At 45.2% G+C, this 72,089-nt stretch overlaps 1 protein-coding gene across 1 annotated transcript; it reads left to right on the forward strand.

The window, feature by feature from the left end:
- The first annotated feature begins 3,602 nt into the window (after positions 1 to 3,602).
- Positions 3,603 to 57,827, forward strand: efcc1 (EF-hand and coiled-coil domain containing 1). Its single transcript, XM_042314616.1, has 9 exons — positions 3,603 to 4,403; positions 4,645 to 5,174; positions 16,944 to 17,092; positions 17,165 to 17,233; positions 17,350 to 17,416; positions 17,635 to 17,848; positions 29,761 to 29,871; positions 36,235 to 36,373; positions 57,358 to 57,827. The coding sequence occupies exons 1-9, from the start codon at positions 3,684 to 3,686 to the stop codon at positions 57,561 to 57,563; spliced, it is 2,205 nt and encodes a 734-aa protein (XP_042170550.1). The 5' UTR covers positions 3,603 to 3,683; the 3' UTR covers positions 57,564 to 57,827.
- The last annotated feature ends 14,262 nt before the right edge of the window (positions 57,828 to 72,089 follow it).

Consider the following 72,089-nt stretch of genomic DNA (forward strand, 5'->3'; position numbering starts at 1 on the left):
TGGTATAGAGGACAGAGAGGGTGATGTAGGTCAATGATATAGGGGACAGATAGGGGTGATATACATATAGGGGTAATGTAGCTCTATGGTATAGAGGACAGATAGGGTGATGCAGCTCTATGATATAGGGGACAGATAGGGGACAGATAGGGGTGATATACATATGGGGTATTGTAGCTCTATGGCATAGAGGACAGAGAGGGTAATGTAGCTCTATGGTATAGAGGACAGATAGGGGTTATGCAGCTCTATGGTATTGGGGACAGATGGGGGTAATGTAGCTCCATGGTATAGGGACAGATAGTGGTAGTTTAGCTCTATGGTATAGAGGACAGATAGGGTGATGCAGCTCTATGATATAGAGGACAGATTGGGTGATGCAGCTCTATGATATAGAGGACAGATTGGGTGATGCAGCTCTATGATATAGAGGACAGATTGGGTGATGCAGCTCTATGATATAGAGGACAGATTGGGTGATGCAGCTCTATGATATAGAGGACAGATTGGGTGATGCAGCTCTATGATATAGAGGACAGATTGGGTGATGCAGCTCTATGATATAGAGGACAGATAGGGTGATGCAGCTCTATGATATTGGGGACAGATAGGGTGATGCAGCTCTATCATATAGGGGACAGATAGGGTGATGCAGCTCTATGATATAGAGGACAGATAGAGTGATGCAGCTCTAGGATATAGAGGACAGATAGGGGTTATGCAGCTCTATGATATAGGGGACAGATAGGGTGATGCAGCTCTATGATATAGGGGACAGATAGGGGACAGATAGGGGTGATATACATATAGGGGTAATGTAGCTCTATGGTATAGAGGACAGATAGGGGACAGTTATGGGACAGATAGGGGTGATATATATAGGGGTAATGTAGCTCTATGATATAGGGGACAGTTAGGGGACAGATAGGGGTGATATACATATAGGGGTAATGTAGCTCTATGGTATAGAGGACAGAGAGGGTAATGTAGCTCTATGATATAGAGGACAGATAGGGTGATGCAGCTCTATGATATAGAGGACAGATAGGGGTGATGTTGCTCTATGATATAGGGGACAGATATGGTGATGCAGCTCTATGATATAGGGGACAGATAGGGGACAGATAGGGGTGATATACATATGGGGTAATATGGTATAGGGTGATGGGTCAATGATATAGGGGACAGATAGGGGTGATATACATATGGGGTAATATGGTATAGAGGACAGAGAGGGTGATGTAGGTCAATGATATAGGGGACAGATAGGGGTGATATACATATGGGGAATGTAGCTCTATGGTATAGAGGACAGAGAGGGTAATGTAGCTCTATGGTATAGAGGACAGATAGGGGACAGTTAGGGGACAGATAGGGGTGATATACATAGGGGTAATGTAGCTCTATGATATAGGGGACAGTTAGGGGACAGATAGGGGTGATATACATAGGGGTGATGTAGCTCTATGATATAGGGGACAGTTAGGGGAAAGATAGGGGTGATATACATATAGGGGTAATGTAGCTTTATGATATAGGGGACAGTTAGGGGTGATGTCAAGGACTCTTGTGTGTATGCTATAGTTTTAGTAACTATAAACAAGTAACATTCATTTTCTTCTCTGTTTTCTATAAAATTAATGTTTGTGAATTCAAATACTGCGCAATTCTGCTGTTTGCCAATGTGTTTGTGGGTGCTACTGTATTTTGTGTTGACATTTCTGTTTATAATGTGCTTGCTTGTTGTAATATGTATAGTCCCAACATATGGTAGTGTACCTTTAGGAATGGCTATAACAATGCTGACAGTCCATTTGACGACATGGGAGCCATCTTTGCTGTTTGTACTGGTCAGGTCATCGGGTATGTCTTTGCTGTCTGTCGTAACGATGACATCCACAGGTGAGCTGGACTCCGAATATGACCTGTCCTGGTCTCTATGTTCTTGTCCCCCTGGGAACATGTCCTCCCTGTCCCTGTCTCTCCCACACCCTTCTGTCTCTGTGTCCTCCCCCAAATCAGAGTCTGGTGGAGAGGGACAGGGTAGAGAGCTCTTGGAGTCTGGTTCCTCACACAGCGATCTGGACTCCATGGTTCAGTCACAGCTTTTTCTGGTTAATAGACAATGTAACGTTACTGACTGAATAACAGACCTGCCAAGGGAACAAACACTGTTATTTCTAACTTCGTCAAAAATAAATATAAATAAATATAATAAATTACGTTGCAGCCAAACAAAGTAAATGTTCATTATTGTATTCTTAAAATAACAAATGTCATGCTCTACACTCCTAACAACAATGTGTAAATGCTACGCATACAACAATACAAGATACAGCTCTACATTATTATGCAACTTTTAAAATCATAATTCACAATGCACAAGCCTACCGTTTACTGTCCTGCTTGCCTGCGTGGGTTGGTGATCCTACCGATCCTTCAGGCACATAATTTTCACATCATCTGAGTAAAATTACATGTCAATTTTTCTGTGAATCACCGTCCTACTTACCGCTACACGAAATAGTCCTTAGCTCTTTGGTAGACTGGAGGTGCAGTTCGGCAGCTGTTTCAGTTTGTGTCCCTTAAATCTTTTACCAATATCATCACTGATACATGGTATATAGCCAAATTATATTCATAATTACGTAGAATCACGGTTTCATCTTTGGCGGAATAACATCAAATGCGGTACTGTTTACGTCACCTTAGCAACCAGTGTTGCGACAACAACGTGATAACGTTACAATCGCCAGTGTCACAAGTTGTTTGTAACAATGTTGCGGTGAGTGAAATTTACATTGTGACATCATAATATATCATAATAAATGGATATTATTTATCACAATGGCCAATCCGGAACGAACTGGAACTTTGAAAGCCCGATTAGATTAGAATAATCAAGCATTGCTATTATCCTGATAATTCTGAACTAGATAAAAGATTGTAGACTATTCTGATGCTAAAACAAACAATGTTTTTACAAAAAATACAAACAACCCACACAATATTTTAGTAATTTAAGACTGTCATTATTTTCAGCAATTACTTTTTTCAACCTGTTCGAAACTATTATAACAAAATCTTTAAATCATTCAATATTTTGTTTCGTGCATGAATACCACCTAGGCTTTTCAAACCATTATCCCTCTCACGGACTCAATTACAGAACAATGAAGCCGTATTGATATCTGTTGGTCGACCAGACATCAGTCCTAACTGCTAATCAACTGGTCTAACTCAATAGAACAGCAGTTGATTGGTTTAAACCCTATTGTTTCAAATAAGCTACATGTCAGGACTGTTATTATCAGGTCGCAATATGATATTACACATTGTATTGTATTCTATCCCATTATTTTATTTCATTTTGCTTTCTATTCTATAAAATATGATGTGTTCTACTCTTACCGTATGATAGTGTAATGTAGGCTAGCCTGCGTTAGAAACATGTGAACGTGAAAACATTTTCTTTCTCTACTTTCGAGGAAACCATTTCAAATGTCGCCCCAGTTTATATGTGTTGAGGGGCTGAGCCAAAACTCGCTTCAAAGAAACGCCCTGCGCGCACAGAGAGCTCCTCTGCAGAAATACACTTTTATTCAGTCACGGAAAAGAGAACATGGACACAGGATGCTACAACATGATCACTGATACACAACTTGTTTTCTTCTCATCAATGGATGTGTACTGATTTGAAAAGAATGGATAAAATATTGGCTAAAGATAGTTGTGATCTGTACGGCCGACCCGCCCGCAGGACACAATGGATAGCGAGTACCCTGGCTTACCACTACGGACTGGATCGGGGAGTAGAGAACGAAATTATAGTTCTGGCGACCGGACTGGACCAGTATCTGCAGGAGATCTTCCACCACATGGACTGTACAGGAGATGGGAAGATATCTATGGAGGACTTTAATATTCTGTGTGAGATCTTGGGGTTGAACAAAGACTCTGAGTCGGAGGAGTGTGTGGGGGTCCTGGATAATCTGCCCAGTGAGTTTACCTTCAGGCAGTTCCACGCTAAACTCTGCGGATACTTCAGCACCAAGGCTGGGTCCCAGTATGAGAACGGGAGGTTACTGGTCGGGAAAGACAGCGAGCATATAGAGACTCAGATCCGCCTGAGGATCCCTCTGAGGCGGCGAAAGAAGATGCTATCTCTGGGGACCGGTGGGAGAGAGAGCCGGGGATCGTCACCGAACTCAGATAGACATTTGCCGGGCTGTCGGCAGCTGCGCGCCTCCTGCACCCGGGAGTGTTACGAGGAGATTGTGGCTCTGGAGGAAGCAGAGGAAAGGATAACTAAACTACAGGATGAGAATGCCAGTCTGAGGGAGCTGGTTGAGGATATGAGGGCAGCTCTACAGAGCAGTGATGCCCGCTCCCTGGCACTACAGGTAAGGGTATCCAGATGGGCATCAGTGGTATTGTTATTATTATGTGTTGATGGGAGGCTTTGAGTCTGTAACAAAACATAGCCCTGTAAAGGATCATGAAGTTTTAGAATAGAGACACTGACACTTTCAAATGAATATGTTTATGGGAAAGTTGGCTTGGAAAAGCTATGTTTTAGCAGGCTATTATCCCCCCATCACTGAACTGGCCATAGCCTACTGTTGTCTGTCTGTCCCCTCCCAGGTAGGACTGTTGAAGAGCCACTCCAAACACGAATCAGAGGGCGGCTGCTTCATCACTCATCACAAACTATCTGTCCGGACGACCCACAGCAGCAACAACTGCCATGGGAACACCAAGACCCACAACCTCAGCCACATCAAGACGACCCACAGCAGCAATCCCAGCAGCCAGCATGACCCCAGCCAGTACTCTAGCTTGAAGACCAGTAGCCAGTACACTAGCCTGCGGAGCCTCCTCCATGAGATTGACCCGATCCACAGCTCTCGGAATGGGCAGGTGGAGGAGGCCATTCTGTTTAATAAAAAGCTGGAGCAAGAGCTGAGGTCATCGCGGGAGGCAGTAACGGAGTTAGAGGCGTGTAACAGGGCACTGCAGGTGGAGCAGGTGGACATGAGGAAGAAGGTGGAGGATGCCCGTCAGGCGCTGGTCAGTGGAATGGGGAAGGTCAAAGAGCTGGAGGCTAAAGCCAGCAGAGTACCAGTCCTACAGAGACACATCCAGCAGCTGGAGCAGGAGATCCTCTACTACAGGTTAACATGACTGTACCTTCAGGAAAAAAGCTTCAGTTACTCTACATGTTATTCCTCTAGTATAGGTCCAGTTCTACCTAGGTGCATGAGTCTGGTGTAGTGGTGGTGGAGTGACCTCTATAGGAGTCTGGTGTAGTAGTGGTGGAGTGTCCTCTATAGGAGTCTGGTGTAGTGGTGGTGGAGTGTCCTCTATAGGAGTCTGGTGTAGTGGTGGTGCGGTGGCCTCTATAGGAGTCTGGTGTAGTGGTGGTGGGGTGGCCTCTATAGGAGTCTGGTGTAGTGGTGGTGGAGTGACCTCTATAGGAGTCTGGTGTAGTGGTGGTGGAGTGACCTCTATAGGAGTCTGGTGTAGTAGTGGTGGAGTGTCCTCTATAGGAGTCTGGTGTAGTGGTGGTGGAGTGTCCTCTATAGGAGTCTGGTGTAGTGGTGGTGCGGTGGCCTCTATAGGAGTCTGGTGTAGTGGTGGTGGGGTGGCCTCTATAGGAGTCTGGTGTAGTGGTGGTGGAGTGACCTCTATAGGAGTCTGGTGTAGTGGTGGTGGGGTGGCCTCTATAGGAGTCTGGTGTAGTGGTGGTGGGGTGGCCTCTATAGGAGCCTGGTGTCGTGGTGGCGGTGGTGTGGCCCCTATAGGAGTCTGGTGTAGTGGTGGTGGTGGGGTGGCCCCTATAGGAGCCTGGTGTAGTGGTGGTGGGGTGTCCTCTATAGGAGTCTGGTGTAGTGGTGGCCCCTATAGAAGTCTGGTGTAGTGAGTAGTGGTGGTGGTGGGGTGGCCTCTATATGAGCCTGGTGTAATGGTGGCGGTGGGGTGGCCTCTATAGGAGTCTGGTGTAGTGGTGGCCCCTATAGAAGTCTGGTGTAGTGAGTAGTGGTGGTGGTGGGGTGGCCTCTATAGGAGTCTGGTGTAGTGGTGGTGGGGTGGCCTCTATAGGAGTCTGGTGTAGTGGTGGTGGAGTGACCTCTATAGGAGTCTGGTAGTGGTGGTGGTGGGGTGGCCTCTATAGGAGTCTGGTGTAGTGGTGGTGGGGTGGCCTCTATAGGAGTCTGGTGTAGTGGTGGTGGGGTGGCCTCTATAGGAGTCTGGGGTAGTGGTGGTGGTGGGGTGGCCCCTATAGGAGTCTGGTGTAGTGGTGGTGGTGGGGTGGCCCCTATAGGAGCCTGGTGTAGTGGTGGTGGGGTGTCCTCTATAGGAGTCTGGTGTAGTGGTGTTGGGGTGTCCTCTATAGGAGTCTGGTGTAGTGGTGGTGGGGTGGCCTCTATAGGAGTCTGGGTGAGTGGTGGTGCGGTGGTCTCTATTGGAGTCTGGTGTAGTGGTGGTGGGGTGGCTCTATAGGAGTCTATAGTGGTGGTGGGGAGTCTGGTCTGTAGTTGTGGTGGGGTGGCCTCTATAGGAGTCTGGTGTAGTGGTGGTGCGGTGGCCTCTATAGGAGTCTGGTGTAGTGGTGGTGGGGTGGCCTCTATAGGAGTCTGGTGTAGTGGTGGTGGAGTGACCTCTATAGGAGTCTGGTGTAGTGGTGGTGGGGTGGCCTCTATAGGAGTCTGGTGTAGTGGTGGTGGGGTGGCCTCTATAGGAGCCTGGTGTCGAGGTGGCGGTGGTGTGGCCCCTATAGGAGTCTGGTGTAGTGGTGGTGGTGGGGTGGCCCCTATAGGAGCCTGGTGTAGTGGTGGTGGGGTGTCCTCTATAGGAGTCTGGTGTAGTGGTGGCCCCTATAGAAGTCTGGTGTAGTGAGTAGTGGTGGTGGTGGGGTGGCCTCTATAGGAGTCTGGTGTAGTGGTGGTGGAGTGGCCTCTATATGAGCCTGGTGTAGTGGTGGCGGTGGGGTGGCCTCTATAGGAGTCTGGTGTAGTGGTGGCCCCTATAGAAGTCTGGTGTAGTGAGTAGTGGTGGTGGTGGGGGTGCCTCTATAGGAGTCTGGTGTAGTGGTGGTGGAGTGGCCTCTATATGAGCCTGGTTTAGTGGTGGCGGTGGTGTGGCCTCTATAGGAGTCTGGTGTAGTGGTGGTGGGGTGGCCCCTATAGAAGTTTGGTGTAGTGAGTAGTGGTGGTGGTGCGGTGGCCTCTATAGCAGTCTGGTGTAGTGGTGGTGGGGTGGCCTCTATAGGAGTCTGGTGTAGTGGTGGTGGAGTGACCTCTATAGGAGTCTGGTGTAGTGGTGGTGGGGTGGCCTCTATAGGAGTCTGGTGTAGTGGTGGTGGGGTGGCCTCTATAGGAGTCTGGTGTAGTGGTGGTGGGGTGGCCTCTATAGGAGTCTGGTGTAGTGGTGGTGGTGGGGTGGCCCCTATAGGAGTCTGGTGTAGTGGTGGTGGTGGGGTGGCCCCTATAGGAGCCTGGTGTAGTGGTGGTGGGGTGTCCTCTATAGGAGTCTGGTGTAGTGGTGTTGGGGTGACCTCTATAGGAGTCTGGTGTAGTGGTGGTGGGGTGGCCTCTATAGGAGTCTGGTGTAGTGGTGGTGGGTTGGCCTCTATAGGAGTCTGGTGTAGTGGTGGTGGTGGGGTGGCCTCTACAGGAGCCTGGTGTAGTGGTGGTGGGGTGGCCCCTATAGAAGTTTGGTGTAGTGAGTAGTGGTGGTGGGGTGGCCTCTATAGCAGTCTGGTGTAGTGGTGGTGGGGTGGCCTCTATAGGAGTCTGGTGTAGTGGTGGTGGAGTGACCTCTATTGGAGTCTGGTGTAGTGGTGGTGGGGTGGCCTCTATAGGAGTCTGGTGTAGTGGTGGTGGGGTGGCCTCTATAGGAGTCTGGTGTAGTGGTGGTGGGGTGGTCTCTATAGGAGTCTGGTGTAGTGGTGGTGGTGGGGTGGCCCTATAGGAGTCTGGTGTAGTGGTGGTGGTGGGGTGGCCCCTATAGGAGCCTGGTGTAGTGGTGGTGGGTGGCCTCTATAGGAGTCTGGTGTAGTGGTGGTGGTGGGGTGGCCTCTACAGGAGCCTGGTGTAGTGGTGGTGGGGTGGCCCCTATAGGAGTCTGGTGTAGTGGTGGTGGGGTGGCCTCTATAGCAGTCTGGTGTAGTGGTGGTGGGGTGGCCTCTATAGGAGTCTGGTGTAGTGGTGGTGGGTGACCTCTATAGGAGTCTGGTGTAGTGGTGGTGGGGTGGCCTCTATAGGAGTCTGGTGTAGTGGTGGTGGGGTGGCCTCTGAGGAGTCTGGTGTAGTCCTGTGGTGTAGTGGTGGTGGTGGGGTGGCCTCTATAGGAGTCTGGTGTAGTGGTGGTGGGGTGGCCTCTATAGGAGTCTGGTGTAGTGGTGGTGGGGTGGCCTCTATAGGAGTCTGGTGTAGTGGTGGTGGTGGGGTGGCCTCTACAGGAGCCTGGTGTAGTGGTGGTGGGGTGGCCCTATAGGAGTCTGGTGTAGTGGTGGTGGGGTGGTGGTCTATAGGAGTCTCGTGTAGTGGTGGTGGGGTGGCCTCTATAGGAGTCTGGTGTAGAGGTGGTGGAGTGGCCTCTATTGAGTCTGGTGTAGTGGTGGTGGGGTGGCCTCTATAGGAGTCTGGTGTAGAGGTGGTGGGGTGGGTGGAGTCTGGTGTAGTGGTGGTGCGGTGGTCTCTATAGGAGTCTGGTGTAGTGGTGGTGGGGTGGCCTCTATAGGAGTCTGGTGTAGTTGTGGTGGGGTGGCCTCTATAGGAGTCTGGTGTAGTGGTGGTGGGGTGGCCTCTTGAGGAGTCTGTTGTAGTTGTGGTGGGGTGGCCTCTTGAGGGGTCTGGTGTAGTTATGGTGGGGTGGACTCTTGAGGAGTCTGGTGTAGTTGTGGTGGGGTGGTGGTGGGGTGGCCTCTTGAGGAGTCTGGTGTAGTTGTAGTGGGGTGGCCTCTTGAGGAGTCTGGTGTAGTTGTGGTGGGGTGGTGGTGGGGTGGCCTCTATAGGAGTCTGGTGTAGTTGTGGTGGGGTGGCCTCTTGAGGGGTCTGGTGTAGTTATGGTGGGGTGGACTCTTGAGAAGTCTGTGTAGTTGTGGTGGGGTGGTGGTGGGGTGGCCCCTATAGGAGTCTGGTGGTGCGGTGGCCTCTATAGGAGTCTAGTGGTGGTGGGGTGGTGGTGGGGTGGCCTCTTGAGGAGTCTGGTGTAGTTGTGGTGGGGTGGCCTCTTGAGGAGTCTGGTGTAGTTGTGGTGGGGTGGTGGTGGGGTGGCCTCTATAGGAGTCTGGTGTAGTGGTGGTGGGGTGGCCCCTATAGAAGTTTGGTGTAGTGAGTAGTGGTGGTGGTGCGGTGGCCTCTATAGGAGTCTGGTGTAGTGGTGGTGGGGTGGCCTCTATAGGAGTCTGGTGTAGTGGTGGTGGAGTGACCTCTATAGGAGTCTGGTGTAGTGGTGGTGGGGTGGCCTCTATAGGAGTCTGGTGTAGTGGTGGTGGGGTGGCCTCTATAGGAGTCTGGTGTAGTGGTGGTGGGGTGGCCTCTATAGGAGTCTGGTGTAGTGGTGGTGGTGGGGTGGCCCCTATAGGAGTCTGGTGTAGTGGTGGTGGTGGGGTGGCCCCTATAGGAGCCTGGTGTAGTGGTGGTGGGGTGTCCTCTATAGGAGTCTGGTGTAGTGGTGTTGGGGTGTCCTCTATAGGAGTCTGGTGTAGTGGTGGTGGGGTGGCCTCTATAGGAGTCTGGTGTAGTGGTGGTGGGTTGGCCTCTATAGGAGTCTGGTGTAGTGGTGGTGGTGGGGTGGCCTCTACAGGAGCCTGGTGTACTGGTGGTGGGGTGGCCCCTATAGGAGTCTGGTGTAGTGGTGGTGGGGTGGCCTCTATAGGAGTCTCGTGTAGTGGTGGTGGGGTGGCCTCTATAGGAGTCTGGTGTAGAGGTGGTGGGTGGCCTCTATTGGAGTCTGGTGTAGTGGTGGTGGGGTGGCCTCTATAGGAGTCTGGTGTAGAGGTGGTGGGGTGGCCTCTATTGGAGTCTGGTGTAGTGGTGGTGCGGTGGTCTCTATAGGAGTCTGGTGTAGTGGTGGTGGGGTGGCCTCTATGAGGAGTCTGGTGTAGTTGTGGTGGGGTGGCCTCTATAGGAGTCTGGTGTAGTGGTGGTGGGGTGGCCTCTATAGGAGTCTGGTGTAGTTGTGGTGGTGTGGCCTCTATAGGAGTCTGGTGTAGTGGTGGTGGGGTGGTGGTGGGGTGGCCTCTTGAGGAGTCTGGTGTAGTTGTGGTGGGGTGGCCTCTTGAGGAGTCTGGTGTAGTTGTGGTGGGGTGGTGGTGGGGTGGCCTCTATAGGAGTCTGGTGTAGTGGTGGTGGGGTGGCCTCTATAGGAGTCTGGTGTAGTGGTGGTGGGGTGGCCTCTATTGGAGTCTGGTGTAGTGGTGGTGGGGTGGCCTCTATAGGAGTCTGGTGTAGTGGTGGTGGGGTGGCCTCTATTGGAGTCTGGTGTAGTGGTGGTGCGGTGGTCTCTATAGGAGTCTGGTGTAGTGGTGGTGGGGTGGCCTCTATAGGAGTCTGGTGTAGTTGTGGTGGGGTGGCCTCTATAGGAGTCTGGTGTAGTGGTGGTGGGGTGGCCTCTATAGGAGTCTGGTGTAGTTGTGGTGGGTGGCCTCTATAGGAGTCTGGTGTAGTGGTGGTGGGGTGGTGGTGGGGTGGCCTCTTGAGGAGTCTGGTGTAGTTGTGGTGGGGTGGCCTCTTGAGGGGTCTGGTGTAGTTATGGTGGGGTGGACTCTTGAGGAGTCTGGTGTAGTTGTGGTGGGGTGGTGGTGGGGTGGCCTCTTGAGGAGTCTGGTGTAGTTGTGGTGGGGTGGCCTCTTGAGGAGTCTGGTGTAGTTGTGGTGGGGTGGTGGTGGGGTGGCCTCTATAGGAGTCTGGTGTAGTTGTGGTGGGGTGGCCTCTTGAGGGGTCTGGTGTAGTTATGGTGGGGTGGACTCTTGAGAAGTCTGGTGTAGTTGTGGTGGGGTGGTGGTGGGGTGGCCCCTATAGGAGTCTGGTGGTGCGGTGGCCTATATAGGAGTCTGGTGTAGTGGTGGTGGGGTGGTGGTGGGGTGGCCTCTTGAGGAGTCTGGTAGTTGTGGTGGGGTGGCCTCTTGAGGAGTCTGGTGTAGTTGTGGTGGGGTGGTGGTGGGGTGGCTTCTATAGGAGTCTGGTGTAGTGGTGGTGCGGTGGCCTCTATAGGAGTCTGGTGTAGTGGTGGTGGGGTGGCCTCTATAGGAGCCTGGTGTAGTGGTGGTGGTGGTGTGGCCTCTTTAGGAGCCTGGTGTAGTGGTGGTGGTGGTGTGGCCTCTATAGGAGTCTGGTGTAGTTGTGGTGGGCTGGCCTCTTGAGGAGTCTGGTGTAGTTGTGGTGGGGTGGCCTCTTGAGGAGGCTGGTGTAGTTGTGGTGGGGTGGTGGTGGGGTGGCCTCTATAGGAGTCTGGTGTAGTGGTGGTGCGGTGGCCTCTATAGGAGTCTGGTGTAGAGGTGGTGGAGTGGCCTCTATAGGAGTCTGGTGTAGTTGTGGTGGGCTGGCCTCTTGAGGAGTCTGGTGTAGTTGTGGTGGGGTGGTGGTGGGGTGGCCCCTATAGGAATCTGGTGTAGTGGTGGTGCAGTGGCCTCTATAGGAGTCTGGTGTAGTTGTGGTGGGGTGGCCTCTATAGGAGTCTGGTGTAGTGGTGGTGCGGTGGCCTCTATAGGAGTCTGGTGTAGTGGTGGTGGGGTGGCCCTATAGGAGTCTGGTGTAGTGGTGGTGGGGTGGCCTCTATAGGAGTCTGGTGTAGTTGTGGTGGGGTGGTGGTGGGGTGGCCCTATAGGAATCTGGTGTAGTGGTGGTGCAGTGGCCTCTATAGGAGTCTGGTGTAGTTGTGGTGGGGTGGCCTCTATAGGAGTCTGGTGTAGTGGTGGTGCGGTGGCCTCTATAGGAGTCTGGTGTAGTGGTGGTGGGGTGGCCCCTATAGGAGTCTGGTGTAGTGGTGGTGGGGTGGCCTCTATAGGAGTCTGGTGTAGTTGTGGTGGGGTGGTGGTGGGGTGGCCTCTTGAGGAGTCTGGTGTAGTTGTGGTGGGGTGGCCTCTTGAGGAGTCTGGTGTAGTTGTGGTGTAGTGGTGGTGGGGTGGCCTCTATAGGAGTCTGGTGTAGTTGTGGTGGGGTGGTGGTGGGGTGGCCTCTTGAGGAGTCTGGTGTAGTTGTGGTGGGGTGGCCTCTTGAGGAGTCTGGTGTAGTTGTGGTGTAGTGGTGGTGCGGTGGCCTCTATAGGAGTCTGGTGTAGTGGTGGTGGGGTGGCCTCATTGGAGCCTGGTGTAGTGGTGGCGGTGGTGTGGCATCTATAGGAGCCAGGTGTAGTGGTGGTGGTGGTGTGGCCTCTATAGGAGTCTGGTGTAATGGTGGTGGTGGGGTGGCCTCTATAGGAGTCTGGTGTAGTGGTGGTGCGGTGGCCTCTATAGGAGTCTGGTGTAGTGGTGGTGGAGTGTCCTCTATAGGAGTCTGGTGTAGTGGTGGTGGGGTGGCCTCTATAGGAGTCTGGTGTAGTGGTGGTGGAGTGTCCTCTATAGGAGTCTGGTGTAGTGGTGGTGGGGTGGCCTCTATAGGAGTCTGGTGTAGTGGTGGTGGGGTGGCCTCTATAGGAGTCTGGTCTAAAGTGGTGGTGGTGGGGTGGCCTCTATAGGAGTCTGGTGTAGTGGTGGTGGGGTGGCCTCTATAGGAGCCAGTGGCAGGTGTAGCCCCCTCCCCCCTCTAAACCACTAGGCTACCTGGCCCCCTCTCTAACCACTAGGCTACCTGCCTCCCCCTCTAACCACTAGGCTACCTGCCATCCCAATGAAAAAGTGATTAAAGTAGTTGGAAATATCAGTAGGTTTTTCTGCTAGGTTTTATACCCACAGAGCCCTAGCTCTAAACTACACATCACTATGCTGTTTTATACCCACAGAGCCCTAGCTCTAAACTACACATCACTATGCTGTTTTATATCCACAGAGCCCTAGCTCATCACTCTGTTTTATATCCACAGAAACCTAGCTCTAAACTACACATTAAAATGTTTTATATCCACAGAGTCAACTTCAACTGTAGTTGATCCTACAGCATACAGTCAGTCTCGTCCCAACAGGATATAATCCTAACCCTGTGGCTGTCCAGTAGGGGTGGCAGGTAGCCCAGTGGTTAGAGCGTTGGGCCAGTAACCAAAAGATTGCTGGATCGAATCCCAGAGCTGACAAGGTAAAAGTCTATCTTTCTGCCCCTAAGCAAGGCAGTTAACCCACTGTTCCCCGGGTGCCGAAGATGTGGATGTTGATTAAAGCAGCCCCCCGCACCTCTCTGATTCAGATGGGTTGGGTTCAATCTGGAAGACACATTTCAGTTGAATGCATTCAGTTGTACAACTTTCCCTAGTTGTTCCCACAGTATAGAGTCAGGCTGTTTCTGTACTGTGGCTGATCCTACAGCATAGAGTCAGCCTGGTCCAAACCCTGTTGGTGGCTGGCAGGGTAACCTTACAGTGAAATGCTTACTTACAGGCTCTAACCAATAGCGCAAAAAATGTATTAGGTGAACAATAGGTAAGTAAAATCACATGCTGGCTGTCTGGGTTACTGGCTGGGTGGCTGGGTAACTGTCTGGCTGGGTTACTCGCTGGTTGGCTGGGTAACTGTCTGGCTCTGTTACAGACTGGCTGGCTGGATGGTTGGGTAACTGTCTGGCTGTGTTACAGACTGGTGTTTGTATATCCAAGCTGCTGAGAAACTGCTTTCTCTGATTTTGTTCTTGGCAAGACACATACACTCACCAACACACACACAGGCGGCAGGACGTTGACATCTGGATTCTCCCAGCTCGCCTATCATATTTCCTCTGACACAGAACACCAGATGAAAGGAGAGAGCGAGAGAAAGAGAAAGAACTGGAACATTTGAATAAATGCTGAATGATTGATCTGGCAGGCTGGGTAACTGTATGGCTATTTGCCTGTGTTACTGGATGGCAGGCTGGGTAACTGCCTGGCTGTTTGGCTGGGTTACTGGCTGGCTGGGTAACTGCCTGGCTGTTTGGCTGGGTTACTGTCTGGCTGGCTGGGTAACTGTCTAGCTGGCTGGGTTACTTTCTGGGTTACTGGATCGCAGGCTGGGTTACTGGCTGGCTGGGTAACTGGCTGGCTGTGTTACAGGCTGTCTGGCTGGGTAACTGTCTGTCTGTCTGTGTTGCTGGGTAACTGTCTGGCTGTGTTACAGGCTGGCTGGCTGGGTAACTGTCTGGCTTTTTGGCTGTGTTACAGGCTGGCCAGCTGGGTACCTGTCTGGCAGTTTGGCTGGGTTACAGGCTGGCTGGGTAACTGTCTGTCTGGGTAAATGTCTGGCCTTGTTACAGGCTGGATGGCTGGGTAACTGTCTGGCTGGCTTACTGGGTAACTGTCTTGCTGGGTTACTGGCTGCCTGGGTAACTGTCCGGCTGGGTAATGTCTGGCTGGGTTACTGGCTTGCTGGGTAACTGTCTGGCTGGGTTACTGGCTTGCTGGGTAACTATCTGGCTGGGTTACCGGCTTGCTGGGTAACTGGCTTGCTGGGTAACTGGCTGGAGGCTGTATATCCAAGCTTCTGAGAAACAGCTTTCTCTGATTTTGTTCTTGGCAAGACACATACATGCACACCCACCGACACACACACACGCGGCAGGACGTTGACATCTGGAAACACTTACAGTGATTCTCCCTGGCCCCCTATCGGATTTCCTCCGACACAGAACACCAGACAGAAGGAGAGAGAGAGAGAAAGAGAAAGAACTGGAAAATGTAAATAAATGCTGAATGATAGATCTGCTAGAGAACTGTAGTGGGAATGTGTTCTGAATAAGACACTTTGAATTTGGATTTTAAATGTAAAGAAAAACAACTAGATGGTTAAATGGTTGTTAGCTGGATAAGTTGTTTTCATGTTAGACTAAAACAGAGCCTTATGGACGGTTGGATTGACCATCATGTTGTCTGTGTGTTCTCCTGGTTTTCAGTTTGATCCAGTTCATGTCATTGTTTTTAACCTCACAACTCTCAGTCTTTCTCAGCAAAACTATTCTAGCGGACAAAGTTTCTAAAACGCCTTCAACTAAAGATGAAAACCTTATCCCAATTATAGTACTCCACCCAGATCAAATAGCTAGCTACAGTATATCACAGGCAGCCCTATAAAGAGCTAAGTATATCACAGCTCCTATTAAAGGATGATGGTGATTGTAGATGCTCATGTTACGGAATACCCTCTTTGATGTCAGGCAATGTCTTGGATTGATTGTGTCAATGTATACGGAGCCCTTGTTCTGTACAAGAAAAATGTCAATGTTTTCTCCTTCACTGTGCCCAATGGGCCTGTGGTAAGTCAATGGCTCCATGGAGATCTGTTCAGCTGCAGATACTAATGGGCCTTTGGTGGTCCATGGCTCCATGGGGATCTGTTTAGCTGCAGGTACTAGCCTGATTCTAAGTGGCAATAGAATCAGAATATACAGTATTTACACTGTGTATATTTATACTGAACAAAAATATAAACGCAACACGTAAAGTATTGGTTCCATGTTTTATGAACTGAAATAAAAGATCCCAGAAATGTTCCATATGCACAAAATGTGTTTACATCCCTGTTAGTGAGCATTATCTGACAGGTGTGGCATATCAAGAAGCTGATGAAACAGCGTGATCATTACACAGGTGCACAATGTGCTGTTTTGTCACACAACACAATGAGTTTTGGGGGAACGTGCAACTGGCATGCTGACTGCAGGAATCTCCATGAATGTTAATTTCTCTACCATAAGCCTCCTCCAACATCATTTTAGAGAATTTGGCAGTATGTTCAAACTGCCTCACAACCAAAGACCACGTGTAACTACTCCAGCCCAGGACCTCCACGTCTGTCTTCTTCACCTGCGTGATCGTCTGAGACCAGCCACCCAGACTGCTGATGAAACTGTGGGTTTGCACAACTGAAGAATTTCACACACAAACTGTCAGAAACCGTCTCAGGGAAGCTCATCTGGGTGCTCGTTGTCCTCACCAGGGTCTTGACCTGAATGTAGTTTGCGTCGTAACCGACTTCATTGGGCAAATGCTCACCTTCGATGGCCACTGTCACGCTGGAGAAGTGTGCACTTCACGGATGAATCCTGGTTTCAACTGTACCGGGCAGATGGCAAACAGCATGTATGGCGTCGTGCGAGTGGTTTGCTGATATCAACGTTGTGAACAGAGTGCCTCAGGGTGATGGTGTGGTTATGGTATGGGCAGGCATAAGCTATGGACAACAAACACAATTGCATTTTATTGATGGCAATTTGAATGAGATATTGTGACAAGATCCTGAGGCCCATTGTTGTGCCATTCATCCGCCACCATCACCTCATGTTTCAGCATGATAATGCATGGACCCATGTCACAAGGATCTGTACACAATTCCTGGAAACTGAAAATGTCCCAGTTCTTCCATGGCCTGCATACTCACCAGACATGTCACCCATTGAGCATGTTGGGGATGCTCTGGATCGACGTGTTCGACAGAGTGTTCCAGTTCCCACCACCTTCCAGCACTTCACACAGCCATTGAGGTGGAGTGGGACAACATTTCACAGGCCACAATCAACAGCCTGATCAATATGAGAAGGAGATGTGTCGTGCTGCAGGAGGCAAATGGTGATCACACCAGATACCGACTGGTTTTCTGATCTTTACCCCTACCTTTTTTAAAGTTATCTGTGACCAACAGATGCATATCTGTATTCTCAGTCATCTGAAATCCATAGATTACAGCCTAATTAATTTATTTCAATTGACTGATTTACTTATATGAACTGTAACTCAGTAAAATCTTAGAAATTGTTGCATGTTGCATTTATATTTTTGTTCTGTATATATATTATATCTCTTTGACTGTTCTCTCCCAGGTCGGAGGTGTCTAAATTACAGCTCTCAGGGTGCACAAGGGCAAATAAGCAGGTGGGCGGAGCCTGCGGACCAGTCCAGAGGTGTTGCCTAGACAACCAACAGGACCGCCGGTCCCCCACCGGCCGCTCTGAGACAACTCCAGATAACAGTAAGACACCACGAGGGGTTTGTTTGTTTTTCTGACGTCTATGTGTGTTAATGTGTGTGTTCTGTCCTCCAGGTCAGGAGCAGTTGTTCCGGTCAGTAGAAGGCCAGGCAGCATCAGACGATGATGAGGAAAAGTGGACAGGTGAGAACAGGTTTAGTGTGTGTGCATGTTTGGGATGGCTTTTCACATGAACATGTGTTAAATGTAAACGTGTGTATTAATTCATGTTAATTGATGTTGATGTGTGTTGGGGACAGGTGAACAACAGAGACAGGTGGACGAAATGAAGAGGATCCTCACCAGACTGTCCTGCTGCGGAGACAGGTACACAGTACACACACACATACACAGGATAATGCACACACACACACACACACACACAGAGAGAGAAGCACACACACAGACGCATAGACACATGCACTCACACATAGGTATGCACACACACGCATTAGCCTCTCACACACACATGTTTATGTGAAAAATGGGGACCATAACCCTAACCTGTATATAATTGACCTGCCTCTGTCTCTCCTGTCCCTTAGGTGTGATGACAAGGCTATGAAGAAACTGCTGTCCCACTTCAGTGGTTCCAGGAGGAGTGAGGAGAGCACAAGAGGAGGAGGAGAGGAGGAGGAGGAGAGGAGTGAGGAGAGGAGGAGTGCGGTGGTAGAGCTCTTAGAGAAGGTGACGAGGCTGAATAAAAAGTTGGAGCAGAAGGAGACCCAGGCACAACAGTTACAGATGGACATGGGCCAGGTACACACACGTGCAAGTACACACACTCAAAGCAGAACATGTGTGGTGAGCTACAACTGGTACAACTGGAGCCACTGACGTGAACAACCAAAATACGGCATACATGATGTTTTGACTCTCAGTTCGTTGTCATCATTCTGAGGACTGTTGGTTCTGGTGTAAAATGTATTAAAGACTAGAGGAGGAGGCAAAGACTGGGAACTGAACAGCCTGCTGGAGGTTGATATGAAAGACTGGGAACTTAACGGCCTGCTGGAGGTTGATATGAAAGACTGGGAACTAAACAGCCTGCTGGAGTTTGATATGAAAGACTGGGAACTGAACGGCCTGCTGGAGGTTAATATGAAAGACTGGGAACTAAACAACCTGCTGGAGGTTGATATGAAAGACTGGGAACTGAACAGCCTGCTGGAGGTTGATATGAAAGACTGGGAACTGAACAGCCTGTTGGAGGTTGATATGAAAGACTGGGAACTGAACAACCTGCTGGAGGTTAATATGAAAGACTGGGAACTAAACAATCTCCTGGAGGTTGATATGAAAGACTGGGAACTAAACAACCTCCTGAAGGTTGATATGAAAGACTGGGAACTGAAGAGCCTGCTGGAGGTTGATATGAAAGACTGGGAACTGAACAGCCTGCTGGAGGTTGATATGAAAGACTGGGAACTGAACAGCCTGCTGGAGGTTAATATGAAAGACTGGGAACTAAACAACCTGCTGGAGGTTGATATGAAAGACTGGGAACTGAACAGCCTGCTGGAGGTTAATATGAAAGACTGGGAACTAAACAACCTGCTGGAGGTTGATATGAAAGACTGGGAACTGAACAGCCTGCTGGAGGTTGATGTGAAAGACTGGGAACTGAACAGCCTGCTGGAGGTTGATATGAAAGACTGGGAACTGAACAACCTGCTGGAGGTTGATATGAAAGACTGGGAACTGAACAACCTGCTGGTGGTTGCTTAGAAAGACTGGGAACTGAACAACCTGCTGGAGGTTGATATGAAAGACTGGGAACTAAACAACCTTCTGGAGGTTGATATGTACGACCGGGAACTAAACAACCTGCTGGAGGTTCATATGAAAGACTGGGAACTAAACAGCCTCCGGGAGGTTAATATGAAAGACTGGGAACTAAACAACCTGCTGGAGGTTGATATGAAAGACTTGGGCTTCAAAGAGGAGAAGACTGCAGAGAGTGGCACAGCCCTCCTTCCAAATAGCACCAAGCTCCAGCCTCAGCCCAGCTCTCAGCCACCCAGCCCTCAGCCACCCAACCTCAACCCAGTTCTCAGCCACCCAGCCTCAACCCAGTTCTCAGCCTCCCAGCTCTCAGCCACCCAGCCTCAACCCAGTTCTCAGCCACCCAGCCTCAACCCAGTTCTCAGCCACCCAGCCTCAACCCAGTTCTCAGCCACCTAGACTCATCCCAGCTCCCAGCTTTCAGCCACCCAGCTTCAGGCCAACTACCAGCTATTAGTCACCCAGCCTCAGCTAAACTTCGGCCCTACTCTCAGCCACCCAGCCTCAGCCCAGCTCCCAGTCACCCAGCCTCAGCTAAACTTCAGCCCTACTCTCAGCCACCCAGCCTCAGCCCAGCTCCCAGTCACCCAGCCTCAGCCCAACTCCAAGCTCTCAGCCACCCAGCCTCAGCCCAGCTCTCAGCCACCCATTCTTATCCCAACTCTAAGCTCTCAGCCAGCCAGCCTCAGCCCAACTCCCAGCCACCCAGCCTTAGCCCAGCTCCAAGCTTTCAGCCACCCAGTCTTATCCCAACTACAAGCTCCCAGCCACCCAACCTCAGCCCAGCTCCCAGCCACCCAACCTCAGCCCAGCTCCCAGCCACCCAACCTCAGCCCAGCTCCCAGCCACCCAACCTCAGCCCAGCTCCCAGCCACCCAACCTCAGCCCAGCTCCCAGCCACCCAACCTCAGCCCAGCTCCCAGCCACCCAGCCTTAGCCCAGCTCCCAGCCACCCAGCCTTAGCCCAGCCACCCAGCCTTAGCCCAACTCCAAGCTCCCCAGCCTAAGACCAGCTCTCATCCACACATCTTCAGCCCAGCTCTTTGTCACCCAGCCTCAGAACAGCTCCCAGCTCTCAGCCACCCAGCCTCAGAACAGCTCCCAGACACCCAGCCCCAGCCCAGCTCCCAGCTCTCAACCACCCAGCCCCAGCCCAGCTCCCAGACACCCAGCCTCAGCCCAGCCCCCAGCCTCAGCCCAGCTCCCAGCTACCCAGCCTCATCCTCCCAGCCTGACCCTTAAACCCCATCCCTAACCCCAGCCAGTAGTGAACTGAGCCACCCTGACTGAAGCACAGCTGGTTCCCTGTGTGTGTTGACCACAAACACCCTTCACCCTTCAAACACCCTTCAAACCCTTCTGCTAGAGCAGAATGATTCCTGCTGGTTAGAGCCTGTTGGAGTTTTCACCCAACATGTTGGAGAAAATGAGGCGTTCTTTACATTTGATCTCTGAGGTCTATAGTACCTACAGGCAACAACCCTAAACATCTGTTCATGTTAACCATCTGCTGTGAGTGGTGACCACTTTTTAAGAACAAGTTCAGTGCTAAAATTGACATATTTAATCTGCTATAGTTGACATAGTTATTCTGCTATAGTTGACATAGTTAATCTGCTATTGTAACGATCGTCGTTGGAATGAGGTGAGGACCGAAGCGCAGCGTGGTATGTGTTCATGATGATATTTATTTAAACTCAGAATACTAAACAAAATAATAAAGATAAAGAAACTAAACCGAAACAGTTCTGTAAAGTGACAAAACACACTAGACAGAAAATAAACACCCACAAAACACAAGTGGGAAAAGGCTACCTAAGTATGATTCTCCATCAGAGACAACTAACGACACCTGCCTCTGATTGAGAACCATACCAGGCCTAACGCAAACACAACATACAAAAGGAACATAGACAACCCACCTAACTCACGCCCTGACCATACTAAAACAAAGACATAACAAAGGAATTAAGGTCAGAACGTGACAGCTATGGTTGACATAGTTAATCTGCTACAATTGACATAGTTAATCTGCTACAGTTGACATAGTTAATCTGCTATAGTTGACATAGTTCATCTGCTATAGTTGACATTGTTAATCTGCTATAGTTGACATAGTTAATCTGCTATAGTTGACATAGTTAATCTGTTTACAGTTGACATAGTTAATCTGCTACAGTTGACATAGTTAATCTGTTTACAGTTAACATAGTTAATCTGCTACAGTTGACATAGTTAATCTGTTATAGTTGACATAGTTAATCTGCTATAGTTGACATAGTTAATCTGTTTACAGTTAACATAGTTAATCTGCTATAGTTGACAGTTAATCTGTTATAGTTGACATAGTTAATCTGCTATAGTTGACATAGTTAATCTGTTATAGTTGACAAAGTTAATCTGCTATAGTTGACATAGTTAATCTGTTATAGTTGACATAGTTAATCTGTTATAGTTGACATAGTTAATCTGCTATAGTTGACATAGTTAATCTGCTATAGTTGACATAGTTAATCTGTTATAGTTGACATAGTTAATCTGTTATAGTTGACATAGTTAATCTGCTATAGTTGACAAAGTTAATCTGCTATAGTTGACAAAGTTAATCTGCTAAAATTGACATAGTTAATCTGCTATAGTTGGCAAAGTTAATCTGCTATAGTTGACAAAGTTAATCTGCTAGAATTGATATAGCACGTAAACTATGATTGACATCCTTAATCTGCTATAGTTGACATAGTTAATTTGCTATAGTTGATGTAGTTCATCGCTATAGTTGACATAGTTAATGTGCTATAGTTGACATAGTTCATGAGATATTGCTGATATAGATCTGCTAGAGTTGACATAGTTAACGATGTCAACTATAGCACTTTAACTATAGCATGTTACCTATAGTCAATTAACTACGTCAACTATAGAAAATTAACTATGTCAACTATAGAAGATTAAGGATGTCAATCATAGCACGTAAACTATGTCAACTATAGCACATTAACTATGTCAACTATAGCACATTAACTATGTCAACTATAGCATATGAACAATGTCAACTATAGCACATTAATTATGTCTACTATAGCATATGAACAATGTCAACTATAGCAGATTAACTATGTCCACTACAGCTCATGAATTATGTCAACTTTGTCAACTATAGCACGTAAACTATGTCAACTAAGGGCCTCCCGAGTGGCGCTTGACATTCAGGCCAAAGAGTTCAATCTTGGTTTCATCAGACCAGAGACTCTTGATTCACATGGTCTGAGAGTCATTAAGATGCCTATTGGCACACTCCAAGAGGGCTGTCATGTGCCTTTTACTGAGGCGTGGCTTCCATCTGGCCACACTACAATAAAGGCCTGATTGGTGGTTGTCCTTCTGGAAGGTTCTCCCATCTCCACAGAGGAACTCTGGAGCTCTGTCAGAGTGACCATCGTGTTCTTGGTCACCTCCCTGACCAAGGCCCTTCTACACCGATTGCTCAGTTTGACCCAACGGGCCAGCTCTAGAACAAGTCTTTGTAAGGATAGATGCTAGTAGAGATGAGAAGCAGGTACAGGGAGTGAACATTTAATTATCAACGGACATGGAACAGGACAGCGTCTGGACCAGAACCTATAACGACATTAATGCAGACACAGGGATCAAACGGGGGAACAGACAGTTATAGACGGGGCAATCAATTCAAATCACATTTTATTAGTCACATGCGCCGAATACAACAGATGTAGACCTCACAGTGAAATGCTTACTTATGAGTCCCTAACCAAGAGTGCAGTTTTAAAGTAATTAAGGAGTAGCAGTAAAAATTAACAATATATACAGGGGGTGCCGGTATAGAGTCAATGTGCAGAGGCACCGGTTAGTTGAGGTACATGTAGGTAGAGTTAATTAAAGTGACTATGCATAGATGACAACAGAGAGTGGCAGTGGTGTGGAGAGGGGAGGGGGGGCAATGCAAATATTCTGGGTAGCCATTTGACTAGATGTTCAGGAGTCTTATGGCTTGGGGGTAGAAGCTGTTTAGAAGCCACTTGGACCTAGACTTGGTGCTCCGGTACCGTGTGCCGTGTGGTAGCAGAGAGAACAGTCTATGACTAGGGTGGCTGGAGTCTTTGACAATTTGTAGGGCCTTCCTCTGACGCCTGGTATAGAGGTCCTGGATGGCAGGAAGCTTGGCCCTGGTGATGCACTTGGCCATTCGCACTACCCTCTGTAGTGCCTTGCGGTCGGAGGCCGAGCTGTTGCCATAGCAGGTAGTGATGCAACCAATCAGGATGCTTTCGATGGTGCAGCTGTAGAACCTTTAAAGGATCTGAGGACCCATGCCAAATCTTTTCAGTCTCCTGAAGGGGAATAGGTTTTGTCGTGCCGCTTCACGACTGTCATGGTGAGCTTGGACCATGTTAGTTTGTTGGTGATGTGGACACCAAGGAACTGGAAGCTCTCAACCTGCTCCACTGCAGTCTCGTCGATGAGAATGGGGGCGTGCTCGGTCCTCTTTTTCCTGTAGTCCACAATCATCCCCTTTGTCTTGATCACGTTGAGGGAGAGGTTGTTGTCCTGGCACCACACAGCCATGTCTCTGACCTCCTCCCTATAGGTGGTCTCGTTATTGTGGGTGATCAGGCCAACCACTGTTGTGTCATCTGCAAATGTAATGATGGTATTGGAGTCGTGCCTGGCCATTCAGTCATGAGTGAACAGGGAGTACAGGAGGGGGCTGAGCACGCACCCCTGATGGGCCCCTGTGTTGAGGATCAGTGTGGTGGATGTGTTGCCTACCCTTACCACCTGGGGGCAGCACGTCAGGAAGTCCAGGATCCAGTTGCAGAGGGAGGTGTTTTGTCCCAGGGTCCTTAGTTCCCTCAAAGCTCATCACTAAGCTATGTTGTTGAACGCTGAGCTGTAGTTTATGAATAGCATTCTCACATAGGTGTTCCTTTTATCCAGGTGGGAAAGGGCAGTGTGGAGTGCAATAGAGACTGCATCATCTGTGGATCTGTTGGGGCGGTATGCAAATTGGAGTGGGTCTAGGGTTTCTGGGATGTTGGTGTTAATGTGAGCCATGACCAGCCTTTCAAAGCTCTTCATGGCTACAAATGTGAGTGCTACGGGTCAGTAGTCATTTAGAGAGGTTTCTTTTGTGTTCTTGGGCACATGGGACTATAGTGGTCTGCTTAAAACATGTTGGTATTACAGACTCGAACAGGGAGTGGTTGAAAATGTCAGTGAAGACACTTGCTAGTTGGTCAGCGCATGCTTTGAGTACACGTCCTGGTAATCCGTCTGACCCTGCGGCCTTGTGAATGTTGACCTGTCTAAAGGTCATACTCACATCGGCTGCGGAGAGGGTGATCACACAGTCTTCCGGTACAGCTGGTGTTGCATGTTTCAGTGTCATTTGCCTCGAAGCGAGCATAGAAGTAGTTTAGCTCGTCCTGTAGGCTTGTGTCACTGGGCAGCTCTCAGCTGTGCTTCCCTTTGTAGTCTGTAATGGTTTGCAGCCCCTGCCACATCCGACAAGCATCAGAGCCGGTGTAGTACAACTCGATCTTAGTCCTGTATTGCTTTGCCTGTTTGATGGTTAGTCGGAGGGCTTACCGGGATTTCTTATAAGCTTCCGGGTTAGAGACCCGCTCTTTGAAATCGGCAGCTCTACCCTTTAGCTCAGTGCGGTTGCTGCCTGTAATCCATGGCTTCTGGTTGGGGTATGTACGTACAGTCACTGTGGGGACGACGTCATCGGTGCACTTATTGATGAAGCCAGTGATAGATGTGGTGTACTCCTCAATATCATTTGAGGAATCCCGGAACATATTCCAGTCTGTAACATACAACAGTCCTGTAGCTTAGCACCTGTTTCATCTGACCACTTTTTTATTGATCTAATCACTGGTGATTCCTGCTTTAATTTTTGATTGTAAGCAGGAATCAGGAGGATGGAATTATGGTCAGATTTGCCAAATGGAGGGCGCGTGAGAGATTTATATGCATCTCTGTGTGTGGAGTATAGGTGGTCCAGAGTTATTTTCCCTGGTTGCACATTTAACATGCTGATAGAAATTTGGTAAAACTGGTTTAAGTTTCCCTGCATTAAAGTCCCCGGCTACTAGGAGCGCCGTCTCTGGGTGAGGATTTTATTGTTTGCCTATGGCGGAATACAGCTCATTCAATGCTATCTTGGTGCCAGCCTCTGACTGTGGTGGTATGTAAACAGCTACAAAGAATATAGATGAAAACACTTGGTAGGTAATGCAGCTTATCATGAGAAACTCTACGTCAGGCGAGCAATAGCTCGAGACTTCCTTAGATATCGTGCACCAGCTGTTGTTTACAAAAATACATAGACCGCAGCCCCTTGTCTTACCAGATGCTGCTGTTCTATGCTGCAGGTACATCGTATAACCATTGTTATAAACGATTGTCATCGTTTAGCCACAACTCCATGAAGCATAAGATGTTACAGTTTTTAATGTCCCATTGGTAGTTTAATCTTCCCAAAAACTCTTCCATTTTATTGTCCAAAGATTGTATGTTTGCTAGCAGAATTGAGGAAAGTGGGGGTTTATTCAATCGCCTCCGACTTCTCAGCAGGCAGCCTGCTCTCCGGCCTCTCTTTCTCCGCCTCCCCTTCACGCAGATCACGGGGCTTGGGGCCTGTTCCCGAGGGAGCCGTATATCCTCCACCTTGGGCTCGTCAGAGTTGTGAAAGAAGAAAAAAGATTCTGCTAGTCCAGCTGTGGGACAACCAGTTGAAATCTCTCCGGGTACTCATTGACTCGGGTCGATGAGAGTTTCATGGACACTAACCTGGTATCAGAGCTGGGTAAAAGCAGAAAAATACAAATTCCATCGCTCCATCATCTCCTTCCTAGGATACATTGTAGCGGTATTTATTTGAGAGGGGTAAAGATAAAGATTTTGTTCGGGCAGGTATTAACCATGCCGAAAGGAAAATAGTAGAATAGAGAGAGTACCACTACCAGATCCACACACATCAGCAGAAGAGACTGCCTAAAGTGTAGCCTGTTTACCAGATAGCCAGTGAAGAGAAAAGAGAATACACACCCTATAAAACCCACATCACAGCACAGGGGTAACCCCAACAAGAATACCTCATACAATAATAATAATAATACTAATAATGGCAGAGCAATTGAACAGCAACTTCATACAAGAAAGAACCCAGTCATCAACAGAGGATTTGCAATAATCTGTATTATCGTCCAGTGGAGGAGTGCAGAGAGTATGAATGTGGGGGTGTTCATAGACACAAAGGCCTTAAAAATGTCCACAATCTTCTCGGCCACATGTCATTAATACACCCCACCTCAATACAGTTAAAATAATAATACACAACTGGCAAGCGACCTCACTTTTAACTAAAATGTCCACCCAAATACTTCTGGCAGGGAAGTAGTCCAGCTCTAATGAACTTCAATGGGAAGTGCATTTGAAAAAATAGAAAGTCTGTTGCAGGGTAAAGCACTGGAACAATAGCGGGAAGAGAAAGAGAGAAAGAGACCAAGAGAGATCTTAGCTGTGGTCTTCAGGCGTGTAGGTGTACTGTCTGACCGTCCGATGGTTTGTTGGTTTGTATGTCAAAGCTTCGCAACAATGTTGCTACTAATCCATGTAATCCATAACTGGCGCAATCCCAAACGATAACAACCACGACCTAGAACTGTCACACCGATGATTGAGTTAAATACTTTATAAACTACACACAAATACTTTATAAACTAAACTACACACTCTGAAAATAAACCAAACTTCTGCAGCATAGCACACACATAGCACACACAATCAAACTGTCGCGCCAACCAAGAGCTCCTCCCCAAAGAGCTGAAAAAGCTGTCTTTATTTCCTCATTCTTTACTGCTGATGCACTCTTAAAGTGGCAGTGCACAGTGAAGGCTCCGTGCAGGATTTCACCACAACATCATCGCTGCTGGTACTGTGCAGATGGATTCCAGAAAGGTGAGAGCGGTGGTGGATTGGCCTCAACCCATTTCCAAAGTGCAGCTACAACTCTTCAGGGGATTTTCCCATTTCTATCTGTTTTATCCAGGGTTACAGCACCCTAGCTTTCCCCCTTTCAGCACTCACCTTTCCTAAATTCCTGTTCACGTGGCTGACCGGGCGTTCCTGGACCTAAAGCACCGCTTCACCACAGCTTCCATAATAATCCATCCGGACCTGTCCTGTCAGTTTGTAGTGGAGGTCGACGCTTCAGTCGTCAGAGTGGGGGCTGTCCTGTCCCAGCGTTCTGCCTAAAGCTGCATCCCTGCATCTGCTTTTCCCATCGTCTTAACGCCACGGAAAGGAAGTATGATGTGGGAAATCGAGAACTACTCACGGTGATGGCATTGGAGGAGTGGAGGCACTGGTTAGAGGGGGCGGAACATCCATTCATTGTGTGGACAGATCACAAGAACCTGGAATATCTCTGCACTGCCAGGCATCTCAACTCCAGGCAAGCTCGATGGGCCCTGCTTTTCACTCGGTTCAACGTTACCATCTTCTCCCCCCCGAATGTTAAGACGGATGCGCTTTCACGCCACTATTGCCATGTGGCTACACCCTCGGACCCCGAGACCATCCTTCCTACCTTGTGTCTGGTGGCTGCACTCATCTGGGGAATGAGAACCAAGTACGTGAGGCACTTTCCCGATAAAACTTAAGATTCTGCTATAGTTATAGTTGACATCGTTAAAGTGGTCAAAAATAGTCAAAGGTGTTCGATGGGGTTGAGGTCAGGGTTCTGTGCAGGCCAGTCAAGTGCTTCCACACCGATCTCGACAAACCATTTCTGCACGGGGGCAATGTCATGCTGAAACAGGAAAGGGGCTTCGCCAAGCTGTTGCCACAAAGTTGGAAGCAAAGAATCATCTGGACTGTCATTGTGTGCTGTGGCATTAAGATATCCCTTCACTGGAACTAAGGGGCCTAGCCCGAACCATGAAAAACAGCTCCAGACCATTATTCCTCCTCTACCAAACTTTACAGTTGGCACTATGCATTGAGGCAGGTAGCATTGTCCTGGCACCAAACCCAGATTTGTCCATTGGACTGCCAGATGGTGAAGTGTGATTCATCCCTCCAGATAATGTCTTTCCAACGCCCCAGAGTCCATTGGCGGCGAGCTTTACACCACCAGCCAACGCTTGGCATTGCGTATGGTGATCTTAGGCTTGTGTGCAGCTGCTTGGCCATGGGAACTCATTTCATGACGCTCCATCGAACAGTTCTTGTGCTGATTTTCCTTCCAGAGGCAGTTTGGAACTTGTTAGTTAGTGTTGCAACCCGAGGACAGAAGATTTTTTACATGCTACATACTTGCTACAGCACTCGGTGAGCACTCGGTGAGCTTGTGTGGCCTACCACTTCACGGCTGAACCGTTGTTGCTCTTAGACATTTCCACTTCACAATAACAGCACTTACAGTTGACCAGGGCAGCTCTAGCAGGGGAGATATTTGACGAACTGACTTGTTGGAAAAGTGGCATCCTATGACGGTACCACATTGAAAGCCACTGAGCTCTTCAGTAAGGCCATTCCACTGCCAATGTTTGTCTAAGGAGATTGCATGGCTGTGTGCTCGATTTTTCCACTTGTCAGCAATGGGTGTGTCTGAAATAGCAGAATCCAATCCTTTGAAGGGGAGTCCACATACATTTGTGTATATATAGTATATCTTATGATAAACACACTAACTGTAAGTCGCTTTGGATAAGAGCAACTGCTAAATGACTAAAATGTAAAAAATGTAAACTAACCAAGTGGACTGCGTTTTGTAGACTTTACTCATTGTAAATGTTTTAAAAAAAATGGGTTGTTTAGAAGGAGTGCAAGGGCAAATTGAGTTATGCACGGGTGCACTTGACAGAGTAGGAGTTCCCTAATGGAAATATGCAAATAAATGCTAGAACGCACCAATAGGATCTCATTAGCTCGTGCTTGACTCTGCCCACCTTGCTATGATTAATTTGCTCTCATTGGATATTACAGGCTCTGGTCTATCTTGGGTTAGTTATAAACATCTTTGGTTAACATAAACAGAAGTCTGAACAGGAAGTTTTGTTGTTGATGTGCTATACTGTAGGTACTGCAGGTTGTTGACATGTACTATATTGTAGGTACTATATTGTACTTTTACTATACTGTATGTTGTTGACATGTACTGTACTATACTATACTGTAGGCTGTTGACATGTACTGTACTATACTATACTGTAGGCTGTTGACATGTACTGTACTATACTATAGGTTGTTGACATGTACTGTACTATACTATACTGTAGGCTGTTGACATGTACTGTACTATACTATACTGTAGGTTGTTGACTTGTACTGTACTATACTGTAGGTTGTGGACATGTACTGTACTGTACTATACTGTAGGTTGTTGACATGTACTGTACTATACTATACTGTAGGTTGTTGACATGTACTGTACTGTACTATACTGTAGGTTGTTGACATGTACTGTACTGTACTATACTATACTGTAGGTTGTTGACATGTACTGTACTGTACTATACTGTAGGTTGTTGACTTGTACTGTACTATACTGTAGGTTGTTGACATATACTGTACTGTACTATACTGTAGGTTGTTGACATGTACTGTACTGTACTATACTATACTGTAGGCTGTTGACATGTACTGTACTGTACTGTACTATACTGTAGGTTGTTGACATGTACTGTACTGTTTTGCATTATACTGTAGGTACTCTAGGTTGCATGTGAGGTGGGACCATAGACTTTATTTGACATGATTGGGTCAGACCTGGCCATGTAGTATAGGAGCTGTTCTACTAGGTGCTTAGTAAGCTATTAGTACACTATGTAATGTCAAATGTATGTATTTTCCAGATGGAAGACAGTCTGGTCCACGTGTTACAACAGAAAGCTGAGGAGGCAGAGCTGCTACAGACAGAACTACAGCTGCTACAGACAGAACTACAGATGCTGGAGACAGAAAGAGTACGTACATTTTTTTGTGTTATCTATAGGTTGGATATATGTTATATACACTGAGTGTACCAAACATTAGGAACACCTGCACTTTCCATGACATAGAGTGACCAGGTGAAAGCTATGATCCCTTATTGATGTCAATCAGTGTAGATGAAGGGGGGAGATGGGTTGAAGGATTGTTAAGCCTGGAGACAATAGAGACATGGATTGTGTGTGTCTGCCATTCAGAGGGTAAATGGGCAAGACAATAGATTTAAGTTACTTTGAACGGGGTATGGTAGTAACTGCCATGCGCAACAGTTTGAGTGTGTTAAGAAATCAAATCAAATCAAATTTTATTGATCACATGCGCCGAATACAACAGGTGTAGACTTTACAGTGAAATACTTACTTTACAAGCCCTTTCCCAACAACGCAGAGTTAAAAAAATAAAAATGACATTTGCTAAATAAAAAGGTAATAGTAACACAGTAAAACCAATAATGAGGCTTTATACAAAACGTACCGGTACTGAGTCTATGTGGAGGGGTACGAGGTAGTCATGAGGATATATACAAAAAGTACCGGTACTGAGTCAATGTGGAGGGGTACGAGGTAGTAATGAGGATATATACAAAAAGTACCGGTACTGAGTCAATGTGGAGGGGTATGAGGTAGTCATGAGGATATATACAAAAAGTACCGGTACTGAGTCAATGTGGAGGGGTACGAGGTAGTAATGAGGATATATACAAAAAGTACCGGTACTGAGTCAATGTGGAGGGGTACGAGGTAGTCATGAGGATATATACAAAAAGTACCGGTACTGAGTCAATGTGGAGGGGTACGAGGTAGTAATGAGGATATATACAAAAAGTACCGGTACTGAGTCAATGTGGAGGGGTACGAGGTAGTCATGAGGATATATACAAAAAGTACCGGTACTGAGTCAATGTGGAGGGGTACGAGGTAGTAATGAGGATATATACAAAAGTACTGGTACTGAGTCAATGTGGAGGGGTACGAGGTAGTCATGAGGATATATACAAAAAGTACCAGTACTGAGTCAATGTGGAGGGGTACGAGGTAGTCATGAGGATATATACAAAAAGTACCGGTACTGAGTCAATGTGGAGGGGTACGAGGTAGTAATGAGGATATATACAAAAAGTACCGGTACTGAGTCAATGTGGAGGGGTATGAGGTAGTCATGAGGATATATACAAAAAGTACCGGTACTGAGTCAATGTGGAGGGGTACGAGGTAGTAATGAGGATATATACAAAAAGTACCGGTACTGAGTCAATGTGGAGGGGTACGAGGTAGTCATGAGGATATATACAAAAAGTACCGGTACTGAGTCAATGTGGAGGGGTAGTCATGAGGTAGTAATGAGGATATATACAAAAAGTACCGGTACTGAGTCAATGTGGAGGGGTACGAGGTAGTCATGAGGATATATACAAAAAGTACCGGTACTGAGTCAATGTGGAGGGGTACGAGGTAGTCATGAGGATATATACAAGAAGTACCCGTACTGAGTCAATGTGGAGGGGTACGAGGTAGTATTGAGGCTATATACAAAAAGTACCGGTACTGAGTCAATGTGGAGGGGTACGAGGTAGTCATGAGGATATATACAAGAAGTACCCGTACTGAGTCAATGTGGAGGGGTACGAGGTAATAATGAGGATATATAAAGTTGAAGTCGGAAGTTTGCTTACACCTTAGCCAAATACATTTAAACTCAGTTTTTCAATTCCTGACATTTAATCCTTGTAAAAATTCCCTGTTTTATGTCAGTTAGGATCACCACTTTATTTAAAGAATGTGAAATGTCAGAATATTAATTGAGAGAATGATTTATTTCAGCTTTTATTTCTTTCGTCACATTCCCAGTGGGTCAGAAGTTTACATACACTCAATTAGTATTTGGTAGCATTACCTTTAAATTGTTTAACTTGGGTCAAACGTTTCGGGTAGCCTTCCACAAGCTTCCCACAATAAGTTGGGTGAATTTTGGCACATTCCTCCTGACAGAGCTGGTGTAGCTGAATCAGGTTTGTAGGCCTCCTTGTTCGCACACACTTTTTCAGTTCTGCCCACAAATGTTCTATGGGATTGAGGTCAGGGCTTTGTGATGGCCACTCCATTACCTTGACTTTGTTGTCCTTAAGCCATTTTGCCACAACTTTGGAAGTATTCTTGGGGTCATTGTCCATTTGGAAGACCCATTTGTGACAAAGCTTTAACTTCCTGACTGATGTCTTGAGATGTTGCTTCAATATATCCACATCATTTTCCTACCTCATGATGCCATCTATTTTGTGAAGTGCACCAGACCCTCCAGCAGCAAAGCACCCCACAACATAATGCTGCCACCCCCATGCTTCACGGTTGGGATGGTGTTCTTCGGCTTGCAAGCCTCCCCTTTTTCCTTCAAACATAACAATGGTCATTATGGCCAAACAGTTCTATTTTTGTTTCATCAGACCAGAGGACATTTCTCCAAAAAGTATGATCTTTGACCACATGTGCAGTTGCAAACCGTAGTCTGGCTTTTTTATGGCAGTTTTGAAGCAGTGGCTTCTTCCTTGCTGAGCGGGCTTTCAGGTTATGTCGATATAGGACTCGTTTTACTGTGGATATTGATACTTTTGTACCTGTTTCCTCCAGCATCTTCACAAGGTTCTTTTGCTGTTGTTCTGGGATTGATTTGCACTTTGCGCACCAAAGTACGTTCATCTCTAGGAGACAGAAATGTCAGAGCTCCTTCCTGAGCAGTATGACGGCTGCGTGGTCACATGGTGTTTATACTTGCGTACTATTGATTGTACAGATGAACGTGGTACCTTCAGGTGTTTGGAAATTGCTCCCAAGGATGAACCAGACTTGTGAAGGTCTATAATTTTTTTCTGAGGTCTTGGCTGATTTCTTTTGATTTTCCCATGATGTCAAGCAAAGAGGCACTGAGTTTGAAGGTAGGCCTTGAAATACATCTACAGGTACACCTCCAATTGACTCAAATAATGTCAATTAGCCTATCAGAAGCTTCTAAAGCCATGACATAATTTTCTGGAATTTTCCAAGCTGTGTAAAGGCACAGTCAACTTAGTGTATGTAAACTTCTAGACCACTGGAATTGTGATACAGTGAATTTTAAGTGAAATAATTTGTCTGTAAACAACTGTTGGAAAAATGACTTGTGTCATGCACAAAGTAGATGTCCTAACCGACTTTCCAAAACTATAGTTTGTTAACAAGAAATTTGTGGAGTGGTTGAAAAACAAGTTTTATTGGCTCCAACCTAAGTGTATGTAAACTTCCGACTTCAACTGTACAAGGAGTACTAGTACTGAATGAATGTGCAGTGGTACGACGTAGTAATGAGGCTATATACAAGAAGTACCGGTACTGAGTCGTTGTGGAGGGGTACGAGGTAGTAATGAGGCTATATACAAGAAGTACCGGTACTGAGTCAATGTGGAGGGGTACGAGGTAGTAATGAGGCTATATACAAGAAGTACCGGTACTGAGTCGTTGTGGAGGGGTACGAGGTAGTAATGAGGCTATATACAAGAAGTACCGGTACTGAGTCGTTGTGGAGGGGTACGAGGTAGTAATGAGGCTATATACAAGAAGTACCGGTACTGAGTCGTTGTGGAGGGGTACGAGGTAGTAATGAGGATATATACAAGAAGTACCGGTACTGAGTCGTTGTGGAGGGGTACGAGGTAGTCATGAGGATATATACAAGAAGTACCGGTACTGAGTCGTTGTGGAGGGGTACGAGGTAGTAATGAGGATATATACAAGAAGTACCGGTACTGAGTCGTTGTGGAGGGGTACGAGGTAGTCATGAGGATATATACAAGAAGTACCGGTACTGAGTCGTTGTGGAGGGGTACGAGGTAGTAATGAGGCTATATACAAGAAGTACCGGTACTGAGTCGTTGTGGAGGGGTACGAGGTAGTAATGAGGATATATACAAGAAGTACCCGGTACTGAGTCAATGTGGAGGGGTACGAGGTAGTAATGAGGATATATACAAGAAGTACTGGCACTGAGTCGTTGTGGAGGGGTACGAGGTAGTAATGAGGCTATATACAAGAAGTACCCGGTACTGAGTCAATGTGGAGGGGTACGAGGTAGTAATGAGGATATATACAAGAAGTACCGGTACTGAGTCGTTGTGGAGGGGTACGAGGTAGTAATGAGGCTATATACAAGAAGTACCCGGTACTGAGTCAATGTGGAGGGGTACGACGTAGTAATGAGGCTATATACAAGAAGTACCGGTACTGAGTCGTTGTGGAGGGGTACGAGGTAGTAATGAGGCTATATACAAGAAGTACCCGGTACTGAGTCAATGTGGAGGGGTACGAGGTAGTAATGAGGATATATACAAGGAGTACCAGTACTGAATTAATGTGCAGGGGTACGAGGTAGTAATGAGGCTATATACAAGGAGTACCAGTACTGAGTCGTTGTGGAGGGGTACGACGTAGTAATGAGGCTATATACAAGGAGTACCAGTACTGAGTCGTTGTGGAGGGGTACGACGTAGTAATGAGGCTATATACAAGGAGTACCAGTACTGAGTCGTTGTGGAGGGGTACGAGGTAGTAATGAGGCTATATACAAGAAGTACCGGTACTGAGTCGTTGTGGAGGGGTACGAGGTAGTAATGAGGCTATATACAAGAAGTACCGGTACTGAGTCGTTGTGGAGGGGTACGAGGTAGTAATGAGGATATATACAAGGAGTACCAGTACTGAATTAATGTGGAGGGGTACGAGGTAGTAATGAGGCTATATACAAGAAGTACCAGTACTGAGTCGTTGTGGAGGGGTACGACGTAGTAATGAGGCTATATACAAGAAGTACCGGTACTGAGTCGTTGTGGAGGGGTACGAGGTAGTAATGAGGCTATATACAAGAAGTACCGGTACTGAGTCGTTGTGGAGGGGTACGAGGTAGTAATGAGGCTATATACAAGAAGTACCCGGTACTGAGTCAATGTGGAGGGGTACGAGGTAGTAATGAGGCTATATACAAGAAGTACCGGTACTGAGTCGTTGTGGAGGGGTACGAGGTAGTAATGAGGCTATATACAAGGAGTACCAGTACTGAGTCGTTGTGGAGGGGTACGAGGTAGTAATGAGGCTATATACAAGAAGTACCGGTACTGAGTCGTTGTGGAGGGGTACGAGGTAGTAATGAGGCTATATACAAGAAGTACCGGTACTGAGTCGTTGTGGAGGGGTACGAGGTAGTAATGAGGATATATACAAGGAGTACCAGTACTGAATTAATGTGCAGGGGTACGAGGTAGTAATGAGGCTATATACAAGAAGTACCAGTACTGAGTCGTTGTGGAGGGGTACGACGTAGTAATGAGGCTATATACAAGAAGTACCGGTACTGAGTCGTTGTGGAGGGGTACGAGGTAGTAATGAGGCTATATACAAGAAGTACCGGTACTGAGTCGTTGTGGAGGGTACGAGGTAGTAATGAGGCTATATACAAGAAGTACCCGGTACTGAGTCAATGTGGAGGGGTACGAGGTAGTAATGAGGCTATATACAAGAAGTACCGGTACTGAGTCGTTGTGGAGGGGTACGAGGTAGTAATGAGGCTATATACAAGAAGTACCGGTACTGAGTCGTTGTGGAGGGGTACGAGGTAGTAATGAGGCTATATACAAGAAGTACCGGTACTGAGTCGTTGTGATCTGTCCAGGTGATCTGATGCAGCACTTCATTGCTCTCCTTCTTGGTCAAAAAGCCTGGAGGTGTGTTGGGTCATTGTCCTGTTGAAAATCATATGATAGTCCCTCTAAGTGCAAACCAGATGGTATGACGTATCGCTGCATAATGCTGTGGTAGCCATGCTGGTTAAGTGTGCCTTGAATTCTAAATAAATCACCCACAGTGTCACCAGCAAAGCTCCCTCACACCATCACACCTCCCCCTCCATGCTTCACGGTTGGAACGACACATGCAGAGATCATCCTTTCACTTACTCTGCGTCTCACAAAGACACAATAAAGAAAAACTCTGGAATGACTAGGTGTGTCCAAACTTTTGACTGGTACTTATTTTCCACCAAAATTTGCAAATAAATTCATAAAAAATCCTACAATGTGATTTTCTGGATTTTTTTTCTCATTTTGTCTGTCATAGTTGAAGTGTACCTATGATGAAAATTACAGGCCTCTCTCATCTTTTTAAGTGGGAGAACTTGCACAATTGGTGGCTGACTAAATACTTTTTTGCCCCACTGTATATAAGCTGAGGAGACAGGTCTAGTATACATGCTTTATATTGTTGTTATATTGTATGTCCATCATACATATCATATATTTTATTGTTGTGTTGGTCCTATAGGTGTGTCTGTCCCTAGTGGAGGAGAAGTTGCTGGATGTTCTACAGCTCCTCCACCAGCTCAGAGACCTCAACGTGTCCCGACGCTCCCTGGGGAAGATCTTACTGAGCACCTTGGAGTCCTGCAGCGACCCACAACATGGTGAGTAGTAGTTACTATACCACAGCCCTCAACGCAGAGTAGTACTGCCCATTGAAATCAGGTAGTGACCATGATGTAGTGACATGAGTTATACTGTAGTTACTATACCACAGATGGAACCTAGATGGAACCTACTGGCCAGCCAGGCCAGTAGACCATATCTTTTTGGGCACCTGGGCTAGTTGGGCACATTTTCTACTGGGACTCAATTCAATCTGTAAAGCTCTGCATTGTAGCCTGATTGACATTTAAGAAAACGTTCCAGCATTAGAGTAGACTGCATTCACGGGAAATGATGCATATCGGCTCAATCAGAACTTCCCTTTAAATTGTAACATTTCAGCGATACGGATTAAATAGAACCCCAAATTAACTCAGATCCGAAAGGCGTACTGCACCATGAACTGGGCCGTCTCTTTGACAGAGGGTAGTTTTGGAGAGGAATGAAGTGGGCGGTTTTGGAAAACCGATCCACCACAGTCAGGATGGTGGTGATGCCATCAGGTGGGAGAAGACCCGTGACAAAGTCCAGGGGGATATGAGACCAGGGATGGTGAGCGACCGGCAGAGGTTGGAGGAGACCAGTCGGAGTTTGCTGAGGAGTCTTGTTTTGTTCACAAACCATGCAAGCGGCGATGAATACGAGATGTCAGGGACCATGGTAGGCCACCAAAAGCGTTGTCGCACAAAAGCCAGGGTGTGACTGGAGCCCGGGTGGCAGGCAAGCCTGGAGGAGTGGGACCGCGTCAGGTTATCAAGGCCCCCTGAGGGTTTGGCTGGGAACGCTGCGCCTCACGACCGTGCTTCCCTATTCCCCAAGCCTGGAGGAGTGGCACCGCGTCAGGTTATCAAGGCCCCCTCAGGGTTCGGCTGGGAACGCTGTGCCTCATGAACGTGCTTCCCTATTCCCCAGCTGAGTGCCATTGCCAGGCACAAAGTGGGACAGATGGTTCAGAGGTAGTAGCCGTGGGGCTATAGCGGCATGACAGCGCATCCGGCTTGACATTCTTGGATCCCGGCCAGTATGAGAGGGAGAAGTTGAACCAGGTGAACAGTAGGGCCCACCTAGCTTGCCTGGAATTGGGGTGCTTGGCAATGCAGAGATATTCCAGGTTCTAGTGGCTGGTCCACACAATGAAAGGATGTTCCGCCCCTTCCAGCCAGTGCCTCCACTCCTCCAACGCCATCTTCACTGCGAGAAGCTCACGATTCCCCATATTGTAGTTCCTCCCCGTGGCGTTAAGGTGGTGGGAGAAGAAGGTGCAGGGATGTAACTTGAGGCCCAGGGCCGACCGCTGGGACAGGACAGCCCCCACTCCGACATTCGAAGCATCGGTTCCACCACTAACCGGTGGGACGGGTCAGGATGAACTAAGATGGGAGCTGTGGTGAAGCGGTGTTTTAGATGCCAGAATGACCGTTCAGCAGCTGGGGACCATGTGAACAGAACCTTAGGAGAGGTGAGTGCAGACAGGGGGGACGCCAGGGTCTGTAGCCCCGAATAAAGCGGCTGTAAAAGTTGTAAATCCCAGGAAACGCTGCAGCTGTACTCTGAATGTAGGCTGGGGCCAATCCACTAACTACTGCTCTCACCTTCCTGGGATCCATCTGTACATTCCCTGCAGCGATGATGTAACCAAGGAAGGGGATGGTGGAGCGATGGAATTCACATTTTTCTGCTTTTCCAAAAAGCTGGTTCTCCAGGAGATGTTGGAGAACCTGTCGGAAGTGTTCTTGGGTGGAGCGGGAGAAGACGAGGTTGTCATCTAGGTAGACGAAGACGAACCGGTTCAACATGTCACGGAGAACATCATTAACCAACCTGGAGCCTGGAACACAGCAGGGGCGTTGATGAGGCCAAAAAGCATGACCAGATACTCTTAGTGACCACTGGCCACATTGAAGGCAGTTTTCCACTCATCCCCTTCCCGTCTCCACACCAGGGGGTAGGCGTTCTGTAGGTCCAGCTTGGAGAACATGGTGGCTCCCCGGAGTAGCTCGAAGGCCGAGGAGATGAGAGGCAGCAGGTAGGGGTTCTTCACCATGATGTCGTTGAGACCTCGGTAGTCAATGCACGGGCGCAGGGTTTTGTCTTTCTTCTCCACAAAGAAGAACCCTGTGCCGGCTGGAGAGGCAGAACAACGGATGAACCCAGCAGCTAGGGAGTCCTCAATATAGGTCTCCATAGCCTTGGTCTCCGAACCCTACAGAGGGTACGGTCATCCCCGGGGCGGAGTGGTGCCTGGCAGAAGATCAATCCCGCAGTCATATGGTCGGTGCTGTAGCCGCGAAGTAGCCCGGGCTCTACTGAACACCTCCCGGAGGTCCTGGTAATCCACGGGAATGGTGGAAATACAACTACTACTGGGTACTGTATAACAACCTACAACTACTACTGGGTACTGTATTACAAACGACAACTACTACTGGGTACTGTATAACAACGTACAACTACTACCAGGGTGACACCCATCACAGGTGCACTACCGTTCATATGTTTGGGGTCACTTAGAAATGTCTACAGTGTAGACATTGTTAATGTTGTAAATGACTATTGTATTTGGAAACGGCTCAACGTCAACAGTGAAGAGGCAACTCCGGGAGTTGAGTTCCTCTGTCCAGTGTCTGTGTTCTTTTGTCCATCTTAATCTTTTATTTTATTTTTCTTTATTTTTCTTTTACCTTTATTTAACTAGGCATGTCAGTTAAGAACAATTTCTTATTTTCAATGACGGCCTAGGAACAGTGGGTTAACTGCCTGTTCAGGGGCAGAACAGATTTGTACCTTGTCAGCTCGGGGGTTTGAACTTGCAACCTTCCGGTTACTAGTCAAACGCTCTAGAATTAATGTACTTTTTTCCTGTGAAAATGTGAAACATCACTACACACCAAAAACAACATATGAAACATGATCATCACTACACACCAATAACAACATGTGAAACATCACTACACACCAATAACAACATGTGAAACATCACTACACACCAATAACAACATGTGAAACATGACTACACACAAAAACAACATGTGAAACATGATCACTACACACCAATAACAACATGTGAATCATCACTAACACCAATGTGAAACATCACTCACAACACACCAATAACAACATGTGAAACAACATGAAACATCCTACACACCAATAACAACATGTGAAACATCATAACAACATATGAAACATCAACATGATCATCACTACACACCAACATGTGAAAATAACAACATATGAAACATGATCACATCAAAACCAATAACAACAATAACTACACAGATAACAACATGTGAAACATCACTACACACCAATAACAACACACCAATAACAACATGTCATCTCAAAACATCACTACACACCAAAACATGTAACAACATGTGAAACATCACTACACACCAATAACAACATGTGAAACATCACTACACACCAATAAGAACATGTGAAACATCACTACCCACCAATAACAACATGTGAAATATCACTACACACCAATAACAACATGTGAAATATCCCTACACACCAATAACAACATGTGAAACATCACTACACACCAATATCAACATGTGAAACATCACTACACACCAATAACAACATGTGAAACATCACTACACACCAATAACAACATGTGAAACATCCCTACACACCAATAACAACATGTAAAACATCCCTACAAACCAATAACAACATGTGAAACATGAACATCACTACACACCAATAACAACATGTGAAACATCACTACACACCAATATCAACATATGAAACATGATCATCACTACACACCAATAACAACATGTGAAACATCACTACACACCAATAACAACATGTGAAACATCACTACACACCAATAACAACATGTGAAACATCACTACACACAAATAACAACATGTGAAACATCACAACACACCAATAACAACATGTGAAACATCACTATACACCAATAACAACATGTGAAACATCACTACACACCAATAACAACATGTGAAACATCACTACACACCAATAACATCATGTGAAACATCACCACACACCAATAACAACATGTGAAACATCACAACACACCAATAGCTACATATGAAACATCACTACACACCAATAACAACATGTGAAACATCACTACACACCAATAACACCATGTGAAACATCACAACACACCAATAACAACATGTGAAACATCCCTACACACCAATAACAACATGTGAAACATGAACATCACTACACACCAATAACAACATGTGAAACAACACTACACAGCAATAACAACATATGAAACATGATCATCACTACACACCAATAACAACATGTGAAACATCACTACACACCAATAACAACATGTGAAACATCCCTACACACCAATAACAACATGTGAAACATGATCATCACTTCACACCAAAACCAACATGTGGAACATAAACATCACTACACACCAATAACAACATGTGAAACATCACTACACACCAATAACAACATGTGAAACATCACTACACACAAATAACAACATGTGAAACATCACTACACACCAATAACAACATGTGAAACATCACTACACACCAATAACAACATGCGAAACATCACTACACACCAGTAACAACATGTGAAACATCACTACCCACCAATAACAACATGTGAAATATCCCTACACACCAATAACAACATGTGAAACATCACTACACACCAATAACAACATATGAAACATGATCATCACTACACACCAATAACAACATGTGAAACATCACTACACACCAATAACAACATGTGAAACATCCCTACACACCAATAACAACATGTGAAACATCACAACACACCAATAACAACATGTGAAACATCACTACACACCAATAACAACATGTGAAACATCACTACACACCAATAACAACATATGAAACATGATCATCACTACACACCAATAACAACATGTGAAACATCACTACACACCAATAACAACATGTGAAACATCACTACACACCAATAACAACATGTGAAACATCACTACACACCAATAACAACATGTGAAACATCACTACACACCAATAACAACATGTGAAACATCACAACACACCAATAACAACATGTGAAACATCACTACACACCAATAACAACATGTGAAACATCACAACACACCAATAACAACATATGAAACATCACTACACACCAATAACAACATGTGAAACATCACTACACACCAATAACAACATGTGAAACATCACTACACACCAATAACAACATATGAAACATGATCATCACTACACACCAATAAACACATTTGAAACATCACTACACACCAATAACAACATGTGAAACATCCCTACACACCAATAACAACATGTGAAACATCACTACACACCAATAACAACATATGAAACATGATCATCACTACACACCAATAACAACATGTGAAACATCACAACACACCAATAACAACATGTGAAACATCACTACACACCAATAACAACATGTTAAACATCACAACACACCAATAACAACATATGAAACATCACTACACACCAATAACAACATGTGAAACATCACTACACACCAATAACAACATGCGAAACATCACTACACACCAGTAACAACATGTGAAAAATCACTACACACCAATAAGAACATGTGAAACATCACTACCCACCAATAACAACATGTGAAACATCACTACACACCAATAACAACATGTGAAATATCCCTACACACCAATAACAACATGTGAAACATCACTACACACCAATAACAACATGTGAAACATCCCTACACACCAATAACAACATGTGAAACATCACTACACACCAATAACAACATGTGAAACATCCCTACACACCAATAACAACATGTGAAACATCACAACACACCAATAACAACATGTGAAACATCACTACACACCAATAACAACATGTGAAACATCACAACACACCAATAACAACATATGAAACATCACTACACACCAATAACAACATGTGAAACATCCCTACACACCAATAACAACATGTGAAACATCACTACACACCAATAACAACATGTGAAACATCACTACACACCAATAACAACATGTGAAACATCACTACACACCAATAACAACATGTGAAACATCACTACACACCAATAACAACATGTGAAACATCACAACACACCAATAACAACATGTGAAACATCACTACACACCAATAACAACATGTGAAACATCACAACACACCAATAACAACATATGAAACATCACTACACACCAATAACAACATGTGAAACATCACTACACACCAATAACAACATGTGAAACATCACTACACACCAATAACAACATATGAAACATGATCATCACTACACACCAATAACAACATGTGAAACATCACTACACACCAATAACAACATGTGAAACATCCCTACACACCAATAACAACATGTGAAACATCACTACACACCAATAACAACATATGAAACATGATCATCACTACACACCAATAACAACATGTGAAACATCACTACACACCAATAACAACATGTGAAACATCACTACACACCAATAACAACATGTGAAACATCACTACACACCAATAACAACATGTGAAACATCACTACACACCAATAACAACATATGAAACATCACTACACACCAATAACAACATGTGAAACATCACTACACACCAATAACAACATGCGAAACATCACTACACACCAGTAACAACATGTGAAAAATCACTACACACCAATAAGAACATGTGAAACATCACTACCCACCAATAACAACATGTGAAACATCACTACACACCAATAACAACATGTGAAATATCCCTACACACCAATAACAACATATGAAACATGATCATCACTACACACCAATAACAACATGTGAAACATCACTACACACCAATAACAACATATGAAACATGATCATCACTACACACCAATAACAACATGTGAAACATCACTACACACCAATAACAACATGTGAAACATCACTACACACAAATAACAACATGTTAAACATCACTACACACCAATAACAACATGTGAAACATCACAACACACCAATAACAGCATGTGAAACATCACTACACACCAATAACAACATGTGAAACATCACAACACACCAATAGCAACATATGAAACATCACTACACACCAATAACAACATGTGAAACATCACTACACACCAATAACAACATGCGAAACATCACTACACACCAGTAACAACATGTGAAAAATCACTACACACCAATAAGAACATGTGAAACATCACTACCCACCAATAACAACATGTGAAACATCACTACACACCAATAACAACATGTGAAATATCCCTACACACCAATAACAACATATGAAACATGATCATCACTACACACCAATAACAACATGTGAAACATCACTACACACCAATAACAACATATGAAACATGATCATCACTACACACCAATAACAACATGTGAAACATCACTACACACCAATAACAACATGTGAAACATCACTACACACAAATAACAACATGTTAAACATCACAACACACCAATAACAACATGTGAAACATGATCATCACTACACACCAATAACAACATGTGAAACATCACTACACACCAATAACAACATGTGAAACATCACAACACACCAATAGCAACATATGAAACATCACTACACACCAATAACAACATGTGAAACATCACTACACACCAATAACAACATGTGAAACATCACAACACACCAATAACAACATGTGAAACATCCCTACACACCAATAACAACATGTGAAACATGAACATCACTACACACCAATAACAACATGTGAAACAAAACTACACACCAATAACAACATATGAAACATGATCATCACTACACACCAATAACAACATGTGAAACATCACTACACACCAATAACAACATATGAAACATGATCATCACTACACACCAATAACAACATGTGAAACATCACTACACACCAATAACAACATGTGAAACATCCCTACACACCAATAACAACATATGAAACATGATCATCACTACACACCAATAACAACATGTGAAACATCACTACACACCAATAACAACATGTGAAACATCCCAATAACAACATGTGAAACACACCAATAACAACATGTGAAACATCACTACACACCAATAACAACATATGAAACATGATCATCACTGCACACCAATAACAACATGTGAAACATCACTACACACCAATAACAACATGTGAAACATCACTACACACCAATAACAACATGTGAAACATCACTACACACCAATAACAACATGTGAAACATCACTACACACCAATAACAACATGTGAAACATGATCATCACTACACACCAATAACAACATGTGAAACATCACTACACACCAATAACAACATGTGAAACATCACTACACACCAATAACAACATATGAAACATGATCATCACTACACACCAAAAACAACATATGAAACATAAACATCACTACACACCAATAACAACATGTGAAACATCACTACACACCAATAACAACATGCGAAACATCACTACACACCAGTAACAACATGTGAAACATCACTACCCACCAATAACAACATGTGAAATATCCCTACACACCAATAACAACATGTGAAACATCACTACACACCAATAACAACATATGAAACATCACTACCCACCAATAACAACATGTGAAATATCCTACACACCAATAACAACATGTGAAACATCACTACACACCAATAACAACATATGAAACAATCATCACTACACACCAATAACAACATGTGAAACATCACTACACACCAATAACAACATACACACCAATAAAACATCCCTACACACCAATAACAACATGTGAAACATCACTACACACCAATAACAACATATGAAACATGATCATCACTACACACCAATAACAACATGTGAAACATCACTACACACCAATAACAACATGTGAAACATCACTACACACCAATAACAACATGAAACATCACTACACACCAATAACAACATGTGATCAACATCACTACACACCAATAACAACATGTGAAACATCACTACACACCAATAACAACATGTGAAAACATCACTACACCAATAACAACATGTGAAACATGTGAACACAATCACTGAAACACACCAATAACAACATATGAAACATGATCATCACTACACACCAATAACAACATGTGAAACATCACTACACACCAATAACAACATGTGAAACATCCCTACACACGAATAACAACATATGAAACATGATCATCACTACACACCAAAAACAACATATGAAACATAAACATCACTACACACCAATAACAACATGTGAAACATCACTACACACCAATAACAACATGTGAAACATCACTACACACCAATAACAACATGTGAAACATCACAACACACCAATAACAACATGTGAAACATCACTACACACCAATAACAACATGTGAAACATCACTACACACCAACAACAACATGTGAAACATCACTACACACCAATAACAACATATGAAACATCACTCAATAACAACTACACACCAATAACAACATGTGAAACACACACCAATAACAACATGTGAAACATCACTACACACCAATAACAACATGTGAAACATCACTACACACCAATAACAACATGTGAAACATCACTACACACCAATAACAACATGTGAAACATCACTACACACCAATAACAACATATGAAACATGATCATCACTACACACCAATAACAACATGTGAAACATCACTACACACCAATGAAACACACCAACCAATAACAACATGTGAAACATCACTACACACCAATAACAACATGTGAAACATCACTACACACCAATAACAACATGTGAAACATCACTACACACCAATAACAACATGTGAAACATCACTACACACCAATAACAACATATGAAACATGATCATCACTACACACCAATAACAACATGTGAAACATCACTACACACCAATAACAACATGTGAAACACCAATAACAACATGTGAAAATCACTACACACCAATAACAACATGTGAAACATCACTACACACCAATAACAACATGTGAAACATCACACACACCAATAACAACATGTGAAACACTACACACCAATAACAACATATGAAACATCATCACTACACACCAATAACAACATGTGAAACATCACTACACACCAATAACAACATGTGAAACATCACAACACACCAATAGCAACATATGAAACATCACTACACACCAATAACAACATGTGAAACATCACTACACACCAATAACAACATGTGAAACATCACAACACACCAATAGCAACATATGAAACATCACTACACACCAATAACAACATGTGAATCATCAAGAATAAGATAAATACTTTACAAGCAGTAAACTCCTCCAGGACTCTGCGATTGCCAAGTTTTTTACAAACTCAACAATTCCTCGTATATTATGAAAGGGCATATTTGACCAATCACCAGACTATTTCAGCATAACGGAGTCTAATCATCGCAATTTTATTGCATGACCCATCGCCACAGTACAAAAAGAGGGCTCGCAATTTCAACCAATCAACCCACATTACCTCATAATATGGTTCAATCAGGGTACACGGCAACTAACTTTTTCCCTCATCAGCACATTTTCGTGACAATTTGGACAAAGTCATTGCTTATTGCCATGCAAAATGTCATAATTGCAGCAGTAAAATCAAGCATTTTAGCACGCAGATATCAAAAATATCTTTGCAGAATCCTGGAGGGACTGACTATAAATTGCGTTTTTTTCCCAGAAAATCTATATATCCATTTTCAGAATGGAAATATGGTATATTTGGTCAATTTGCTTTTATTGTTTAAATAACTTGTGAAATGGATTAGTGTGTTTTTTCACTAATTAATCATGGCATGGGGTTTTCAATGACAGACATGTATTTGTTTAAAATTGATCAATTGATTTCAGAGTAAAATAATTGTTTTGTTTTTTGCTAAATGCTATTTATCCGCCTGCACTACATTTTTGATAAAGAACTGTAGAAATGATACTTTGTGACGTTAAAAAAATGTTTAATAAAAAATGTATTCAATACAGTAATATGAGATCTATATGTAAAATATTAAAATTTGACATTTTTGTCATTTAGCATATGCTCTTATTTATTTATTTATTTAACCTTTATTTAACCTGGTAGGCAAGTTGAGAACAAGTTCTCATTTACAATTGCGACCTGGCCAAGATAAGGCAAAGCAGTTCGACAGATACAACGACACAGAGTTACACATGGAGTAAAACAAACATACAGTCAATAATACAGTATAAACAAGTCTATATACAATGTGAGCAAATGAGGTGAGAAGGGAGGTAAAGGCAAAAAAGGCCATGGTGGCAAAGTAAATACAATATAGCAAGTAAAACACTGGAATGGTAGTTTTGTAATGGAAGAATGTGCAAAGTAGAAATAAAAATAATGGGGTGCAAATGAGCAAGATAAATTAATTAATTAAATACAGTTGGGAAAGAGGTAGTTGTTTGGGCTAAATTGTAGGTGGGCTATGTACAGGTGCAGTAATCTGTGAGCTGCTCTGACAGTTGGTGCTTAAAGCTAGTGAGGGAGATAAGTGTTTCCAGTTTCAGAGATTTTTTAGTTCGTTCCAGTCATTGGCAGCAGAGAACTGGAAGGAGAGGCAGCCAAAGAAAGAATTGGTTTTGGGGGTGACTAGAGAGATATACCTGCTGGAGCGTGTGCTACAGGTGGGAGATGCTATGGTGACCAGCGAGCTGAGATAAGGGGGGACTTTACCTAGCAGGGTCTTGTAGATGACATGGAGCCAGTGGGTTTGGCGACGAGTATGAAGCAAGGGCCAGCCAACGAGAGCGTACAGGTCGCAATGGTGGGTAGTATATGGGGCTTTGGAGACAAAACGGATTGCACTGTGATAGACTGCATCCAATTTGTTGAGTAGGGTATTGGAGGCTATTTTGTAAATGACATCGCCAAAGTCGATTGGTAGGATGGTCAGTTTTACAAGGGTATGTTTGGCAGCATGAGTGAAGGATGCTTTGTTGCGAAATAGGAAGCCAATTCTAGATTTAACTTTGGATTGGAGATGTTTGATATGGGTCTGGAAAGAGAGTTTACAGTCTAACCAGACACCTAAGTATTTGTAGTTGTCCACGTATTCTAAGTCAGAGCCGTCCAGAGTAGTGATGTTGGACAGGCGGGTAGGTGCAGGTAGCGATTGGTTGAAGAGCATGTATTTAGTTTTACTTGTATTTAAGAGCAATTGGAGGCCACGGAAGGAGAGTTGTATGGCATTGAAGCTTGCCTGGAGGGTTGTTAACACAGTGTCCAAAGAAGGGCCGGAAGTATACAGAATGGTGTCGTCTGCGTAGAGGTGGATCAGAGACTCACCAGCAGCAAGAGCGACCTCATTGATGTATACAGAGAAGAGAGTCGGTCCAAGAATTGAACCCTGTGGCACCCCCATAGAGACTGCCAGAGGTCCGGACAGCAGACCCTCCGATTTGACAAACTGAATTCTATCAGAGAAGTAGTTGGTGTACCAGGCGAGGCAATCATTTGAGAAACCAAGGCTGTCGAGTCTGCCGATGAGGATGTGGTGATTGACAGAGTCGAAAGCCTTGGCCAGATCAATGAATAGGGCTGCACAGTAATGTTTCTTATCGATGGCGGTTAAGATATCGTTTAATCAAATCAAATCAAATTTATTTATATAGCCCTTCGTACATCAGCTGATATCTCAAAGTGCTGTACAGAAACCCAGCCTAAAACCCCAAACAGCAAGCAATGCAGGTGTAGAAGCACGGTGGCTATGAAAAACTCCCTAGAAAGGCCAAAACCTAGGAAGAAACCTAGAGAGGAACCAGGCTATGTGGGGTGGCCAGTCCTCTTCTGGCTGTGCCGGGTGGAGATTATAACAGAACATGGCCAAGATGTTCAAATGTTCATAAATGACCAGCATGGTCGTATAATAATAAGGCAGAACTGGAGCAGCAGCACGGCCAGGTGGACTGGGGACAGCAAGGAGTCATCATGTCAGGTAGTCCTGGGGCATGGTCCTAGGGCTCAGGTCCTCCGAGAGAGAGAGAGAGAGAGAGAGAAAGAGAGAATTAGAGAACGCACACTTAGATTCACACAGGACACCGAATAGGACAGGAGAGGTACTCCAGATATAACAAACTGACCCTAGCCCCCCGACACATTAACTACTGCAGCATAAATACTGGAGGCTGAGACAGGAGGGGTCAGGAGACACTGTGGCCCCATCCGAGGACACCCCCAGACAGGGCCAAACAGGAAGGATATAACCCCACCCACTTTGCCAAAGCACAGCCCCCACACCACTAGAGGGATATCTTCAACCACCAACTTACCATCCTGAGACAAGGCTGAGTATAGCCCACAAAGAACTCCGCCATGGCACAACCCAAGGGGGGGCGCCATCCCAGACAGGATGACCACATCAGTGAATCAACCCGATCAGGTGACGCACCCCTTCCAGGGACGGCAAGAGAGAGCCCCAGTAAGCCAGTGACTCAGCCCCTGTAATAGGGTTAGAGGCAGAGAATCCCAGTGGGAAGAGGGGAACCGGCCAGGCAGAGACAGCAAGGGCGGTTCGTTGCTCCAGAGCCTTTCCGTTCACCTTCCCACTCCTGGGCCAGACTACACTCAATCATATGACCCACTGAAGAGATGAGTCTTCAGTAAAGACTTAACGGTTGAGACCGAGTTTGCGTCTCTGACATGGGTAGGCAGACCGTTCCATAAAAATGGAGCTCTATAGGAGAAAGCCCTGCCTCCAGCTGTTTGCTTAGAAATTCTAGGGACAATTAGGAGGCCTGCGTCTTGTTACCGTAGCGTACGTGTAGGTATGTACGGCAGGACCAAATCAGAGAGATAGGTAGGAGCAAGCCCATGTAATGCTTTGTAGGTTAGCAGTAAAACCTTGAAATCAGCACTTGCTTTGACAGGAAGCCAGTGTAGAGAGGCTAGCACTGGAGTAATATGTTCAAATTTTTTGGTTCTGGTCAGAATTCGAGCAGCCGTATTTAGTACGAACTGAAGTTTATTTAGGGCTTTATCCGGGTAGCCGGAAAGTAGAGCATTGCAGTAGTCTAACCTAGAAGTGACAAAAGCATGGATCAATTTTTCTGCGTCATTTTTGGACAGAAAGTTTCTGATTTTTGCAATGTTACGTAGAAGCAAAAAAGCTGTCCTTGAAATGGTCTTGAACTATATGTTCTTCAAATGAGAGATCAGGGTCCAGAGTAACGCCGAGGTCCTTCACAGTTTTATTTGAGACGACTGTACAACCATTAAGATTAATTGTCAGATTCAACAGAAGATCTCTTTGTTTCTTGGGACCTAGAACAAGTATCTCTGTTTTGTCCGAGTTTAAAAGTAGAAAGTTTGCAGCCATCCACTTCCTTATGTCTGAAACACATGCTTCTAGCAAGGGCAATTTTGGGTCTTCACCATGTTTCATTGAAATGTACAGCTGTGTGTCATCCGCATAGCAGTGAAAGTTAACATTTGTTTTCGAATAACATCCCCAAGAGGTAAAATATATAGTGAAAACAATAGTGGTCCCAAAACGGAACCTTGAGGAACACCGAAATTTACAGTTGATTTGTCAGAGGACAAACCATTCACAGAGACAAACTGATATCTTTCCGACAGATAAGATCTAAACCAGGCCAGAACTTGTCCGTGTAGACCAATTTGGGTTTCCAATCTCTCCAAAAGAATGTGGTGATCGATGGTATCAAAAGCAGCACTAAGGTCTAGGAGCACGAGGACAGATGCAGAGCCTCGGTCCGATGCCATTAAAATGTCATTTACCACCTTCACAAGTGCCGTCTCAGTGCTATGATGGGGTCTAAAACCAGACTGAAGCATTTCGTATACATTGTTTGTCTTCAGGAAGGCAGTAAGTTGCTGCGCAACAGCCTTTTCTAAAATTTTTGAGAGGAATGGAAGATTCGATATAGGCCTATAGTTTTTTATATTTTCTGGGTCAAGGTTTGGCTTTTTCAAGAGAGGCTTTATTACTGCCACTTTTAGTGAGTTTGGTACACATCCGGTGGATAGAGAGCCGTTTATTATGTTTAACATAGGAGGGCCAAGCACAGGAAGCAGCTCTTTCAGTAGTTTAGTTGGAATAGGGTCCAGTATGCAGCTTGAAGGTTTAGAGGCCATGATTATTTTCATCATTGTGTCAAGAGATATAGTACTAAAACACTTGAGCGTCTCTCTTGATCCTAGGTCCTGGGAGAGTTGTGCAGACTCAGGACAACTGAGCTTTGAAGGAATACGCAGATTTAAAGAGGAGTCCGTAATTTGCTTTCTAATAATCATAATATTTTCCTCAAAGAAGTTCATGAATTTATCACTGCTAAAGTGAAAGCCATCCTCTCTTGGGGAATGCTGCTTTTTAGTTAGCTTTGCGACAGTATCAAAAAGGAAATTCGGATTGTTCTTATTTTCCTCAATTAAGTTCGAAAAATAGGATGATCGAGCAGCAGTAAGGGCTCTACGGTACTGCACGGTACTGTCTTTCCAAGCTAGTCGGAAGACTTCCAGTTTGGTGTGGCGCCATTTCCGTTCCAATTTTCTGGAAGCTTGCTTCAGAGCTCGGGTATTTTCTGTGTACCAGGGAGCTAGTTTCTTATGAGAAATGTTTTTAGTTTTTAGGGGTGCAACTGCATCTAGGGTATTGCGCAAGGTTAAATTGAGTTCCTCAGTTAGGTGGTTAACTGATTTTTGTCCTCTGGCGTCCTTGGGTAGACAGAGGGAATCTGGAAGGACATCAAGGAATCTTTGTGTTGTCTGTGAATTTATAGCACAACTTTTTATGTTCCTTGGTTGGGGTCTGAGCAGATTATTTGTTGCAATTGCAAACGTAATAAAATAGTGGTCCGATAGTCCAGGATTATGAGGAAAACATTAAGATCCACAACATTTATTCCATGGGACAAAACTAGGTCCAGCGTATGACTGTGACAGTGAGTGGGTCCAGAGACATGTTGGACAAAACCCACTGAGTCGATGATGGCTCCGAAAGCCTTTTGGAGTGGGTCTGTGGACTTTTCCATGTGAATATTAAAGTCACCAAAGATTAGAATATTATCTGCTATGACTACAAGGTCCGATAGGAATTCAGGGAACTCAGTGAGGAACGCTGTATATGGCCCAGGAGGCCTGTAAACAGTAGCTATAAAAAGTGATTGAGTAGGCTGCATAGATTTCATGACTAGAAGCTCAAAAGACGAAAATGTATTTTTTTTGTTTGTAAATTGAAATTTGCTATCGTAAATGTTAGCAACACCTCCGCCTTTGCGGGATGCACGGGGGATATGTTCACTAGTGTAGCCAGGAGGTGAGGCCTCATTTAACACAGTAAATTCATCAGGCTTAAGCCATGTTTCAGTCAGGCCAATCACATCAAGATTATGGTCAGTGATTAGTTCATTGACTATAATTGCCTTTGAAGTAAGGGATCTAACATTAAGTAGCCCTATTTTGAGATGTGAGGTATCATGATCTCTTTCAATAATGACAGGAATGGAGGTGGTCTTTATCCTAGTGAGATTGCTAAGGCGAACACCGCCATGTTTAGTTTTGCCCAACCTAGGTCGAGGCACAGACACGGTCTCAATGGTGATAGCTGAGCTGACTACACTGACTGTGCTAGTGGCAGACTCCACTATGCTAGCAGGCTGGCTAACAGCCTGCTGCCTGGCCTGCACCCTATTTCATTGTGGAGCTAGAGGAGTTAGAGCCCTGTCTATGTTGGTAGATAAGATGAGAGCACCCATCCAGCTAGGATGGAGTCCGTCACTCCTCAGCAGGTCAGGCTTGGTCCTGTTTGTGGGTGAGTCCCAGAAAGAGGGCCAATTATCTACAAATTCTAACTTTTGGGAGGGGCAGAAAACAGTTTTCAACCAGCGATTGAGTTGTGAGACTCTGCTGTAGAGCTCATCACTCCCCCTAACTGGGAGGGGGCCAGAGACAATTACTCGATGCCGACACATCTTTCTAGCTGATTTACACGCAGAAGCTATGTGGCGCTTGGTGATCTCTGACTGTTTCATCCTAACATCGTTGGTGCCGACGTTTAGGACCTTGAGCGTGGCTGAGGTGCACCCATGACCAGCTCTGAAACCAGATTGCATAGCAGAGAAGGTATGGTGAGATTCGAAATGGTCGGTAATCTGTTTGTTGACTTGGCTTTCGAAGACCTTAGAAAGGCATGGTAGGATAGATATAGGTCTGTAGCAGTTTGGGTCAAGAGTGTCCCCCCCTTTGAAGAGGGGGATGACCGTAGCTGCTTTCCAATCTTTGGGAATCTCAGACAACACGAAAGAGAGGTTGAACAGGCTAGTAATAGGGGTGGCAACAATTTCAGCAGATCATTTTAGAAAGAAAGGGTCCAGATTGTCTAGCCCGGCTGATTTGTAGGGGTCCAGGTTTTGCAGCTCTTTCAGAACATCTGAAGATGTTGGGAGGAGGTGTTCTTATTCTCCATGGACTTTACAGTGTCCCAGAACTTTTTTGAGTTAGTGTTGCAGGAAGCAAATTTCTGCTTGAAAAAGCTAGCCTTGGCTTTTCTAACTGCCTGTGTATAATGGTTTCTAGCTTCCCTGAACAGCTGCATATCACGGGGGCTGTTCGATGCTAATGCAGAATGCCATAGGATGTTTTTGTGTTGGTTAAGGGCAGTCAGGTCTGGGGAGAACCAAGGGCTATATCTGTTCCTGGTTCTACATTTCTTGAATGGGGCATGTTTATTTAAGATGGTTAGGAAGGCATTTAAAAAAAATATCCAGGCATCCTCTACTGACGGGATGAGATCAATATCCTTCCAGGATACCCCGGCCAGGTCGATCAGAAAGGCCTGCTCGCTGAAGTGTTTCAGGGAGCGTTTTACAGTGATGAGTGGAGGTCGTTTGACCGCTGACCCATTACGGATGCAGGCAATGAGGCAGTGATCGCTGAGATCTTGGTTGAAGACAGCAGAGGTGTATTTAGAGGGGAAGTTGGTTAGGATGATATCTATGAGGGTGCCCGTGTTTAAGGCTTTGGGGAGGTACCTGGTAGGTTCATTGATAATTTGTGTGAGATTGAGGGCATCAAGTTTAGATTGTAGGATGGCTGGGGTGTTCAGCATGTTCCAGTTTAGGTCGCCTAGCAGCACGAGCTCTGAAGATAGATGGGGGCAATCAGTTCACATATGGTGTCAGAGCACAGCTGGGGGCACAGGGTGGTCTATAGCAGGCGGCAACGGTGAGAGACTTGTTTTTAGAGAGGTGAATTTTTAAATGTAGAAGTTCAAATTGTTTGGGTACAGACCTGGATAGTAGGACAGAACTCTGCAGGCTATCTTTGCAGTAGATTGCAACACCGCCCCCTTTGGCAGTTCTATCTTGTCTGAAAATGTTGTAGTTTGGAATTAAAATTTCTGAATTTTTGGTGGTCTCCCTAAGCCAGGATTCAGACACAGCTAGAACATCCGGGTTGTCAGAGTGTGCTAAAGCAGTGAATAGAACAAACTTAGGGAGGAGGCTAATGTTAACATGCATGAAACCAAGGCTATTACGGTTACAGAAGTCGTCAAAAGAGAGCGCCTGGGGAATAGGAGTGGAGCTAGGCACTGCAGGGCCTGGATTCACCTCTACATCGCCAGAGGAACATAGGAGGAGTAGAATAAGGGTGCGGCTAAAACCAATAAGAATTGGTCGTCTAGAACGTCTGGAACAGAGAGTAAAAGGAGGTTTCTGGGGGCGATAAAATAGCATCAAGGTATAATGTACAGACAAAGGTATGGTAGGATGTGAATACAGTGGAGGTAAACCTAGGTATTGAGTGGTGAAGAGAGAGATATTGTCTCTAGAAACATCATTGAAACCAGGAGATGTCATTGCATGTGTGGGTGGTGGAACTAATAGGTTGGATAAGGTATAGTGAGCAGGACTAGAGGCTGTACAGTGAAATAAGCCAATATACACTAACCAGAACAGCAATGGACAAGACATATTGACATTAAGGAGAGGCATGCTTAGTCGAGTGATCAAAAGGGTCCAGTGAGTGGAGAGGTTGGTTGGGGGTCACGGCGATTTAGACAGCTAGCCACGCCATCGGTAGCAAGCTAGCATAGGATGGAGGTCTGTTGTTAGCCACCTCTTGCGTTCCATCAGTAGATTAGTGGGGTTCCGTGTGGTAGAGGGGATTAATCCAAATAACACAACAACAACAAAAATAAAAACAATAGATATAGCTATAGAGGCCCAAGAAGAAAACATAATAATAATACAAATAAATAAATTGTCCGATTGTCTATTCAGATAGCAGCCGGTAAGACAGCTAACGGTTAGCAGGCCACAGATGGGCGTTCAGGTAACGTCGCGACGGAGGAGCCAGCCGGAAATCCTTCGGGTAGAGAACGTCGGCAGTCCAGTTGTGAAGGCCCGGTGGGGCTCCGCGTAGGCAGTAAAACGGGTCCGGATAGGTGACTGCGGCCCAGGAGTGATCGATGGAACTCAGGAGTGATTGACGGAGCTGGCTAGCTCCGGGATAATTGATGTTTGCGCCGGAATCGACGAAAGCCGATAGTCACACAGCTAGCTAGCTGTGAGATCCGGGTATGAATGTCCAGAGAGCAGTTGAAATCCAGGGACATGGAGAGAAAAATTGGTCCGGTATGTTCCGTTCCGAGCCGCGCTGCGCCGTACAAAACAATAGATTTTCGAGCTAAAGGATAGCTGATGACCACAAACCGTGGTTAGCTGAATACTAACGATTTGCCAGTAAAGAAGCTAACTAGCTTCTGAACTAGCTTCTGATTAGCTTCTGGATTAGCTTCTGGGCTAGCTGCTGGCTAGTTTCTGGCTAGCTTCTTGGAGTTTCTGGCTAGCTTCTTGGAGGATTACAGATTTGAGGTAAATAATATTTTTTTATAAATATAAATTGGCGAGGCGGGTTGCAGGAGAGTGTTTTGAAGATGATTTGATGGAAAATAAAAATAAAATGTATGTGAAAAAAGTTGTAAATATATATATATATATACAAAACACGACAAGACGAGGACAAAAGACGTCTGAACTGCTAAGCCATCTTGGTAAACTTGGCATTAGGGCTAGGCATTAGGGTTAGGCATTAGGGTTATGGGTTAGGCATTAGGGTTAGTATTAGGCATTATGGTTAGGGTTAGGCATTAGGGTTAGGGTTAGGCATTAGGGTTAGCAGTGTGGTTAAAGGTACACAGCTCTCTGGGTGAGGTTCTCTAACACACTGACATGCACAGCTCTCTGGGTGAGGTTCTGTCTGTCTAACACACTGATATGTGCAGCTCTCTGGGTGAGGTTCTATCTGTCTAACACACTGACATGTGCAGCTCTCTGGGTGAGGTTCTCTCTGTCTAACACACTGACATGTACAGCTCTCTGGGTGAGGTTCTGTCTGTCTAACCACACTGACATGTACAGCTCTCTGGGTGAGGTTCTCTCTCTCTAACACTTACATGCACAGCTCTCTGGGTGAGATTCTGTCTGTCTAACCACACTGACATGTACAGCTCTCTGGGTGAGATTCTGTCTGTCTAACACACTGACATGTACAGCTCTCTGGGTGAGGTTCTCTCTCTCTAACACACTGACATGTACAGCTCTCTGGGTGAGATTCTGTCTGTCTAACACTGACATGTGCAGCTCTCTGGGTGAGGTTTCTGTCTAACACACTGACATGCACAGCTCTCTGGGTGAGGTTCTGTCTGTTTCTTTTTTGTTTGCGATATGATTCCATATGTGTTATTTCATAGTTTTGATGTCTTCACAATTATTCTACAATGTAGAAAATAGTACAAATAAAAAATGAACCCTTGAATGTGTAGGTTTGTCGAAACATTTGACTAGTACTGTATATTTTATTGGATAAAGAGACTGCCTTAGGAGAGATATATATATGTTTTATCTCCCCTCTCTCTCAGAGTCTCTTTAACCAATAACATAGATATAAACCATCTATCTCCTCTCTCTCAGGGAAAGACCACATTCTGGAGGTTCTGAATGCTCTGTACCATGAGCTGGCTGCCTGTGAGGTCTTGACCACCAGCGGAACTCTGGAGAGCACACAGTCCCTCAGCAACCCTCTGGAGAGAACACAGTCCCTCTGCAATCCTCTGGAGAGAACTCAGTCCCTCGGCAACCCTCTGGCGAGAACTCAGTCCCTCGGCAACCCTCTGTAGAGAACACAGTCCCTCGGCAATCCTCTGGAGAGAACCCAGTCCCTCGGCAACCCTCTGGAGAGAACACAGTCCCTCAGCAACCCTCTGGAGAGAACGCATTCTCTCAGCATCCTTCTTTAGAGAACACAGTCCCTCAGCATCCTTCTTTAGAGAACACAGTCCCTCAACAACCCTAGTAGTTACTGAACAACCCTAGTAGTTACTGAAGTTCCCCTGGGCGGTGAGGTGAAGAGGCTTGGACCCTGGCATGGGAAACATTTAAATTGCATACTCCTTGCGTCCTCTCTCCTCATCTCCTTCTCAAAACCCATTGATTGACAAACCCAGATGTCCCTCCCCTCTGACCTTTTCCTCAAGTAGGTTTTGAGAAGGAGACGAGAGAGGACGCACGGAGTATGCAATTGAGATGTTCCCCATGCCAGGGTCCAAGCCTTCTCACGTCAGCGCCCAGGGGAACTTCAGTAACTACAATTGGTTCCTGGTCAGACCATAATGTACAGCATTATTTACACTACATGGCCAAAAGTATGTGGACACCTGCTCATCAAATCAAATCAAATTTATTTATATAGCCCTTCGTACATCAGCTGATATCTCAAAGTGCTGTACAGAAACCCAGCCTAAAACCCCAAACAGCAAGCAATGCAGGTGTAGAAGCATCAAACATCTCATTCCAAAATCATGGACATCCATATGGAGTTGGTCCTCCCTTTGCTGCCATAACAGCATCCACTCTTCTGGGAAGGCTTTCCACTAGATGTTGGAACATTGCTGCAAGGACTCACTTCCATTCAGCCACAAGAGCATTAGTGAGATCGGGCACTGATGTTGTGTGATTAGGCCTGGTTTGCAGTCTTTGTTCCAATTCATCCCAAAGGTGTTCGATGGGGTTGAGATCAGGGTTCTGTGCAGGTCAGTCAAGTTCTTCCGTTATCGACAAATCATTTCTGTATGGACCTTGCTTTGTGCATGGGGGTATTATCATGCTGAAACAGGAAAAGGCCTTCCCCAAACTGTTGCCACAAAGTTGAAAGCACAGAATCGTCTAAAATGTAATTGTATGCCATGGCATTAAGTTATTAGTTATTAGCATTAGTTATTGTGCTGACGTTGCTTCCAGAGAAAATTTGGAATTTGGTGGTGAGTGTTGCAACTGAGGACAGACAGTCCCGTTCTGTGAGTTTGTGTGGTCTATCACTTCTGTTATTGCCATGATTGCTCCTAGATGTTTCCACTTCACAATAACAGCACTTAGCTGACGAGAGAGAAACGTCATCAGAGCGTGCAACAGGACACTGTACTGTCTACACTCAGTTTGTTGTTTACATTAAAACTTTTTCATTAAATTGATTTTAATCCGAACTAAAGTTGTGTTACTAAGGATTCCACAACGCAGTTAGCCTTTATGGCTGGGACTGCAAGTTTGTGTTCCTTTTTTTTGCGTGGATTCCGCAAGTGTTAGCTGGCTGTACTACAGACAACTGTCATCGTCGTGGGAAAGACTCATTGTTATCTTTTCGTAAAACAACTGGTTGTAGTAAAGAGCCAATCTGGATACCAAGCAGATCCTGGGGGAAATCAACGAGTACCAACAGCTTTACACTATGTAGGAACAACATACTCCCTCATGGAAAGATCTGACCACCTCACAAAATAACTTTAACCCAACAAAACAAAGAAAAACAGATTCATCTACAGACACGGACGATTTACTTACCATTGAGGTAGAGGCTAGTGCTCTGGCTGGAATCTATGCAACAATGGAAAAGTTGTGTGAGGAGGTAGCAGAGCTGAGGGGGAGTTTGGAGTTCAGGCACGGTGAAATTCTCAGGCTCCAAAGAGAAAACAAGACACTCACAACCAAGGTAAAAATCCACGATTCCAACATGGATTGTCTACTCAGGGAACACAGGGTGATGAAGGAGACGCTACTAGACATACAAAGTCATAGCGTGAAAATCTATTTTTTTCTGGTATTCCTGAGGACGCATCTAATAATCCAGAGGGCGCAATCAGAGAATTCATGAAATCCGCATTGAAACTTCCTATAGAGACTGTAAACAAGGTGGCTTTCCACCGAGCACACAGACTTGGAGCTCAGAGCTACAAGACCAAGGGTCCCCGACCGATCATTGCAAAATTTGAACACTACCAACAAAAGGAGCTGATCAAAAGCAGAGGAAGGGAGCTTCAAGGGACCAAATTCAGTCTCAATGACCAATTTCCAAAGGAGATAAATGAACGTCGTAAGAGACTGTATCCGGTACAAAGACAACAAAGGAAGGATGGTAGGCGTGCCTTTATCATTGTGGACAAACTCTTTATAGATGGACAGCTGTTCCGAAACAGCTCCATAACACCATGGCTGTACTAAATTCTACAGGGACTTCAGGTTACGAAAAAAAAGGTATGGGAAATGTTTAAAATATCAGAACATTATGAAGTGAATATGAATACACACATACTCAACTTGCTTGCTGACACATACAGACTTATACATACACACACACCTGATCTCGCTCTCTTCTCTCACTCTCTCTTTCTCTCTTTTCTCCCTCTATTGTCGAGAACTGTTTTATAATTTAACGTGTTTATTGTTTGTCTATCTTTTTTATGTATTTGTCTACAAGTTTATATATGTTTACAACAAGCAAGGGGATGATATCAGAGTAGGGGCATTGGGGAATAATAACATATTGTACGGAATAAATTTGTACTGTAGTGAAGCCGTCTCCAGAGTAATGCAAGGTCTCTTTCATGATCTTGTGAAACGTCAATTGCTATGGAAATGCTGGGATGTGTTTTTCAATTATGTTAAATGTAAATTATGATGCAACTATGATGGTGATACGATATGGATTACAATTATGAATATTAAGGCTATACACACTACATGTTACACACATAGACACCCAAACATGCAAATTGGCAGAGTTATTATTTATTTGGACATCACACATTATAGTCTTACTCTTATACTAGTCTTACTCTCTCATTATATTAGATCCAATATCATACACATCAACCTACTCAGATGTGTTACACACATAATTTGTCTCAATTTTTTTACATTGTGGCATTGGCTCACAGGCAAACAGGCAAGGGAATAAAAAAAATATTGCTAGAACCTATTTCTAATTCTAAATATCAGGCATTTGAAAGCTCTAGTTTTGACCTTCATAATACCTCTGATGGCAGTAACTTTACAAGCTCTAATTATGGTCAATTTAGCCTGATAATAGTATCTAGTTATGGTAAGGGGTGAAATAAGTATAGCTATTATACTATAGTTATAATTGTAATGGTTTGGAAGATTATAAAAAAAGATCAGTTTTTACATGGCTAAATGAAAATAACATATACTGTTTACAAGAAACTCACTCAACATCCTTAGATGAAGTTGCGTAGAATAATGAATTTTCTGTCATGCACAAAGGAACTCAAAGGGTGTGATGATATTAATTAACAAAAAATTTAATCTGAATGTGCAAATAATCAGGATTGATTCTCAAGGAAGGTGGATCCTTTTGTATATGAAAGTGGATGAAAAATCTCATTAATCTATATGGTCCAAATCAGGATGATCCACACTTCTTCGAAAACATTTATATCAATTTCTTGAACATACAGGCAACAAATGATCTAATCTGTATGGTAGGAGACTATAACTGTAACGGCTGTTGGAAGGAGTGGAGGACCAAGGTGCAGCGTGGTACGTGTTCATCTTTATTATTTGAACTGAACACTGATTAACAAAAAAACAATGAAGAGAACGAATGAAACCGAAACAGTTCTGTCTGGTGCAGAAAGACACAAAACTTAAAACAACTACACACAAAACCCATGTGGGAAAAAGCTACCTAAGTATGGTTCTCAATCAGAGACAACGGTAGACAGCTGCCTCTGATTGAGAACGACACCCGGCCAAACAACAAAGAAATACAAAACATAGAAACTGAACATAGAATACCACCAGTCACACCCTGGCCTAAACAAAATAGAGAATAAAAGCCTCTCTGTGGCCATGGCGTGACAATAACACAGTGTCAAGTACCTCAATGGACCGTAAAGGTAATCACTCTACAGACTATCATCACCGTGCCGTTAAGGAATTCACAAATATTATGGACACATTAGAAATAGTGGATATTTGGAGACTAAAAAAAACCCGACCTAGTGAGATATACACGGAGACTTAATCAAGCTAGTCGTCTTGACTACTTTCTTGTCTCTTTCTCTCTTGCATCAAAGGTTAAAAACAAGTTTTAATAGGAGACAGAATACAATCAGATCATCATCTAATTGGCATTCACATAACTAGTAGATTTTCCACGTGGACCCAGATATTGGAAATTTAATCAAAGTTTACTGGAGGACAACTTATTTTTAACTAAGACAAAATAATATACATAGTATAATATATATACAGTATAATATAGGTTCAGCAAATCCCCTTATTGTTTGGGATACCTTTAAATGTACCTTCAGGGGTCATTAAATTCAATTTTCAAAAAAAACAGTTTCTGGCTAAAGAGACAAGACTAACAAGGGATTAACTAATAGTACAGGTAGATAGCAATAAAAACGATACTACAGAGATACAAAATTAGTTAGAGGAAAAACAAAAAGAAATTGAAGAACTTATTCAAGAACGAACCAATGTAATCTATTACAAAAATAAAGCAAACTGGATGGAATATGGAGAGAAATGCACAAAATTCTTCCTGAATCTCCAATACAGGAACGCTAACAAAAAGAATTTGCAGAATGTCACGCCCTGGTCTTAGTATTTTGTGTTTTCTTTATTATTTTGGTCAGGCCAGGGTGTGACATGGGTTTATTATGGGGTTTGTTTTGTCTTGGGGTTTTTGGAGGTATTGGGATCAAATCAAATCAAATCAAATTTTATTTGTCACATACACATGGTTAGCAGATGTTAATGCGAGTGTAGCGAAATGCTTGTGCTTCTAGTTCCGACAATGCAGTAATAACGAGCAAGTAATCTAACTAACAATTCCAAAAAAACTACTGTCTTATACACAGTGTAAGGGGATAAAGAATATGTACATAAGGATATATGAATGAGTGATGGTACAGAGCAGCATAGGCAAGATTTGCTGGTCAATGGACATATTTAATGATGTATTTTATGAACTCATATTGAGTACAGTATATACATATGAGATAAGTATGTAAACCAAGTGGCATAGTTAAAGTGGCTAGTGATACATGTATTACATAAGGATGCAGTCGATGATATAGAGTACAGTATCAACGTATGCATATGAGATGAACAATGTAGGGTAAGTAACATTATATAAGGTAGCATTGTTTAAAGTGGCTAGTGATATATTTACATCATTTCCCATCAATTCCCATGATTAAAGTGGCTGGAGTAGAGTCAGTGTCATTGACAGTGTGTTGGCAGTAGCCACTCAATGTTAGTGGTGGCTGTTTAACAGTCTGATGGCCTTGAGATAGAAGCTGTTTTTCAGTCTCTCGGTCCCAGCTTTGATGCACCTGTACTGACCTCGCCTTCTGGATGACAGCGGGGTGAACAGGCAGTGGCTCGGGTGGTTGATGTCCTTGATGATCTTTATGGCCTTCCTGTAGCATCGGGTGGTGTAGGTGTCCTGGAGGGCAGGTAGTTTGCCCCGGTGATGCGTTGTGCAGACCTCACTACCCTCTGGAGAGCCTTACGGTTGAGGGCGGTGCAGTTGCCATACCAGGCGGTGATACAGCCCGCCAGGATGCTCTCGATTGTGCATCTGTAGAAGTTTGTGAGTGCTTTTGGTGACAAGCCGAATTTCTTCAGCCTCCTGAGGTTGAAGAGGCGCTGCTGCGCCTTCCTCACGATGCTGTCTGTGTGAGTGGACCAATTCAGTTTGTCTGTGATGTGTATGCCGAGGAACTTAAAACTTGCTACCCTCTCCACTACTGTTCCATCGATGTGGATGGGGGTGTTCCCTCTGCTGTTTCCTGAAGTCCACAATCATCTCCTTAGTTTTGTTGACGTTGAGTGTGAGGTTATTTTCCTGACACCACACTCCGAGGGCCCTCACCTCCTCCCTGTAGGCCGTCTCGTCGTTGTTGGTAATCAAGCCTACCACTGTTGTGTCGTCCGCAAACTTGATGATTGAGTTGAGGCGTGCATGGCCACGCAGTCGTGGGTGAACAGGGAGTACAGGAGAGGGCTCAGAACGCACCCTTGTGGGGCCCCAGTGTTGAGGATCAGCGGGGAGGAGATGTTGTTGCCTACCCTCACCACCTGGGGGCGGCCTGTCAGGAAGTCCAGTACCCAGTTGCACAGGGCGGGGTCGAGACCCAGGGTCTCGAGCTTGATGACGAGCTTGGAGGGTACTATGGTGTTGAATGCCGAGCTGTAGTCGATGAACAGCATTCTCACATAGGTATTCCTCTTGTCCAGATGGGTTAGGGCAGTGTGCAGTGTGGTTGAGATTGCATCGTCTGTGGACCTATTTGGGCGGTAAGCAAATTGGAGTGGGTCAAGGGTGTCAGGTAGGGTGGAGGTGATATGGTCCTTGACTAGTCTCTCAAAGCACTTCATGATGACGGATGTGAGTGCTACGGGGCGGTAGTCGTTTAGCTCAGTTACCTTAGCTTTCTTGGGAACAGGAACAATGGTGGCCCTCTTGAAGCATGTGGGAACAGCAGACTGGTATAGGGATTGATTGAATATGTCCGTAAACACACCGGCCAGCTGGTCTGCGCATGCTCTGAGGGCGCGGCTGGGGATGCCGTCTGGGCCTGCAGCCTTGCGAGGGTTAACACGTTTAAATGTCTTACTCACTTCGGCTGCAGTGAAGGAGAGACCGCATGTTTCCGTTGCAGGCCGTGTCAGTGGCACTGTATTGTCCTCAAAGCGGGCAAAAAAGTTATTTAGTCTGCCTGGGAGCAAGACATCCTGGTCCGTGACTGGCTTAGTAGGGTTATCTAGTATAGTCTATGGCTGTCTGGAGTGGTTCTCAATCAGAGGCAGGTGTTTATCGTTGTCTCGGATTGGGAACCATATTCAGGCAGCCATATTCTTTGAGTTTTTCGTGGGTGATTATTCCTGTCTCTGTGTTAGTTTGCACCAGATAGGCTCAGTCACTTTGGATTTTATTTTTTCCTGGTTTTGGAAGAGAACGTGATCCGGGTGCGCCATTCTCCTTGCGGAGATGGTGCAAAATCCACCAACGCGGTCGGTCCCTGGGATTGGGCTGGCCAACACGATTCGGTTTGCTTGGAAGGAAAAGGAGTTGGAGCCTTTAGGACGGGAAACCTTTGGAAGGACAATCTTGATGGGGATTCTAAAGCTGACGGTGAAGGACGTGTTTTTCTTCCAAGGCAACTCGTTGGAGGGAGCATACGACGTGGCACTACATACAGAGGAGAAACATGATGATATCCTGAGAAGGGCAAGAGCAGTGGGAGGTGAGAGTCCGATGAGCCACTATGAAATAACAAGCATGGCGAGGAACAACTTTAGGGTTGTAACTGTCAACATGTACAACCCATACGTTAAGGACGAAGAGGTGAGGGCCTTTCTGGGGAGATACATGGATAACATCTCCTCAGCAAGGCACCTCAAAGACTCCCTTGGGTTTTGGAATGGGAGGAGAGGCTTCCAGGCCCTCCTCAGGGAGGACCCAAAGGGACATGGTGGCTACCTCCATCCTCCTGCTATGTTCTCCCTAAGGGCTGATAGGGGGACGTTGTTTTATGCACGTCAGCCCCCATTTTGCAGGCGCTGTATGGCCTACGGCCACATCTTCGCCTCGTGCAACACAAGAAAATGCAGATTTTGTGGATCTGGGGAGCACGAGGCGAAGTATTGTGACAAGCCTAAGGTGTGCCATGGGTGTGGCTCGTCAGCACACCTGTGGTGGGGGTGCCCGGCTCGTCAGAGGTCATACGCGTCTGTGGCTGGGGGGGAGCAGGAGCGGGGGATGGGAGAAGAAGAGGAGGGGAAGGAAGCACGCCTCATGACCAGAGTACAGGTCCAGAGGGGAAGGCCGCAAGGAAGGAGGAGGAGCAAGAAGCGGCGGATGGAAGAGCGAAGGAAACGGAAGGCACGGGAGTAGGAGAACCAGGAAAAGCGGCGGAAGAAGGCAACCGAGTGGAGGAGCATGAGAGAGAAGAAAGCGAGGGAGGGGTGGTGGAGAAGGAGACGGTGGAAGAGCAAGTGGAATGGGGGGAAAGTGCCCTGGTGGAAGAGATGAGGGGTACGGTGGAGGAGCTGGCGGGGGGAGGGTGGTATCTCTCCACTGCCGCCATCACCAAAGAAGAGAGTGAAGAGGAGGGTGCGATTGGCCGACAGTGAGAGAGAGGGGATGGCCAAGAGAGCGATGGGGGTGGGAGAAACCTCTGGGTTGCTGCTGGTTTCCCCAGGCCCTCAACTTCTGTTGGGTGGGGACACACCTAACAAGACCCAAGACTGGGTACAGGAGGAGGTGGGGAGTTTTTTGTTCGGGGACTCAGCCTCCCCTATTTTTTCCAAACCAGCTGCAGCACTCGGGAGGGGGAGGAGTGTGGGAGTAGACCCAGGGTGCAGAGCACCCCGGAGCCAAACACTATTCCTGCATCCTGGGTTGGCGAGATGGACGAAGAGACGTCGGGAGTACGGATGGTGTTATTACCGGTAGATATGGAGCAGGGAGCATCGGGTCTCCTGTTTTTTTTTTTTCTAGGTTTAGAATTTGAGTGTATTACATGTTTTTATTTTATTCTTTCATGGGGTCTAATTTTACATTTGTTAGTTTAAATGTAAGGGGTTTAAGGGATTTTGTTAAGAGGAGGGAGGTTTTTAGTTATTTGGAGGGTGTGGGGTTTGATTTTTGTTTTTTACAGGAGGTTCACCTGAGGGATGGAGGGGATGTTAGTAGGTTTAACAGGGAGTGGGACAAGGGGGAGTCGGTTTGGGGTATTGGGGGGGTGCACTCATCAGGGGTAGGGTTTTTGTGTGGGCACAGGGAGGTAAAAGTGGAGGGTTCTTTTGTGGTGATGCAGGGGAGGGTTATAGGGGTGGATGTCACGATAAGGGATTGTAAATTTAGATTAGTGGTGGTGTATGGGCCACAGGTGGTGGCAGACAGGAGGGAGATGGTGGACTCTCTGGCGCCCCTGTGTGTCACAAATAGGAAATTAGTGATCGGGGGGGATTTTAATACAGATTTAGGAATAGGGGGATAGCAGTGCAGGCGCCATCACCGGGCTAATGGCTTGCCATGGTCTGGTTGATGGTGGCCTGCACACTACTCCGAAAATGGCCGGTCTACATGGCGCAACTCCCCGGGGGTTGCGCGGAGGCTCGACTATATTTTTGTACCCAGGTCTTTGGGTAAGTTGTCTGGGCGGCTGTTGCCTGTTTTCTTTCGGATCACGAAGGGGTGCTCCTGCAGTTGGGGTCGCCAGTCTGCCTCTTTGGTAGGGTGTACTGGAAGTTAGATCGGGATGTGCTGGAGGAGCAGGCTTTTGTTGACGGGTTTTTTGGTTTATTTTGGAGGCTTGAAGGACTCCGGTCCATGTGCGAGGGGGTGTTAGAGTGGTGGGAATTAGTTAAGGTGAGGATTAGGGCTTTTATAATAGGGTATTGCAAGAGGAAAAAAAGGGAGGAGAGGAGGGAGGTGGATCGTATCCAAAGGTTAATTGAACTCGAGTACGAGGCAGGCAATCTCGGTGGGTCGTTTGACTGGGAGAGATCCGCAACCCTAAAGGCGCAGCTCAGGGAGTTGCAGGAGCGGAAGGCTCGAGCTTTCCTGGAGCGTGCGCATAGTGGCTTTCTAGAACACAATGAGACTTGTTCTGCTATGTTCTTTAAGTCGGTTAGGGCCAGACAGAGTAGGAAGGTAATGCATGGCGTTAGGGAAGAAAATGGTAGTATAGTTAGAGAACCAGAGGATATGGTCAGGGTGACAACTGATCATTTCCAAGGTTTATTTAAATAAAGGGAAATAGATGTAGAGCAGGGAAATGTGTTTTTAGAACACTTGTCCAGGTGGATGCCGGAGGACATTAGAGAAGTGATGGAGGCCCAGATCTCACTAGAAGAGGTTGAGAGCGCTCTTAGGAGGATGGGAAAAGGGAAGGTGCCTGGGATGGATGGGCTGCCGGCTGAGTTTTATCTCAAGTTTTGGGGTATACTTGGACCAGTGGTCCTCGAAGTCTTGAAGGCCATCCTTGAGACGGGGTCCCGGGGGGATCAATGGCTGTTGGTGTGCTGTCACTTTTATATAAGAAGGGGGAAGTAACAGACCTTGGCAACTGGCGGCCGTTGACCATGCTGTGTGTAGATTACAAGCTACTTGCAAAGGTTTTAGCAGACCGGTTGCAAGACAGCCCTTCCCTACGTCGTCCATGAGGATCAGACGTGCGGGGTAGAGGGCCGCTCTATTAGATGGAACCTACAGTTAATCAGGGACTCCATCACTTGGGTTGAAGATAGAGGACTGCCTTTAATGGTAGCAGCGCTAGATCAGGCGAAAGCCTTTGATCGCGTGAATAGATCCTTTTTATTGTGTTAGGTCGATTAGGATTTGGGGAGAAGTTCATAGGATGGATTCGTACATTAAATTGATTTAGCTAATGTGGAAATACAAGAGGCTGTGACATAATTAAAGAGAATAGAGGATTGTGGGAAGGGAAACTACTATATCGGTTTTATTTAACCCTTTTTTATCATGTAAATTGACTGAAAGCAAATTCTCATTTACAGCAACGACTTGGGGAATAGTTATAGGGGAGAGGAGGGGGGGGGGGGTGAACCAATGAATTAAAGTGATGTGTGTTTGAGAGCTTGATCATGTAATGAGCCATATGACTTACAGTACAACGCTGACAGATACAAGCACTTACTGTATGTGTAGACTGGGGAGATTAGATTAGATCAGGGTTTCTTAAACTATGGGTCGGGATAATGTGGCCCCTTGTGAGGGGTGGGTTGCAACTTGAGAAGACATCTATAATAGTACAGTATTTCTTCACATTTGGGTTGTTGGAGGACGATTTGGGTCACGGGAGGATCAATTTCTCATTTGCTCGAGCTGAAAAAGTTTAAAACCCCAGGATTAGATGGTACTTTATTGTTGGACAGAAGTTTGTATTACGTTCAGAAATTGCACTGCACTTATAAATCTATCAGGGACACATCACATCCACTTATTAACCTATCAGGGACACATCACATCCAATTATTAATCTATCAGGGACACATCACATCCATATTAACCTATCAGGGACACATCACATCCACTTATTAATCTATCAGGGACACATCACATCCACTTATTAATTTATCAGGGACACATCACATCCACTTATTAATTTATCAGGGACACATCACATCCACTTATTAATTTATCAGGGACACATCACATCCACTTATTAATCTATCAGGGACACATCACATCCACTTATTAATTAACCTATCAGGGACACATCACATCCACTTATTAATTTATCAGGGACACATCACATCCACTTATTAATGTAACAGGGACACATCACATCCACTTATTAATTAACCTATCAGGGACACATCACATCCACTTATTAACCTATCAGGGACACATCCACTTATTAACCTATCAGGGACACATCCACTTATAAACCTATCAGGGACACATCACATCCACTTATAAACCTATCAGGGACACATCCACTTATAAACCTATCAGGGACACATCATGTCCACTTATAAACCTATCAGGGATAATGTCCTGTGTTGTCCTACTTCCTCCTCTATCCATTGTATTCCTCCAGCCTCTTATATCCATTGTGACACAGTGATTGCATCAACTCATACACAGTATCACTTCATCTTGTCATTGTAATGTAAACAACAGTGAAGAAAGGCAAGCAGACTGTGTGTGGATGGAGTTACTGATCACATGTGGGTTTACTGTCATGTTTAAGGTAGCTTTGTATATTCAGGTATGTTTTCAATTGTGGGTATATTTTGGCTGACTGACTGGCTGAATGACTGACTGGCTGAGTGACTGAATGACTGACTGACTGACTTGCTGACTGGCTGGCTGACTGACTGAGTATCTGACTGAATGACTGACTGACTGAACGACTGACTGACTGACTGACTGACTGACTGACTGACAGACTGAATGACTGGCTGGCTGAATGACTGACTTGCTGACTGGCTGGCTGACTGACTGACTGAATGACTGGCTGACTTGCTGACTGGCTGACTGATATTGTAGGTGGAGCGACAGACAGAACTGTCCATTAGAGAGTAAGGGAAAGGAAGACGTATGATTGTGCCGATTAGAATGAATCCATTCCTAAAGGATGAAATTGGGTTACTGATTAAGTTATAGCAGCAACGTCAATGATCCACTTCTCTCTACATTATGTTCATTTAACAAAACAAAAAATGTTGTTTCAGCAAAAGGCAAAATGAGATGTTTCTTGGGTACAATAGCTATTGATTAGTGTTGATCATCATGAATCAAATCTATAAGATCCCCTCCCTTCTCTATGCAAAGGAGGGCAACTCCTGCCATAAGTATACAGTTACTGCTAGAACCCATGTGACAACCTTTCAGTTGAAGCAATCAGCTGAAGACCATTATTACCTGGGCCAGTGACTATTTTGAGGCTGGCTGTTGGGATTATCACTAACCGTCAAATGAAAAGTTAAAGAAAACTAATGCCAAATTAAGGTAAACAAGAAATATCCAACAAGATAGGAAAGACATGAGGAAATATTCTCTATTGTTTAAAACATACCCAGAACCAAACCAAATGTTTCCTACTTTAGTAATACCACAACTGCCCCCCCAGACATAGGCTTTTACCTTTTGACATAACAGAGGATCATGCACTATGCTTGAAGAACACTAGGAGTTGAGCCGTTTACATTGTTGTAATGATGTATGATATTCAAGAGCAGTGTGCAGCAGGGTCATATTCGTTAGTGCAAAACGAAGCAAAAAGGTTTTGCAACGGAAAACAAAAACAATAGTTTCTTATTGGACAAGTTCAGCTAGTCCCTCCCCTGCTGAGGGACTACAACCCAGGTTTCTGATTCAGATTCACTGTACATTCTCCATATGCACAGCACCATGTCTGATTTGCTCTTATATAAAACATGAAGCTGCAGGCATGGAGCCAAAATAACCCACTGCTGCCTTAGCTACCTATCTGTGTTCAGCTCTCTTCTGCAGCTGGTGTTGGATTTCTCTTGGTTGTCTCCCATTTCCCTTGGCATTTGTTAGGACAACACTGAGATGTTTCCTCTCATCCCCTTTATGTAAAAGCTACTCCGTTGTTGTATTGGGGCAGAAACAAGTATGACAATCCTTTTTTAGGAAGAAACGGAGCTGAGCACTGTGCCTTGGGGGATCCCAAACAAATGAAATACTGTTGCAACAGACGGATAAGGGAGAGAGATGTAGAAAGAGAGGAGGGTGAAGGAGGAGGAATGCACAAACAAACAAAGAAACCCTGGTGACTCAGGTAAAGTAAATGAAAACTTCAACAACAGGCCATTGACGTTCATTCGCTCCTCAGAGAGAAATTCTCCCAGTGTGTGGAATCTCTGAGGACTAACAATGTATAACTCACCTTACAGTGAAAATTAAAGCCTGAACTCTGTGAGCATGTCTTCAGGTCATATAATGAAAGCCTGAACTCTGTGAGCATGTCTTCAGGTCATATAATGAAAGCCTGAACTCTGTGAGCATGTCTTCAGGTCATATAATGAAAGCCTGAACTCTGTGAGCATGTCTTCAGGTCATATAATGAAAGCCTGAACTCTGTGAGCATGTCTTCAGGTCATATAATGAAAGCCTGAACTCTGTGAGCATGTCTTCAGGTCATATAATGAAAGCCTGAACTCTGTAAGCATGTATTCAGGTTATATAATGAAAGCCTGAACTCTGTGAGCATCTCTTCAGGTCATATAATGAAAGCCTGAACTCTGTGAGCATGTCTTCAGGTCATATAATGAAAGCCTGAACTCTGTGAGCATGTCTTCAGGTCATATAATGAAAGCCTGAACTCTGTGAGCATGTCTTCAGGTCATTTAATCAGCCTGACTCACACTCTTGACTGATCTTCCTCAGTTGGAGTCAGGGATCAAACTGTACTCAATTAGCATCCCTGTATTTATAGGCCTTCAGGCTTCTAGGCTTAGCCTGTTTTCTGCTGAGCTGTTCACAGTTGTATATATTTCTATTTTCAGTCATAGCTGCTGAGCTGCCGTCAGTTAGACAGGTTAGTACATGTAGTACTCATAAGAATGTGTGTGTGTGTGTGTGTGTAGACTATAGCGAACCCTGTCACATGCCCATGCCTATTGTGTGTGTGTGTGTGTGTGTAGACTATAGCGAACCCTGTCAGCAAAAGGCAACAACTATGCATAATAGTAAGATCTCACTGTCCTCTTTGCAAAGAGAGGAGGTTGCTGCCACTTGTAGTTCTAGAATCTGGACAGGATTCTAGAAGAGCTAGAAGGCTCAAAAGGTCGGGCCTCAGGGCAAACTATTGAGAACTTCACTCTTCTGTGAT

Source organism: Oncorhynchus tshawytscha, unplaced genomic scaffold (assembly GCF_018296145.1).
Source record: "Oncorhynchus tshawytscha isolate Ot180627B unplaced genomic scaffold, Otsh_v2.0 Un_contig_325_pilon_pilon, whole genome shotgun sequence".
NCBI lineage: Eukaryota > Metazoa > Chordata > Actinopteri > Salmoniformes > Salmonidae > Oncorhynchus > Oncorhynchus tshawytscha.

Excerpts from the sequence above, each read along its gene's own strand:
- efcc1 (XM_042314616.1), top strand. The coding sequence starts at position 3,684 with ATGTGTACTGATTTGAAAAGAATGGATAAAATATTGGCTAAAGATAGT. Across the intron at positions 17,093-17,164 it reads TGAGACAACTCCAGATAACA|GTCAGGAGCAGTTGTTCCGG; the intron begins GTAAGACACCAC and ends TCTGTCCTCCAG. Across the intron at positions 17,417-17,634 it reads CTGTCCTGCTGCGGAGACAG|GTGTGATGACAAGGCTATGA; the intron begins GTACACAGTACA and ends CCTGTCCCTTAG.